We start from the raw sequence: 72,089 nt of genomic DNA on the forward strand, positions 1-72,089 counted from the left end.
ATAAAATAAATAGACAAGAAAAATAAATATACAAAAAAATGGGGAATTTATTCTTTGGATAAGAATCATCTCAGTGAAATTTATGTGTCTTCAGTATATATGTAGGCTTTGTGATATGGTCCACCTTGGTTACATTTCTTGTTAATACAAAGAGGAATGTTTTCTCTTCATTGGAAAATAGGGTGTTAGCACCTTATCTAATGTATTTTAGGATAAAGTGAACAACATTTAAGAACTGTCTGTTCTTCTCTATCACCAGTAAGTGAATTCACACAATTGGAGATTGGAGAATCGGAGAATTATTGCAGGAACTTCATGAGACAGGAAAAGCAATTTTCTGTTGTCTAAACAAACCCTAAAACAAATGACATTTTGTCACAGTGCAGAAAAAGGAGTGCTGGAAATAAAAGTCTCTTTCATTCGACTTAATTACAGTTCTGGTACAGGTATTTCCAGAAAAGGTAGAGCTGGGTGTTACAGAAGTGGTGCATTACAGGCCAAGAAATGTATTTGTCTCATAGTCCCTCTGCATATTATACTTAAAATCCATTGGAATTGTATGAGGTTTGTATGGCAAGGTTTTGAGAATAAGCTGTTAAGATGCCAGAAGCCTACCCCATGGCAGATAAAGCCAGTGCCAGCCAGCTCCAAAATGGACTGTTCACTGTCCAAAGACAAGCTGGTCAGCAACGATGGTAACACTTCTAAGGTAACATGGTTATGAAGGGAAAAAAATACCTCCTGTGCAATAGAAGCCAGAGAGAGGAGTGAGAATATATGAGACAAACAACTCTGCAGACACCAAACTCAGCAAAGATGGAGATGCTGGAGCAGGGATTCCCCAGCAGCCTGTGGTGAGGGCTGTGTTTAAGCACTCTGTAGCTCATGGAGTTCCCATGGAACCTGCAGCATCTGAAGGACCCCATGCTGAAGCAGGCGGATGCCTGAAGGAGGCTGTGACCCCATGGGAAGCCCATAGAGGACCAGGCTCCTGGTGGGACATGTGACCCTGTGGGGAACCCATGGTGGAGCAGTCCAGTCCCGAAGAACTGCACCTTATGGAAAGGAGCCGTGCTGGAGTCATCCCTGAAGAACTGTAGCTCAGGGGAAGGATATGTGTTGGAGATGTTTGTGAAGAGCCGTCTCCTTTGTTTGTGAGTGGGACTGCACAATGAAACAGGGGAAGACATTGAGGAGGAAGGAGCAGCAGAGACAACACAGGATGAATCAACTGCAACCCTCTGGTCCCCATCGCCCTGAGCTGCAGCTGGAGAGGAGGTAGAGAATTTAAAGGTCAAGTTGAACCCAATAAGAAGGGGAAGGTAAAGGGAACATATTTTAAGGTTTGTTTTTCTTCCTCATTACCCTATTCTGATTTAATCAGTAAACAATTAGATTAGTTTTCCCTAAGCAAGTCTTGTTTGCCCATATTGGTAGTGGTGAGAGAAGTCTCCCCATCTCTTACGTGACCCATGAGCCTTTTCTGATATTCATTCTTCCCCTGTCCTGATGAGGATGAGGATTGATAGAGCAGTTCGGGTTTGCACCTGGTGTCCAGCCAAATTCAGCCCACCCTACCTATAGAAAATTCTCAATTATTCAAAACTAGTACAAGCTCATTTTCAAAGAGACTCAAAAGACATTTCTTACCAATGACTCCAGGCTAATTGAAAGCCAAGTCAACAGAAATTCCTTCATTGATATAAATAAACTCTCAGTTACTCTCTTGATAATTGTGTCAAGAGCAACATTTACAAAAATACTGATGAGATGTGATAGTTAGAAGCTGGCCCTATTTTGAGTGGTGAGTTAAAAGAAATTACCTCCAAAGGTCCCTTTTAACTTAACCTGCTTCCTGAGTCTATGTTGCTATGATTTGAACATCATCACTAACTCAACCAAGTCTTTCCAAAGGCTGTGTGAAAACTAAAATTGAAATAAGAATAGTAGACTCTGATAAAATATTTATGAAAAGTACTTTAATTAAATAAACACATAACCTCTAAAATCAGCCTCAATTTCACAATGGAAAAACACCATTTATTCATTTTAGTCTTTAGTCAAATCCTAACAGATTACCTGAAAATTAGATCAGTAGGAAGAAAAGTAAATGTCCACATACATGCTTTTCAAGATCATAACCACTACACTTATAAAAATTAATAAATAGCATTTTTAATGAAAGAGTATCCTTGTATTATCCCAAATGAAAAGGTGTAAATCAGTCTTAATATTTATCTTCAGAAAGAAAAAAGGGGTATAAAAAAGGGGTATAACAGTGGCTTTGTGACTGTTTAAAAAAAAAAAAAAAAAAGATTAGTCAAAATAACACACAATATTATATGTAGCCCTGAAAAGACAGGACTTTGTCAATACATAAAGAGACACTCAAACACTAGGTGAGTAAAAATGTTCCTAATTTTATATTATTTTTACTCTCTCAAAATTATTTAAATATCATTTGGTGGAAAAACCTCCTACTGACATAAATAATTGAAGATATAATATATGTATATTAACTATACCCAATGGAGATAATCAGGTATTTTACATCTAAAAACAATTTATAATCTCTTGTTTGGCTGTTTTTCAGAGTTCCCAGTTTTTGCTCTGATACAAATAGTAACAGAATTATAGATGCATACTATAGGCACAGGTATTTTGCCCAGAGATTTTGTGGAGTCTCCCCTCTTGGGCATATTCAAAAGCCATTTGAACATCTTCTTGGACATATTCTAGGCAGCCCTGCTTGAGCAAAAGAGGTGGACAAGATGACCTCTTGAGGCTGCTGCCAACCTAAGCCATGCTGTGATTTTGTGATATATTGGTGCTCAAATGTGTGTGATTATATATAGATATTAATATATTCATACATGTTTGTTCATCTTTTTAGGGACATACTTTCTAAAACATACTGTACAAATTACTGGAAATTGCCATCTTCCAGTTTCAAAAGAACATATTGAAATAAAGACAAAACTTTCTGAGTATATGTTTTGATTAATATTTTCTAATTTCAGTCGCTGATTATGATTCTCTCAATGCATTTATTATGCCTGCACTTCGGTAAATCTTATGCAAATTTTGGTGCAACTCTTTATGACTCCCTCCTCTTAAAAGAAGATAATTTAAAACTTTTTTTTACAACTGATTTTGAACAATGTAGCTGATTTTTACTCTTCCCTGGCATTTTATTTTCTTAAAAGCATTTAAAACCTAAACATCCAAACTGCTTCCCCACAATTAGTTCTGTGGAACTGAGTTAGGAAATGGACAATTGTCACACAGTATCAACCCAGGAGAATACACCTAGTCTAGTGTCAGGTCCTTGACAGTAGTTACAATCAGATCTTTTACATCAATAGGTCAAGAAGATAAACTTTGATGTTAAAAAGAAATTATATATTGTAATGAGTCTGGCTGTGATGGAGTTAATCTTTTTCACAGCAGCCCACATGGCACCATTTCAGATTAGTGAATTAACAATGTTGATAGCACACCTGTGTTTTAACTGCTGAACTTGAAACTTGATAAAAATATTGTTCAAGGACTACAAAATTATAACAAGTTCCCTATACTAATAATATAATAAAAAATGTTTCCACCATCAAGTTTTCTGCCACTGACAGTTTATCACTGTGCTAAAAAACAGAGTACAAGGGTGAGTTTTGCAGAGAAACAGCAATAACATATACAGATTTATGGTTTTTTCCTCAGCATTTCACTTTTATTGCATAAACAGTGGCCAAAGTGAAATACAGAATCCAAACAAAAAAAATCTGCTCTTTCATAACCCCCGTGGAAGCCAAGTCTTTTGACAACTATCCTGAGATGATGAAAGGTGACTTCATTTGAGTATTTTCTATCCAAAATGAGCATGTCAAATTTCATGAGATAAAGAGCTCCCAATGGCTTAGGAAGTGAATGCCTCAAGGCTGCTTAGAAACCTGTGGCAACATGATGGCAATACAATAATAATGTGCTATTTAGTTTAAAGATTGTCTTGGGCTCCACAGGGTAGAGCTACGAACACATCTGTCAATAGATTTTCTCTCCATCTTTCAGGGATGTGAAGAAGAAAATATATTTACTAAGGTATCTTTTGAAATAAAATTTTAAAAAATCTTTTTTGATTCTCTTTGGATGCTTATTTTTACAACCTTTTTTTTAACTGTGTTTTTTTTAACATTTCTTTAAACATCATGGAAGTTGTTTAACCCATTTATATATATATATGTTACAATATTTAGAGAGATGTTATAATGGTGAATAATTAAAATACAGCAATTTAGATCTGGCTTCAAAAATATTAAAGAGAAAAAAACACAGTAAAAGTATAAAACTAACTAAACCACCAATCCTATTTTATAAACGAATAAGTAATGCCAACACAGAGGGAAAGTAATTTTCACTGAGTGGCATCCTGATGCATAGATAAATACAGCAAGGCAGCACTACTTAAAATATGGCAACATATTCAAATCCAAAAGGTACTCTTCCTGAATAAATCTTGTGCATCAGATTCACAGAGACATCTGAAATCACTGACCTGTGGCATCTGCTTATCACCTCAGAATAAAAAGTACATCAAAAAAAAATGTTTCATTAAGATCAAAATTACTGACAGCATTCATTTAGAGGTAATTTATTTTTCCACAAATATAGTTCTTTTTTCTTATTTTTTTTCTGGAAATTAAAACAGAAATTCAGGAGATTTTTAAGATAAAATCAGTGTATTCAGAGAAACTGGATATATAGAAATGCTCCCACTGAACAACAGTCAGTTTCTGTGCTGCACACAGGACAGCAGCTTGACAGACTGATACACACAGCCCTGATTGCAGAGAGATTTTCACTGCAGCTCCTCAGGAGTCTTTTACATTTCTACACTACATGGTCAGCCTCAATAAAGTAATAAAGATGGAAGTGATACAGAACACCCAAGTGAGGTGGATCAGGGTCAGGAACAACATGAAAAAGAGAAGTCATGATTCTTAAAATGTCATCCTCCCTTTTTACTCTCCTTTTTTTTTTACCAGTGATTCCCTGGATGAATAGGCAAATGCTTTCAGCCATTTCCAAGTAACACAAAGTAAAAAAAAAAAAAAAATAATAAAATAAAATAAAATAAAATAAAATAAAATAAAAAAATATTTGGGGCAAGGTTCCTTGGCTAGGCTTGTAAGCCCCTCTGCATTGACATCTAAAATTTTCAGATATAAAATGAAACCTTGAGAACAATGAGATTTAGTAATAAGGGAAAATAAAATAATGAAAAAAAAATTAGCAAAAATAGAATTCTGAAGCTGCTTTAGATGTAAAATACATGTCATAAACTCTATCCTGATTTTAATTCTTGACCCATGTTAAATCAATGATTGAATCTCTGGCTTCATTGTAGGTTTTTTCCTCTATGTTTTCAAATTTAAAATATTCTTTAAGATAACATTCTCTTTTATAATTTGAAAAAAAGTTAGTGTTTACCCTATACTGTTTTATCTTATTCTAATGTGTACTATGTACTTCATGGAAGAAATAAGAATGTATGGTTTCTGTTCACAATTGCTTTTCATTTCCTTGCTATAATTATGCAAACTTTTTAAGGAGGCAAAAGAGAAAGGGATTAGAAAAATATTTCAGAAAATGTTGTATGACTCAAACATTTTGTTTCTGGTTATTGCATTTCTGAGAAATGCACTTGCACTTTATACTGCATTATATTACAATATGTTTGTTTCTCTGAATATTCAATATGAACTGAAAATGAAGAACACTTAAGAGTATCTGCAGGAAAAATGAAGCTGTAGATACCATCCTTACAGAAGTAAAAAGAGGAGGATATACTTTTGACTGTAGCAAAATTGGGAGGATACATTCCCATGACTCCTATTTAGTTTAAATATTGCTGCTGCTTTTTCATAAAGGCTACAAATATAATTGTACATGTTTCAGAAAGACAAAAATACAGATTTTAACGCTTCTGTTCATTCTGGAAGCTTAAAAATCTAAATCCCTGGAGATAATAAGCACATAATTTCAAAAGTTTATATTTCCTAACTTTAGAAAAATAACTCAGTAAGTTGTGGAACACAAAACAATAAAAGCAAAGAAAAAACCACCAATGAAATGGAATATGCAGGCATAGGGCACTGGCAATTTTACTGATAAAGCTTCAGAAATCCCAGTACTAGTGAAAGACTCTGGTTGCCACAGAAGTTGTCAGTATTCTGGAAAAACTGCAGCTGTATTTGAGTCCCACAGACAGCTAACTTCTGACAGCTGTGAATGGTTCTTTGTAAATGTAGACTTCTCTCTTTGACTCAAAGCTGAGCTTCTGGAAAAGCTCCAAAACAGCCACTCTTGTGTGGCTGAAAAATGCTCCAATTGCATGCTAGGAGACGGCATGGCAGACTAGACACATCTAAACGTGTGTAAAATCTGCTGATGCTCTTCCCCCCCCCCCCCCCCCCCCACCATATTAGGATTGCAAGTCATCCTTTTTTAACTTCCTGTATTCTTAAATCTAGGGAACATCAGCAGGCAGAAGGAGTGCCATAGAAATGCAGGGTCAAAACACGTGACAACAGACTGCTATTGAGTTAATGTAAACAGTAACCTAGGTTTCAAGGACTCAAGCATTCCATCAGGAAAATAACTTGAAATGTTGAAAGATGGTAGAAACAAAAATTATTTTTTTTACGGCATGATCAATACAGATGAACCAGGATTTGTTTAAACAGTATCTTTTCAATCAGTGTTAACTCAATTTCCATTAAAATTTGTGAGATTTCAACAGTATTCTTGATAAGAAATGTAATTTTTAAAATTGTCCATTATCATGAATTTTCCTGTTTTAACCCCACAGCCTTTTAGTTTAGGAAGCTTACTGATCACATTCTTGATTTACTTTTTCCTACCATGGGAGTGACACATTTCAAGCATATGCAAAAATCTCATCTAGAAGAGCATGTTCTTCTTTATTGTTCTGGGGTCAAATTAGTAATGGGGAGTGTAGAGAAATTACCTTTATATTCACATAACCTGCTTGTAGGCAAAGAGCAATTGCAGCCTTTGTGTCTTGGCAACTGTATGATCATTTTTCCTCCTAGTTGTGCAGCATCTTGAAGAAGGCAGATGAATGAGGAATAATGCATTAGTACTGGGCAGCAGGGCAGACATTTGGCCCGCCCCCAAAAGTTATACTTTACTGTATACTGTAGATACAATCTAGGAGAGACATACATAGGATATATATATACTTATATGCTCTCCTATGCATACACATGCACACATATAAATATATCCATGTAGAAGAGTTACACCTCTAGGATGTTCCTTTGCACTCTGCCACCTCCAGAGACACCCTCTTGATATTTGTCTTGAACTGATGCTGCAAGCATCTTCATCTCTTATTACAAGGCTATCCATTTTCTGTGGAGAAGAACCTTATTCAAGGGTCAGGCTGACCCCAAAAATCTTTGAGAGGAGCAAATACAATACTACCTTTGAAATATGATGTGATCATATGTTATATAAAGCAAAGGCAAGTGTGTGTATTTGCCCTTGTATTGGTACTACCTCATATCTGCAACACAGAAAAAACTGAAATATAATAGAGCAGTATACCCAAGAAAAAAAATGCATTTAAGAATTAAAATTGTCATTTATTAGTACCATTTATTAAGGAAATATAATTTTTTTGTGTTTTTCACTATGCAGTAGGTATTTTAGAATTTATTCAGTTTCTAAGTACATATTTACTGGGTGATTTTAAAAATCTAAATTATCCTCATTACTAAGTTAATTCCAGAGAAGTAGCAAATTCCATGCTGTGAAACAGAATCTTAAAGTCTTACTCAGTTAAAAGTTTTGGCAATTATAGTCTGGTGCATTTACAAATCCTGACATTTTAATGGTGAGCAGCTTGCATAACAAGTGATCAGCTGGAAATATATAATGCCACACAGTAGAATTCATCTGGATCTCAAAGTTCATCTCACATTAATCTTCAGAATCTCTGGAACTGGGTCCTATTTACATGAGAATATTCAAGAGTCTGATAATTATGATCACTTATTCTCAACTGGAAATGTATGATAGGCATGTGGAGTGGAAGGAAAGGAAATAATATCTGCACTCTCTATTCTGAGAGAACCAAAGAGGATTTTCCTTTTGATTGCAAAACTACCTTTTCAAGATCTTTGCAAACTCTGTGTTCTTTAAAAATGTATTTTTTAACCTGAAGATATAACTACAAGCATTTACCTTCAGTTATTGGGTAATTTCACATCTTTGGTAAAAAGGTCACCAAAGGAAACTATAACCTTGTAGATCAGTGTTGTCAGTCTGAAGGATCTGTCCAACGTGCCAAGCTTCACAACTGCATGCAGCTCTTTTTATATTGTTAATTTACATCACTGCAAAAGTAACCCTGCTCTTGTTTAGAGTTTGAAAAGATCATATGGAACTACTTATAACCAAATTGAATGATGCAAAAACTTAGAGTAGAAAAGCTTTCCTGGAGTGGAATTCCAGGTTAAGGCTGCTCAGATTATTTGAAAGATTGTTAACTGACTACTATAAATAGAAAAAAATCCAATCAAAAGAGGAAAACTAGTAAATGTTTAGATCTATAATTGGCTTTATAGAATATAAAAGCCTAGCCTGCTACACACAGCGCTTTTCCTGAGTAAGAAGACGTGTGATTTTGAAACCTGTCAATTTGAAGAGACAGTTAAAGTCATGTTATCAAGTTCCTAGGTCATAATTTCTTATCACTGAATTTCTGTATTAAAAGAGTAGTCTCCCCACATTTTACAACAAAATAGAATGATGCGAGTGGTATACCCTTCCTAGAATATTCCTTGAAAAAGATATATGTGGCAGATGAGCCAAATACTCTGTTTTTAATGAGCTGTAAATCCAGTAATTTAGCATCAAATTACAGAGGAATTCAGAAGCACAGTTAGAGAAAAACAAAAATAAAACAAAAAAAAGACAAACCCCAATATATTAACTTAAGCATATAAAATATATTATATTTAATAAAATAAATATATTATTTATGACAGAATTGAGTCTTATTAGATGTTTTACAAAGAAAACAGAATAATGCCACAATTAACAACTACAGAATAACAAGAATAACAGCTGAGCAACAACAGAATAACAAGAAAAAACTAAGTAAAATTCCTGTCAGCAATTTTCAGAGTATTGTAACGAGATATATTTAAAAAAAAAAAGCTAGAATGCTCCAGGTTAAAGTTCCTTGATATTAATTTAAAGCATTTCAACTGAATATGCTTTGGGCCATTATTATAGTCAGTGCCTTTTTATAGCAGTTTTTTAATCGCTTTTCAATAATCAGTTTTATAATTGATAAAAGCATAGGGCTAACCTTACATTAGGTGTTTCCACCCTCCTCATAATTAGTGTAAGTGCCATTATCTGGTTAAGATATAAAGGGATGAGAGCATGAGTCATACTGTTAAGGTTGTCAAGAGGAGATATTCCTCACTCTCTGAATTGGTATAAGCATCATAATGTCTATTACGTTCTGGTTGGACCATATATGTTGAAGGACATGACAAGAAAAGACCTCTTACAAGATCTTTCTGCGCTATATATTAGGCTGTAGATAATACATGAACGTATGGCACATCACTTATGCTAAAGAGTTTCTGATTCTCCATGCTCCAAAAAGAAATTGACTGCAGAAAAGTTAGTAGGTCAAAAACAGCACTGGGAAAAATCTCAGCAGAACAATGAAGATATAGGAAGTCAAGAGCTGCTTTTAAGAAATACAACTTCTCAGCAACAAAATCTGAATTTCTCACATGCATTTTACTCCCTTTGGGAGATGTGAAGGAGAAATGTAAGGCTAATTTATTCTTAAAGAGGCTTGTTCTGAATTATAATACATCATAGAATATATTTATATGGGTTAAGAAGAAAATTTATTTTAGCAGATTGAGTCAGTCAAACACAATTTTTTATGTGTCAAAATCTTTTGTCCCTCAGAGTTGTTAATTCATCTGGTTTATGATTAAAGACTTCCCACAGACACAATCTCAAACTCTTGTTTTTTTATTACTAACCTTTAGAGAACATAACATAATAGTGCAGAACTTTCATGTAAGCTGCTTCTTTTAATTTCCAGAACTGAGGTTAGCAGCCTGGATGCTTACTCATTTTTAGTGAGTTCTGGCATAGCCAAAAATAGATGCCTGAACCTGACTCCCATCTTGCTTTCAGCCCCTAAATGAGCCTGTACATTATTTTAGAGCCTTACTTTCCCTGAGGGATAAAGGGACATAGTCAACTGAAAGAAACAGCTTTCTTGAGAGGATGATTCAGATCTTAAGGAGGTTTTTAACACCTGTTTACCATTAAGCACAGGGACAGCCTAGAGCAGAGAAGCCTCCTTGAAATTATGCTCCAGTACGTATTTGCTGTGCTTGAATTTTTCCAGTAAGAACAGCTCATCTCCCAGAGGAACAGTTTCTTGCCTCTTCAGGATTAGCTGCCACAGAAGGCTTTTCTGAGTGTAATTGTCTTCACTTATGTTCCCAGATATCTGAAGTCCACTTCAGCCCCTTTAAGCATGCAAGTCCCTGAATTTATCCACAAATTTATTTCAGGATATTATTTAATATATGAGTTCACTAAAGCTCTAATTTCTGAATCTCTTATCAACTTCTACTGGAAGGTATATAAAAAAAGAGGGAATAAAGGACAATGACAACAATAAACACCACGTGATGCATTTTCTTAGGTGCTAATTTATTTAACGTACATGCTGTATCTTTAAGCAAACTCTTTAAAGCTTTGGCAATCTGTAAACTAGCAGCATCAATTAACAGTTTCATTCATGAAAACAATTGAAAGAATTCTATCCTTAGTGGAAGAGTATTCAAGGCATGTATTCAAGACAATAAATAAGTTTTTCAGTTGTGCAAAGGATGAAGAAAAATTGTATGGCATTATCAGAACTATTTCTTATATAGGAGAATATATAAGGGTATATTTCTGGCATGCAAATATTATTCCTACTTGCAAAAAAATAAAAATAAAATTATATATTAAATAATAATAAAATAATTTGGATAATAGGTGGGGGTTTTCTGCAAAGTGAGAAGATTCATTATTTTTTACTCTACATAAGTAATATATCAATATTCAGAAATACAGTCTTTATTTGGGAAAGTATGCTGAAACCAGCAGTATATGTTAAATGGTTAGAGATTCTGTGTCATAGCTAGAAGGGTCAGAAAGTTTTTCATGATTGTACTACATTCTTCCACCTAGGAATTTGGAATGAAGATAACATATGGGACACACAAGTCAATTAAATCAGTTTTTTGTCAAAAGGAGGAATGCAAAACAAAAGGTTTTCATTTTACAGTAGCATTTTAGATGTTAGTGTAGCAAATTAAACTGTGGCAGTCAGCAGTCAGTACTGATAAATCACATGCAGTTATTGTTCTGAATATCCTGTCACATCTGCAAATTTAATAGGCAAGGGATGACAACATTTTTCTGTAGGTTTTTTTATACTTTGCCTTCAACATAACAAAGACACTTATTCCATTTAATCTTGGGTGTGAATGTTAACCACTGAGCTCTATTAAATGTATGCAAACAAAAAAAATGCTGGTTAAAAATATTATTAAGAACAAAGGAATATGTAATGAAAGGAAATAAAATTTTAATCTGGGCATTTAATGAAATGTAATTTATTAAATAAACAGGAATTTCTATTATAAGAAAATGTAAGCACAAAGCGAGAAAATTTATTTCCTATTACAGCATATACATGGGATTTTAATCAATGTATAACAGCAAAAAAGGAAACAGAAAAAACCCCTTTCTGATACAAAGGTCTGCTATCATATAAATCCTGACAGCTGTTCCATAATCCATATATTCATGCATGTAAATCTAATAGAAAAACAAACAGGAAATATATATTATTACAGATAAGACTCGATAAACTGAACTTGGTTGCACAGAAATTTTCATGACCACTTGCTAGCAACAATATAAAATAATTTTTGAAAGAGAAGTTAAGGTTTTTTCTGTAATATTAAGTTTTTAAAAGAAATTTGCTAATAGAAGTCCGAATTTTGACACAATATCCAGCTTATGATTAGCAGCACTGTATTTCCCATAAAGCCCTATCTATATCAGTAAGACTACAGATAACATAAAGTTTAAATATGTTTTTATCTCTTTACAGTTATGTTCAGGTATCTCCAGTTTTATACATTGACTGAACATTCACCAAGTATGCATTAAGACCACTTGACTTTAGGTAACAGGCACTAAGTTAAATGCATTACATCCCCACAAAGGGTAGAGAGAGAAATGTATATAGAGAAGACTTCAGGTAATTGTAATAATCCTGGAGAGATGCCCATCTCACATCACTATCTATAGGACAGTATTAAAGATTAATTGGCCCTGATTTAGACACCATGCATGACTGCCTAGTGAGATAATTTCAAAACATGGTACTTATCTGCCTTTAAAAAGTAAGTTTCACTTTATAAAGCTATGAAAATATTTCTTGCTTTACCTTCAATAGTTAGTAAATTGTTCAAGTGGAAGGGATTATTTAATTTAATTTAATTTAATTTAGTACTGCATAGATGCATTTCAGATGTAGTAATATTTTGTAAATGTATACAGCTTCTTAACAAAATTTGAAGCTTTCAGAACTTATATGGACTTCAAATGCTAAAGTTCATCCTAGGCAAGGCAGACTTCATGATTTAAGCACTGATACTCATATTTACTAAAATTCTGCTGTCACAATTTTCAACAATAAATTTTCATTAAAAAAAGGACTGAAGCAATACATAAAATAAAATAAAATATTTCCTAAATTTTACTATATTAGGAGTCTGATTCATATTCTGGATGAAATACTGGAAAGGGAGCTCTGAGAAATTAATTAATTTAATAAGGTATTTGACATTCCACATGCAACATTTCGGTTAACTGATCTCATTTTCCTTCCATTCCTGAAATAAAGACTGGGGATAATATTCCCTTTCACCTCTCTTTCATCTGCTTTTTCTACTGTGACTTCAAATTTACAGGTAGCCAAGTACAGCTAAGTAATTTCCCACTATTCAGTTACCACTGGATGTCAATTCAATGGTAATTCAATGACATTCTTGCTCCAAATTATTTTCTCTAAGTCACAGGTTATAGAACAGCACTATGGATTGATGCTGCCTGATCAGATATGTCTAGCAGAGAATGCCATTTGCAGCTACTGCAAGAGAAATAAACATAGTAAAGAGAAATAAACATAGTAAAACCCCATGTGGCCTTCTACTTAAGCCTTACAGGATGTTTATGTTTCATGGGATATTCCAGGGATTTGTACAGAAATCTAGAGCTGAAATTACGTTAAGACCACCTCTATGCAGCAATAAACTGCTCTTCAGAATTGTTTCCTCTGAAGATTCTAACTCTACAGTGATCTTTACCAAAGGGTGTGAGAAGGTTCTTGGTCTATTATAAGGTGTCTACTTTGCATTATATGAACAACGTTTGCAGGGCATTTTGATATTCCTAACTAAGGTGTTAGGAATATCAGAATGGTGACTTTGTTTCCTTTTTATATGCCTTTGTTTTCTTTTTGTTCAGTATAATGTATCTTTAGTGTCTTGCTGTAGCAGCGTGTGGCAGCAGTGCCGATTGTGATCCAGGGAGGCCACAACAAGGACAGGGATAACAGAGGAGACAAGTCTCTTGTTTAGCAGGGGAGTCCACTGTATTCCTCACCTCCACCCCCGTGCCGGGGAGCAGCGGGGCAGAGGCCCGGGAGCCTGAGCAAAGCCCAGAGAGCCTGAGCAGAGAGGGAGCAGACCCAGGGCTGTGGGGTTTTATCAGGCGTCCCATGGGAGGAGTCTTACAATCACATTACAGCCTCCTCAGAATGGGAAGGCTTCACAACTTGCAAGATATCTTTATACTTTATATAGGGAGCATACACAATATAGAAGTTTTATGACATATATAGCTACGATTTTTCACTGAAACTGATAGCTTCACTGGTAAACGAATAAAACACTTGTATTATTCAGTTATTTTAATGATTATAAAACACAGATTCGTATTTGTGTTTTCCATTTGTCTACAATAATGATTAATAGCCCTTGCTCAAAAATCTCATGTTCTATTTCTTCACATTGAGTGATAAAGCACCATTTCTTCTCCTTCCATTGCCTATGGTAAAAACGTTGTAAATGATAGATACTCAAAGTAGCCTAATCCCAGCCTGTGGTATGAAGACTATGGAAAGCTACCATAGTATCTTAAAAAACAGGTTTTAATTTTTTTAATAAACTTGTCTCATAGCTTTTTTGGTCTGTCAAAACAATCTTGTCAACTGAGGAGATATACTTAAATTTAATTTAATTTAAAATAAACAAGTGGAAATCCAAAATAAATAACAGTTTATTGTCTTGGTGTTGAAATACACAAGGCTAATGAAGAATAAGCTATGATTCATTAATGTATTCATAATTAATAATTCAATGCATAAGTTTTCAGTGCAGTGGACTTGCAACTATCCCACTGTTCCATTAGAAGACTACAGGCTCAAATTTTAAACCAAGACCATCACTCCCTTTAAACCAGTAGAGACATTCCAAAAAAAATTATGCTGATTGCAAATACCTTTAAAATAAAACATATTTCCATAATTCCAAATTCTGTGTGATACAGAAGTCCAGAAGTAGTGTTTAACAGAGCTTAACATCTCCAAAAAAGAGATATTCTCTACAAGTTCAAGAGAAGTAAACTCAGAATTAGGGTTTCAGAAAAGCAGCTTTTATCTAGTCATGTTTTGAATGGTATTGAAAAGGATGAAAGCTTGTTGGTTTGCTTGCTTGTCTTTTAAGTAAAGTCTGTATTTTGAAAAAGAGAACAACCCTGTTTTCTGGACAATATCAGTATATTCCTCATATTTGTACATGCAGGCTTTTGATTTCAGAGAAAATGATTATTTAATACTCTGAGGCATCTGTTCAAGTATCCTATTTATTATCACAGAAAGAAAACATCTCTTTTCATTTTTACTTTTATTGGGATTTTGTTATTATTGTTATTAGGCAATAATAATTTTAAAAGCTTTCATGTCATAATAGCTGCTGACTTTGATTAAACAACTGTCCCACTAGAAGAATGTTTGCATAACATTTAATAGCCACTTGATTATGAAAAAAATTGGGGTCTAAACCACATTCTTTTCCATTACTAGTGATCCATTTAAACATTAATTGTAAGGGTTAGAGGGTTGTACAATCCATCAAAGGCTCTTAATTCCTGAAACATCCCATTTATCAAGATGTTCTAGAGAAGCTAATCACAGTACACGTTTTTTCATCACTCTTTGACATACATAATTAATTGTGTTTACTACATGAAAATCCATTTTTTATATGAAGTGGTACTAACATTTTTAAAATTAAAATAAATTTACTAAATATTAAAAGAATGAAATGTTTTCAGAAAACTTTTTCCAATTTTTATATATAATATCAATATAATTACATAATATCAAAAAGACTATGTAGCATCAAAAAGACTGTGCAATATCAAAGAGCAAATTATTATCCATTTTTCTTTTAAAAAAAGTTTGTTCTAAAATATAACTGCACACTCATGAATCCATTCATATTCTCTCTTCAGTAATATGCATGAAAGTTGTCAAACAAAACTCAAAATCATGAAGGAAGTTTACTATTATTTTTTCTACTCCTCCCGCTCAATTTCTCCTCCTCCTTCAGTTAATGTTTGCATCAGGATTTTCTTGCACACATATAGGGACACCTAGTGGCAGAAACTGATGAAAACTCCCTATGTAGGAAGACCTGGGTGAGCCACCAGTGGTATGAAATTCAGGTCACGCCGAGCAGCTAAAACATGCAAATTAAGTTCACTCTAAGGCTCTTGCACCTTTTTTTCGTGTTGCAGTGAGTGAGTCTACTTATTTAAAAATACAAAGAAATGAACATAACATTCCTCACTTTCCTGTTATATAAAATAACACAGTTATAGTGCCTCTTGGGTAAAATCATAAAATAATTTTTGTATGTAATTTTGTAAATAAACTTTAATATTTATTTTTAATAAGGACAAAGCTTGTAAAATCTGCATGTGAATGTAAGTACATAAATATGTTCACATGTTCTATGGTTATATTTTGTAAATTTGTGTTAAAACATATGATGTAGACATGCATAGGAGTAGCAATGTTTTCTTTTAAAAGTCTGATTAAGGATTTATCTTTTTATTGTATTAATTAGTGTGTGTTCAAATAGGTTAAAAAATTATTTAAATGGCAAAACATAAAGCTATGCACCTGTATCCCCTAAAGTTATTCAGGGTGAACTTTACATATATATATATATGTACATATATCTATATATATGTGGTCTTTTACCTATCACTTACAGAGCCTAGATCCAGTATTGAGAAACCATTAAGACTGCTGAAGTTCTTGCTAGGCACATTCATGTGCCTCAAGGATCAACATTTCTGACTGTATGGCTTGCAGCAGTCTTTTTCAAAGGCATTAGGAATTACATTAGTACTACTGAATCACTTGGAAGTCTAATTTATACATAATCCTCAATTTTCAGTTTCTGACTTCCCCTGCTTTTGCGACTTGTGAAGAACAGCACATTAGAAATTCTCATGGGATGCTTAACTTCCCCAAAGTGAATATGGATGGGACAGGTCAGGCTCTGTGTTGAAGGGATACTATATCATGATATTATATATTATATTAGAACATATTCAAATTTCTGCTAACTAATGGGGTGTAGAAATTTTAAGCCTGCTCCTTCTATTGTTTTAACCATTAAGGCAGAAAACATCTGGTATTTCTCCAAGTTTCTCGTGGTAAATATTTTTTGCTTAGACAATTTAAGCATAAAGAAAATAATACCCTAATAGATTTGTACCTGTATGCAAGGATATTAATAAACCTCTTCTCCTACTCTACAACTTCCACCAGAAAAACAAAGAAGCTATCCCAGAGGAACTCTTCCGACCCAGAAGAAATCAAAATCCTTTTATTTCAGTTATTATGGATAGATTAGGTACTTTACATTAGGCATATCTGTCATTAAATAATTTAATTTTTTGATAATCCTACGTATATCAAGGAAATAAGAGAAATGAAAAGTCAGAACTATAGTATAATGACAGAATAGTTTAGGAAATTTCAGAGAGATTTTTTGTAGCATGCCACTTAATCCATGCCATATCCTACTGAAAATGCTGAAAATTTAGCTAGTATTTTTGAGATAATTGGAACTGAGTTGAATTTGATTTTTTTGTAAGTAGTAATAGAAGCATATTGCTAAAAGGAACCATCTATATTTCTACATCCTCACAGTTGAGAGTTACAATATACTAAATATTTAGTTTAAAAAAAAATCTACAGAACTTTTAGTCTAGATGGTACTACTCACTGACTCAAAACCTTTAATTTTCAGTAAAGAACACAAGCCAAACCTCAAATCTTCCTTGGGGAAAAAGAAAAGAGGGAGGAAGAAGAGAAAAAAGGGCACTGTCAATGGTCTTTGGAGACCCCCTCAATAAGAGGAAATATTTTAGAACTTCTTTGCAGAATGTTCTAGGAGATACATGTCCCACTATAAAAAGCAGAACAAAAGAAAGAAAGAAATTAACATAACTCAGAACCTAAATTATACAATAAAGGGAGAAAACATCCTACCTGACCTGAGAGCCTGCAGTAAGCCCTCAGGCAGAGAAGAGATACAGTATAAGTGTAGAAAAAACATGTTCCAACTTCTTCAAAAAGCCCTTTCCTTTTCAACTTGCCACAAATGTACCTTTTCCGACAGGAGCTGTCCCATTCAATTACAAAGTTTTTTTATTTTCAAGTTCTATTTAAAAAAACTTTGTTGGCCTGATTACCTATTTGGAAGACCTTTCCAGTCTCAGTCAGTAAACATCTTCCCTTTCCAAGGTTTTATAATCAATACATACGCATTTGATGGCATGCCAACATCCCTCTTAAGTTCAAATACATTCTGTTTTGTATACTTGTTTTTTTTTTTTTTTTTTCTTTAGCATTTAACTAAAATGAATTTGTAAGGACTCATATGTCCTCTCAATATTTATTTGTCTATGTATTCTTTTTTTTTTTTTTAATATCTCTTCAGTAGACACATTTTCCATGCTCTAATTACCATAGTTTCTTCCTGATCTTTAGACTTCATTTTAGTATCTTCTTTGAACATATGACTAGAATCATGCATAATACACCAGGAACTCATGAAAAAGCATATCCTTTACAATACTAATAATAATGCCTTCTTACTTATTATGACATCCTGCCTAATACATTATAGAGTCACATTTTTCTTTTCCCTTTACATAAGTAATTCATTTATAATAGCAACCTATAACCCCTTGCTGATTGCTTTAAATTTCTGAAATTTTTATAGTCTTGGATTTTCCCAGTTTATAGCAAAAGTTTTAATTCATGAGTTTGTAGAATGCATTATTCAATTTCACACTATTTCTATCAGCCTAGACCAAAGGAAAGCAATATATAGACAGACATTAATTGAATTTAGAAGTACTGACATGTTAAAATATAGACAATAAGACTAAAATTGTAAAATATTTACATAGTATATATGTGCATATATGTGTATATATATTTGCACATATATGTATCTCAACACATCTGTTTCTCAGAAAGACCTCTAATTTTGTCTAAAAATTCTGTCCAGACCCACTTATCTTATACCCTGAAATCAGTGCTATGTGTATTACAAAGTAGCTGATCCTTTCAGTATTTTAGGACATAGAATTGCTGGACCAAATGCTTGTGGCACCATACACTGAGGATGTCTCTTACCCTATTCCTATTTTCACTAGATAACAAAATTTACATATCTTCTTACCAGAAACAGAGGCAACTTTTCTGGAATCTATTTGGTTTGGGCTACTTTATTCTTAATGTCCATCCCATCTTTTAACAATCATCCCATTTCTTAAGTTCTCATTTTATTTACATTGCTTAAGAAGTTTTTACTCTATTTCAGGTTTCTGTGCAAATTTTGGCTTAACAAGATTTATGACCATACTCAGTTTGGTTTTATTCCTTCTAATTATTGACGCAGATTTCTTCTTGCTAATCAGTATCTCTTTTTCATTATCTTTAGGTTTTGTGCTTACTCTTAATAAGTTCTACCTTCTGGGAATTCTTTTTCATTCCAGTTTAGGTAGACTATTTTGTTTCTCCCCTTCTTCTCCACTGTAAAAATTTAATAATATTTGCTTTATTTTTTACATACAGTAGCATCTTTCTTATCTGAATTCTTCTTCCAGTACTCACTAAACTTTTTTATTTCTGAGTTTGCCTTTCTAAAACACTGGACTGGAGTTACAGATCCTTCACATTCTTCTGTCTTGAAACTTCACATGAAGTAGAAAAGCTCCAAACCATTATATTTATTTTTTATCATTAGCTTATCCTGGAAATCCTATAATTTACTACAGTTTAATCTAAATTATCCCTATCTCTTGCTTGCTCAGTATCTGTTCCATAAAAGTTGTCCTCTATCACAATCAAATTCATGTCATCCCCAGCAACATTGGTTGAACTTTTAGCTGATGCTTGCCCATAATAAAAAACATAAGTCTGTATGATGACACAATCTCAGCTTTAGCCTTATTCCCCCCCTCCCCCCAATATATGTAGGCATTATTTTCCAGCTCAAAACTGGACCAGCAGATTCATAATAGATTGCATCCCTAGTATTTTTCCTACCTTTGCTCAATGGTTTTCATTCAAGTGGACACTATCTCATTTTCACTCTCAAATTTAACATTTTTATCGCACTACTGTTAAAAGTCTTCACTCCTTAACACATTTTAGTGCATTACCATGAAATTATTTCAACACTTTCTTTGTTTTTCACAGAGTGTCTATCCTTATGTTCCAATATATTTCATTCAACAAGTTTGGAATCTCCAAATTCCTGTTTTCCCTTGTCTGATTCCATGTGACAGATCAACTGTTCCTGCCAATGTTATAAATTGAAGTACTAGAGAAAGAGGCTAGAACTGAATACTTACAGGTTGTACATATAATGCATGTATGCCTCATATGCTTTTGCTGAAATATCTTTACTCTTGCTCCATCTTTACTCAGGTCCCTCTACTTGTATTCCATATGAGGATTATATTAATTATTCCCAACTTTCTTCCTGAGTATTTAGGTTTAAAGGAGTTTAGGATTTCCCAGTTTAATGAAAGGTAGATGAAAAATAAATTAGCAAGAGGCAACAGTAGAATGAAAAAAATTCACAAATTTAGTATTATTTACTGCTTGATGCTTTTGCTTTGGTTTAAAATGGCAGTTCTAGTTCAAATATTCAGATATCACTTTTCACTACCAGAAATACTTTTGGACTAAGAATAAGAATGAATGGAACAACAGCATCATGGTTCTACATTAATAACTATTTAAATCACCCACATGCTACTAAAACCATCTAACAGTGTAACAACTTGGAACTAAGATTTTATTAAATCAGACTTTCTAATTATTATGCTTTTTAATATCTCATTAGTACAGGATCAGAAAAATTAAACTGAAATATATATACAATGTTGACTTTAACATGATAGCTTTGAACATGATTACAGAGTTATGAAATGCCAACTTCTCCAAAACAGTTTCAAGAAGTAGTTAAGCTCAGCCTAGCTGACAAGGTTATGTAAAATATCTTTCTCTGTTATGAATAAAAAAGTATGTGTGTCTAATTTTGTGTGTCAGAGAGAAAAATAGCATAGAATCACAGGCAGATGCTATAAAAATGACAGGCCTAAAAAATGCAAGCAGAATTATTAATTCAATGCAGAATTATTAATTCAAAATAAAGATATATTTCAAAAATAGAGGCCATAAGAAACTCCTGTAAGACATCTCTGTTCAGTAGCTGTGATTTTTTTTTGTTCCACTATCATAAATTCCATGTTGCCTATTAGAAAAGCTTAAAAGAGAGTACTTAGGTGGGAATAAAAAAAATAAACAAGTGTATGTGGTGTGGTTTGGTATTTTTTCCTGACTGAAAGTAGCACCTTGGAACACAATCTAAAGCCATTCAAAACCTTCCACTGAATTAACTGTGTTTGAATCAAAACAGGAAAGTCAGTAATCCTTTAAGAATGTAAGTAAGTACTTTGTCCCACTGAGATTTCCAAGAACTTCTACAAGACCAGGAAAATTACTTGGTCTATATAAGGAATTTGTCTTCCATCCAAAAACTAGATCTTGCCTATTTCAGGCCTAGGGAAACTGGATTTGAGTCACACTCCATTTATGTTTGCAGAGAAGATGAATATGCCTTTTAGAGAAGGCTGAGCATTACCAAAAATATTACTTTTCAGCAATAACTTTTGGGTTTAGCATGTTGGGATGTCAAGATATGAGTTAAAAGAGGTCTGCTGAAGATACAGATGTGCAGAAATCACATATCACAGACAGTATTGTTCAATGCTTACACTAGAACAGGAAAAACAGAGGGACAAATACATCTAGCATTACCTTTGAGTTAAAGCTGGATTCCAACCTCTGTGCTGTGCACATGGGGTGTACTCCATGTGTTCCTGTGTGCATAACGCCATTAGATTTACTACACTTATGTACTGTGTACTACTAGATTTATGTACTACATTCTAGACAGCACATAGCAGCAATTAATACGCAAATGCAAACACGTGCATATCTTTGCATGTACACAATTATACTGCCTTCTAAATATTACTATTTTTTTTAAGATCAGCAAAACACGCAATTTGACCGAAAATAAAACCCGAAGTTAATTCGGAAAAAAACATCCCCAGAGCTACAGCCAGCCTTGGCACCGAAAAACCATCTGTGGTCCGCATGCACACCTAATAAGGGTGGTTATTCCCCACCGCTCGCCGCGGCGTCGCCTCCTCCGCCCCCGCCGGGGCCGCTCCCGCCGGGCCGGGCCGGGGCAGCGCCCGCGGGCGCCCCGCGCGGCCCGTCCGCCGCCCTGCGCTGCCACCTGGCGGCGGCGGGAGGGGCCGCACCGCGCCCGCCTGGAGCGCCCGGGAGCGCGACCGGCTCCGCGGGCCCCGGCGCCGCCGCGGGGAGCGGCCCGGCGGGCATGAGGGGCGGACAGTCTCTTGGGTGCTGCTGTTGCATCCGTGCCCCGGCTCCCGCCGCGACCCACCTCTGGGGCGGGCAGAGAAGAAAAGTGAAGCTAAACGGCTCCGACTCACGCCCGCCTCCCCGATGTCGGAGAATGCGCGTAGCACACCCGTCACTTTGTTTCACCGTGACCACCCAATACCCCGCGGTCCCCGCGAGCGCCGCGGAGGCTCCCGAACAGCGAGCAGCGGCAGTGGCGACCGTCGCGCCACCGGCTCCCGCCGGCCCCCTCCCCGCGGCTCCGCTCCGCGCCGCCCGGCTGCGGCCAGGGAGCGCCGCGGCAGAGGACGGGGCGGCTGCGGACCTCCGCCCGGGATGTGCGGGCAGCGGCAGCGGCGTTCCAGAGCGGTGGAGGAGCGCGGGGAAAGTTGGCCCGTGCCGGTGAACGTGCGAGCGCAGCCCCGCGATGCGCGGGGCGGAGGAGTGGCGAGGCGGGCGCGCCGCGCCCGTATCGGCATGTGTGTGCCTGCGCGTGCCCGTGCGCTGGGTGCCCGTGCGGGCGGGCTGCGCGACGCCCCGCGGGGCCGGCCGCTGCCGCCGCCGCGCCGTCACCGGGGCCACCCGCCCCGCAGCGCGGCCCGCGCCGCGGCCGCTGCGCCGCCGCCCCCCTCCGCGCCCCCCCGCCCCCGCCCGGCGCCGCCGCCCCGCCCTCGCTCCCCTCCCTCCGCCTCCCCGCTGCGCTCGGCGGCGCGGGCACAGCGCGGAGTTCCGCCGGCCGCCCCCGCCGCGCGGGCGCGCGCCGCAGCGCGCGTGCGTGGCGGGCGCGCTCCCGCCGCTCCCCGGGCGCGCGCGGGCGCGGGCGCGCGCGTGCCAGTGTGAGTGTGCGGCGCGTGTGGCCGCGCGCGCGCGCCCCCGAGCGCGCGCTGTGCCTCGGCGCCGCCTGCGTGCGGGGGGTGCCCGCGCGCGCTCCGCACCGAGCTCCCCGGCGCTGCCAGCCTCGCCTCCGCCGCCCCGGCGGCTCCGCGCAGCGCCCGCGCAGCGGGTCGGCTTCTGCATGGGCTGCCACCATGCTTGGGCCCTGGAGATTTCGGGCGAAGTAAGTACCGGGCTTGACTTTTCTCTCGCTCTCTTTCCCTCCTTTCTTCCTTCCTTCCTCATTCACCACCACCCTCCCCCCCTCGCCCCCCCCCCCCCTCACCCGCTTCTTCCCCGCCGGGTCTTTCCTTGCTGTTGCTTCCCACCCCTTTTTCCACGCCGCTTGCCCCTCTCCCCGAAAGCCAATTCTCCCAACTCGGGGTGCTGCTCAGTTCGGTGGCAGTGTCCGGCTGGAGCTGCTCGCTCGCTGCTGCTGTCGGCGGTACTGAAAGCTGTTTCCAGCCGGATATGCAGTGCGGTAATCTAAGGGTTGAACTCTTCGGGGAAAAAAAAAAAAAAACCACACACACACACGCAAGAAAAATCCCGATGCAACCCCTTTCCTCTTCTCCCCTCCCCCCCCGTCGCCCCCACCCCCTACACCCCCCCCCACCCCCCCAATCTGAACCTCTGTAGGGAGCTGGCGAACAGCAGCACACAGTCATCACAGAGGGGTTTCCAGGGCGGGATTGCAACCTTGCATGTAGCCAGCTACAACTTTATTTTCTTTACCTCCATCCCCTGCTTTTTTTTTTTTTTTTTTCTTTTGGTTAGAGAAAGGAAGAAGGGAGAGGGAGGGAAAATTGTATTTGCCTCCTTTGCTAACCATAATTGAATTAAAGTTGTAAAATGCCTGGGAGTTTAACACTGGCCAGGAAGGTTTTCAATAGGTTGTCATTGTGGGGCTTTTTTTTTCTTCTCCGAAGAACTGTTGGTTAATGGATGAATGGATCTGATCGAGCTGAGAAAAAATATGCTAGATACATGCCTTTGAGTAAGATTTCTGCTGCCTTTATGCAGTGAAGCCTTTTTGCTTTGAGTAATTCCAATCCAGTTGACGTCTGGTCAGAATTAGAGAGATTCACGGAGACTTCCGATTTCTTGCTGCATGATTGCCTTTGCTGCAAGTGCTAGTTTTGCAGTCTTGAACCTGATGCCACAGGAGATGTGTTGCAGTACTGAGACTTCTCGTTTTTTAGGATGCGTTCTTCCAAACCAGAGTTATGTCATGAGGATTGGAGCTCTGAGATGGACGATAGAAAATGCAAGCCTGGTCCAAGATCCCAGCATTTAAACCTGATGATTTATTAGTCTTCCCCTACCGACACACAAAATGCATTTATTTTCCCTATTCATATTGCTTTTAGTCTAGTAGAAGTAGAAGAAAGCCACGAGGAGTCAGAAAGATGGCAAAATGGAAAGGATTTGTTTCCAGCTAGGTGGAATTCAGATATTAAATTACTGACGTAGGTCAATGGTAGGGTTTCCCTTCTACCCTCCTTGGCTTTTAATCAGCCTGGGTGTCTTCTGCCCTAAAGGATGAAGAGCACTGACAGCCATCGCTGCTTATAATCAGTAACTCTGATGTTTGGAGTGTTGGCAATGAGATATTTTCATGAGACCTATTTAGATCTCTCCACTTCTACCAGGCTAGTTTTGCAGAACACTGGGAGTAAGCGCTATGTCAGATATGGATGAGACTGCGAAGATGACCTGCATGTTTTACATTTTTCACAAATTTTGGGTGAGTGGTTAAAACATTTCTTTTGAGAGTATGTATATGTGTGTGAGAGAGAGAACAGGAGACTTCTGCTTCAAATGAGCTCTGTTACATTGTGTATAACTTGGGAGGGGATCAAATATCAATTAATATTATTTGCTTTTGTAAAGATACACAATTTCCGTAATTGAAGAGAGCTGTTAAGTGCACTGAAGTAGGAGGTTAATGTATTTAATCTCATTACAGAAGAATTCCTGCACAAAAGTCATCTGGGGGTGCGCGCGTGTGTGCATGTGTGTGTGTGTGTGCGTGTGTGCATGTCTGTGTGGGTGGGTGTGTGCTTGTAAATGTATAGCTAGGAAAAAAGCCACCAACATAAAAGAGTTTTAAGAAATGTGTGATGTGGAGAATGTGTCAGTATTCCCTCTGTTGAATTAAGATGCCATTTTCAGCACTGAGCATTTTTCTTTGGATGGCATTTCCATCACTGGTTTAAAATCAAGGTAAAAAGAGGGAAAGACCTTAGTGCACTGGTTCAGCAGGGACGTTCTGAAGGGAAGAGGGAGCTGGGTTATAGGGGAGGTGGGAAACTTCGTAAAATGGTGATTCTTTTCTCTTAAATTAGAAATGTGAAACTGAACTGACAGCCATTTTATGTATATTTATGGGGCTGGTTGTGAAAAGGAAGTCCAAAGAAGCATTGAAATTCACCCACACCAACAGAACCAGAGCAATTCCTACTGTGACCTCACCTTTTTAGACACCGCAGGCATTTGACCCACAAGAAGTTGCCTATCAACCCTTTAATCAAGGCATGTCATCCAGTTTCCAAAAGTGTGGGAATTAGAAGTGACAGCAGGGTTTTTTTTTGGTTGGTGAACAGTCCATTCTCTACCCTACTGAAGACATATATAAACTTTGTTTCCATTTCAAATGTTGTGGGGCTACCCTATTATGCTACTTTTTTTTTTCTTCTCCTTATCCTTACAGGAAATAAAATGTATGCTTGCTGCTCTACAGTAACTTTGGAACAGGACCTCAACAAAAAAATGCATATCTGGATGCTGCAGACGATCGCATTTACTTTAACATCCCTAGTCCTTTCCTGGGCAGAAAGCATCGAGTATTATGGGGAAATCTGTGATAATGCGTGTCCTTGTGAGGAGAAGGACAGCATCTTAACAGTGAGCTGTGAAAACAGAGGGATCATCAGCCTATTTGAGATCAGTCCACCAAGGTTCCCTGTTTACCACCTCTTGTTGTCTGGGAACCTTTTGAACAGGCTTTATCCAAACCAGTTTGTCAATTACACGGGGGCTTCGATTTTGCATCTGGGGAGCAATGACATACAAGACATCGAAACGGGGGCCTTTCATGGTCTGAGAGGTTTAAGGAGGCTGCACTTGAACAATAACAAGTTGGAACTTTTACGGGATGACACTTTCCTTGGGCTAGAGAGTTTGGAATATCTACAGGTCGATTATAATTACATTAGCGTCATTGAACCCAACGCCTTCAGCAAACTGCATTTGTTGCAGGTGCTGATTCTCAATGATAACCTCCTCTCCAGTTTGCCCAACAACCTTTTCCGTTTTGTGCCCTTAACACACCTGGACCTGAGGGGTAACCGGCTGAAGCTGTTGCCCTATGTGGGCCTGCTGCAGCACATGGATAAAGTGGTGGAGCTGCAGCTGGAGGAAAACCCCTGGAATTGCTCTTGTGAGTTGATTGCTCTAAAGGATTGGCTGGACAGTATCTCATACTCTGCTCTGGTGGGAGATGTGGTTTGCGAGACCCCTTTCCGCTTACATGGTCGAGACTTGGATGAAGTCTCTAAGCAGGAGCTTTGCCCCAGGAGGCTCATCTCTGATTATGAAATGAGACCTCAGACACCACTGAGCACTACAGGGTATTTCCACACTACCCCGGCCTCAGTCAACTCTGTGGCCACTTCTTCTTCAGCTGTTTACAAATCTCCCTTGAAGCCCCCCAAAGGGACCCGCCAACCCAACAAGACAAGGGTGCGCCCCACCTCCCGCCTGCCCTCAAAAGACCTGGGATACAGCAACTATGGCCCCAGCATTGCCTACCAGACCAAATCCCCGGTGCCTTTGGAGTGCCCCACTGCCTGCACTTGCAACTTACAGATTTCTGACCTGGGCCTCAATGTCAATTGTCAGGAGAGGAAGATTGAGAGCATTTCTGAACTGCAGCCCAAACCCTATAATCCTAAGAAGATGTATTTGACGGAAAACTACATTGCGCTGGTACGCAGGGCAGATTTTGTGGATGCCACTGGGCTGGATTTGCTGCATCTGGGCAATAATCGGATCTCGGTCATTCAGGACCGGGCTTTTGGGGATTTAACTAATTTGCGAAGGCTGTACCTGAATGGGAACCGGATCGAGCGGCTGAGCCCAGAGCTATTCTATGGGCTTCAAAGCCTGCAGTACCTCTTCCTGCAGTACAACGTCATCCGGGAGATAGAGGCAGGCACCTTTGAATCTGTCCCCAACCTTCAGCTCTTGTTTTTGAACAACAATCTGCTGAGGTCTTTGCCAGGGAACATTTTTTCTGGTCTGTCTCTCTACAGGCTGAGCCTGCGGAGCAACCACTTCTCCTACCTGCCGGTGAGCGGGGTGCTGGACCAGCTGAAATCCCTGCTGCAGATCGACCTGCACGAGAACCCCTGGGACTGCACCTGCGACGTGGTGGGCATGAAGCTGTGGCTGGAACAGCTCAACACCGGCGTCCTGGTGGACCAGGTTATCTGCGAGTCCCCTAAGAAATTTGCCCAGAGCGACATGCGGGCCGTCCGGGCGGAGCTGCTGTGCCCCGACTACTCGGACATCGTCGTCTCCACGCCCACGCCGTCCCCGGGCCAGCTGCCGGCCAGGACCACCCCCTCCTCCTCCACCGTGCGCCTCAATGGCACGGCGGCGGCGGCGGGCGGCTCCGCGCCCGCGGGCGGCGCCGGCGGCGGCAGCTCCTCGGTGCCGCTCTCGGTGCTCATCCTCAGCCTGCTGCTCGTCTTCATCATGTCCGTCTTTGTGGCGGCGGGGCTCTTCGTCCTGGTGATGAAGCGGCGCAAGAAGGGCCAGGGCGACCACGCCAGCGCCAACAACTCCGACGTGAGCTCCTTCAACATGCAGTACAGCGTCTACAGCGGCGGCGGCCACCACCACCACCCCCACCTCCAGCAGCATCCTCCCCACCGCGGCGGCGGCGGCGGCGGCGGCGGGGGCGCGGCGCTGCCCAAGGTGAAGACCCCCGCCGGCCACGTCTACGAGTACATCCCGCACCCCCTGGGCCACATGTGCAAGAACCCCATCTACCGCTCCCGGGAAGGCAACTCGGGCGAGGATTACAAAGACCTTCACGAGCTCAAGGTCACCTACAGCAGCCACCCCCTGCCACCCGGGGGCGGCGCGCCGCCGCCCCCGCCACCTCCGGCGCCCGGCGGGGAGGATGCGCCGGCGCGCAGCCCCGCGTACAGCGTGAGCACCATCGAGCCGCGGGAAGAGCTGCTCTCGCCGGTGCAAGACGCCGATCGCTTTTACAGGGGCATTTTGGAGCCCGACAAACACTCCCCCTCCACGCTGGGTACACCCGGCTCCACCCTCCCTGACTACCCCAAGCTCCCCGCCGCCTACACGTACTCCCCCAACTATGACCTTAGGCGTGCCCACCAGTACTTGCACCCGGGGCCGGGGGACGCCAGGCTCCGGGAGACGGTGCTCTACAGCCCCCCGAGTACTGTCTATGTAGAGCCCAACAGGAACGAGTATCTGGAGCTAAAAGCAAAACTAAATGCAGAGCCGGACTACCTCGAAGTGCTGGAAAAACAGACCACATTCAGCCAGTTCTGAGAAACAGCCCCCCCGCCCCCCCGTCCCCTCGCCAGTCTCAGCAGCTCCTTCTCTAGAGTATTTGTATTTAACAACCACACGCAAAACAAAGAAACGTAAATGCTGACCTCCCTACACACACACACCTCGCCCCCCTCCTCTTTTCTCCCCTTTAATTCATTTTATTGTAGGGTGAAGTGCCTTGGCACAGGACTTTTCAGCTTCGGGGAATGATTCTGAAAGGGTGTGCTGTTCAGTTTGGTTTGGTTTTGTTTTGTTGGTTTTTTTTTTTTTTTCTGTTACTGCATTTGGAAGTCGGAAACCACCTATTTGTAAAATGGGCACAACACTGGCATTGTGCGGGTGTCCATGTGTCTTTGGGGAAGGTGGCTGGAGGTTTCAGAGGTTTCTTAGGTTCTTGTCAGGTCACATTCAGGTCATGCTTTTTTGGGGGGTTTATTTTCCTTGCTTTTTTTTTACTTTTTTTTTTTTTTTTCAGACATTCTTTATTTTAATTTTCTCTGTGGTTGTAGAGTACGGCGCACATTTTCCCCTTTTAGCCATGCGTGAGTCTAAATGGCTTTTATGGAGAGATTAGCACACCCCGACTTTAATACAAGGTTTCCTTTTTTTAAGGATGTGTTTGTATACTTTCTGGACTTTTGAATTAAAAAAAATATATATTATGATCTTTAAAGGGATCACTGTAGATGTGGACAAATCATTAAAGAGTGCAGAGATATATGATCCATAACTGGTTAGTGAAAATAACTTATTGATGAAATATAAAAAAATATTTTATTGTAGCACCTATTTTTATATGCACATTAGCATTTCTCTTTCCTTCACTATTTTAGGGCCTAATCTTGCAAATTTTTAACTCATTTGAGTATCTCTGTTTCTGAAAGAAGTCCCAGCTTAGGCCTTCATCCTGCAGGCACTTAAGCACATGAACAGCTTTACCAATGCGTGTAGTTCTGGAGACTCACTCATTGAGCAAAGTTTGTCAAAAGCCCAAAAAATTAGGATAGAGTATACAGAATTCTTACAAGTAAAATTATTGGAATGTTTGACTGTTTCTTTCTTTCTTTTTTTTTTTTTTTTTTTTTTCAGGATGGGGTCCAAAGGTTGTGGATTGCTTTAAAGTATTGCACTACAGTGAGAGCTTTTCTCCCAAATATGATATAGTATCAGAAAGAACTTTTAAATCTCTATAGATAATGCCAGTTATGACCAAATCTTAACAGACAATCTGAGATATAAAATCTGATCACAGTAGGAAAAAAATCATGTTTCTCTATTGAAAAAAAGGTGTCTTTTAGCAACCTCCTGCTCAGGAGTCTGGTTGGGCAAACTAGTGAGGGAAATGTAGAAGGCATTCAAAGTTTCATTTTTGATTTGTTGGTTTCATTCTTTTCTTTTTTCTTTTAAATCTTGTATTAGTTAACCAAAATACAATGATTCTGCAACTGTTGTAGCCAGTTTTTGATTGTTCAGTCAAGTATAATTGCACTTGTACAGATCCACATGTTTACTGGCATCCTGAAAGACCAAATGATGGACTGTACACATCTCTATAAAATGTCTTTACCCCTTTGGGCAGCAGGCAATGGCAAGGATATTCATAAACACAGCATCACTGTAAGATGGGACAACTGATGTCTCATATGTATCCCAGCACATGTGATTTTTTAATAGTTTCTGAATAAACACTTGGTAAATATTTCAAATATAAGATCCTGAAGTAATGAGTATCTGAACTTTAAAAATTTCTGGCCAAAATAATCTGTTTGTACATTGGATTCTCTTTACTAGCAATTAAGGCTCATCAAAAAGATCTAACATTTCTAGGCAAAATATAATGTGTTCTCTGTTTTCGAAACATGACATGTGGTAATTACCAGCATATATAACGTGGGTCAGAAAGCAACACAGGAGTATATGTTTCAACAACATATTGAAGATGAATAGTTTTATACTTACAATTTGTTTCCTTACTGAGGTGTTCTCTAATATATGGAACAGGGTAAGTGATATTTCACATGTGTTTTCTTTTTTCATTAGGTTATTATATTTAATACTGTTTCCAGAGTTGCTCACTAGTACATCTTTTATTGCAAAAGGGCTCTGTTCTATTCTGCTTTTCCTACCCATGTACAATCTGTCACTTTCTACAAAAACAAAGCTGTATAACTGGTCTGTTGGAATTCAAGAAAAATGTTTTCTTGGCGTGTGTTCTTCCCTCTATGCCACCCACACTGAGCAAAAGCAAAAAAAAACCAAAAAATAAGCATGACTGTATTTAGCTTGGACAGTTTAGTAAGTGCAGTGTTATTTCAGTTTGAAATGCAGAGTTGAGGAGTGTTCTTTTGTCACAAGAGACATAACAAATGGCTATTCTGTTCTCTGCTCTCCATCTCCTGCAGACTTCCCATTGACACCAGTGAGAGATGTGTGTGTGGCTGCCTGAGTGCTGTTTTGGACTCCTAACTTTGAATTGCTGCCTTTATAACTATTGCTGAAACCAGTGGCCTGGTTCTTCTTCCATTTCAGCTCAGTAGAGGCATGCTGTTGTTAAATGGGTATAAGTAAGAAAATTTTCAGCCTCGCTGACTTTGCCAGAGAAAGGCTAGCTCAGAAAGGATTGAAGGAGAAACCCTGTGTCTGTTCATGTGTATATATATCTTTCCTGTGTGATTCTAAACTCATGTTTATGAGTTTGCATAGGTGTCAGTACAAACATCGGATGAGGTCCTTGGTGTGAAAGGTACATTTTGCATGGCATTCTGCCACAAAGAGGCAGCATCCGCAAATGAGTAAATGAGCAGGAATTGCTTGGATTTGTAAGAAATAGCTGAAAGAAATCCCTTGACATTCTGTTTATGTTGAAATTCTGACAACTGCCATTTCTGAGGTCGGTAGTACTTCTGCTTCCGTGTGTTCTATATGTATTTAATAACTGCTAATGAAGGATTTTTCTAATGGTCTACACTACAACCAGAACAATTAATCTAAATCTTTTTGACAACTCACCTTTAGTAGAAAAAAAAAAACATGTTATCACTTGTGTTACTGGAGAAAAAGATTAAATGCCATCAATTATCTACAGAAAGTGCATTCCTGAAGATAAATCCTTGAAAAATAATACAGAATGAAAAATAATTTTCTTTAGTCACTAATCATCCTGAAATATATCTGAAAGGGGTATTTGTGAATGAGGACTTCACTAGAAGTAGGAGTTCCCACTCAATGGCTAAAATGATATATCATCTGTGGATAATTATTGTAAGAAAAAGTAAATAGGAGTAGAAATTGGCAAAGGGAGATGTGCCTCTGATTCAAAAGAAGATAAGCGATAAAATAATTTGTTTCAAGAAAAAGCCCACCCTATTTTGAGAATTCTGAATATTTTATTAGGTTGGTTATCAGACTGGTTTAGGTCAGTTATTAAAATGATACTCCCCTTTTTTTTTTTTTTTTTTTTCTTTGTGTTTTGATAAGTAATGTTGAGCATATTGAATCACTCTTGTGGCCTCATAATTTATTTCAAAAGTGCATAAGTGCATGAATCTCTGCAATGAACAAAAAAAAAAAAAAAAGTAGAAGAGAATCCTGGTTCCTCAGTGTAATTACTGGAAACAAAACATGAGTGAGACACCCTTCCCTTCCCTTCCCTTCCCTTCCCTTCCCTTCCCTTCCCTTCCCTTCCCTTCCCTTCCCTTCCCTTCCCTTCCCTTCCCTTCCCTTCCCTTCCCTTCCCTTCCCTTCCCTTCCCTTCCCTTCCCTTCCCTTCCCTTCCCTTCCCTTCCCTTCCCTTCCCTTCCCTTCCCTTCCCTTCCTTTTGCTCCTATATTTCATATTTTACTCTCATCTTTAACAAAATGAGCTGAATTTCAAGTGGTTAATCCCAGAAGATATAGCCTGTAATTTCTAGACATTCCTACACACTGTTTGAAACACCAGATGTTATGTCAGTCCTCTCATCAGTTAAAAGTCTGACAAAAATGCAGCTTCCACTTCAGTAGTTCTAGAGCCCACATTCTCACACCTTTATTTTTAATACATATATCTTTAACACCCAGTATTTTAATGGTCACTTAAGGTTGTGAAAACATCTTCAGTTGATTCTGCATACTGCAAGATTTAATGTATTAATGTTTTCCTATGATTAACTTTTCTATAAAGCTATAGGTATTTCTTAGAGGAATTTCTTTTAGGAAAACAAATGTAGTTGTACCTTTTCTCATATAACATACTAATTTAGTCATTATTTGTTTATTAAAGTAATTTTTTAAATTGGTTAAAGAGCATAAAAATGAGTTTATAACCTGTGGTAAACACAATGTAGAAGATATATCTGGAAAGGCAGAAATAGCTAATTGTGGTTGTTTGAAAATATGAAGGCAAGATCCTGGTTTTTTAGGTTGTTTAGATCTCTATTTAGCTGGAGCTAAAATGTCTGACCAGTATGTTGTTTCTTACAGAAACTTAAGAGTCTGTTTAATGCATATGGTTCCCTCTCAGGGGGCTGAGTCCATTAAGGCACTACATCCTGAAGGACGGGGTAAACAAGAACTCCTTCATTTTTAGAGGGCAGGTTCTTTATATTGCTCAGTGTCTCCAGGGAACCTGAATAGCCTTTCATTAGGTTACAGACTGGCATACTGAATTACAGCGTCTCCAAACCAGAGAAGGAGGCTGAAATCTTTTGCTGTCTTATGCAGAACTGAGAATGCTATTTGCTCTACTGGCATTAAACGAGAAAACAAGAAAAATGGAGAGAGAAGAGGAAGTGAATGGCAGACACAATGCCATAGCTGTCAGCCTTCAAACAGTCATCACATTTCTATTGATTATTTGATTGTAGGGAACTTGTACCTCTATTCTGCAGCATCCACTTACCCTGGAAAATGTAGGACCTCAAGCTAAGGAGTGACAAGAGGATGGAGGAGTAGATGAGTGAGAGATTTCTGTGAGAGAAGTGGGCAGGATAGCAGCAATCTGAATGGGACAACCACACAATTTGTTTTTCCCAACACTTCTAAGAAGCTCTGCAATGTGTTTTGCTGAAAAGAGAGCACACAGATCCCCTTACAGTCCAGCAATACTGTCTTACATATTTGTGGTTTTCCATTTATGTATAAAAAGTATCCTAAGTTATTATAAGTTTTGGAATTTTTTTTTCCCTGTTCACTATTCATCTACATTTCAGAATTTCTAGCAGTATGATGATACTCCAGAAATGTTAAGCGCTGTTATGCTTTAGTTTGTTTTTTCCTAAAACACTGCACAGAACAGAGATGGGACAGGAAAAAAAGGCATATTTAGGTCCTAGGAACAAGAGGCATCGAGTTAATTGAATATACAAAGAAATAAAGTGTAATGAAGTTTGTAATTAAATGGTTATCAAATTAACTATTTAACTTACAGCTAATGGGCCACATTTTGATTCTAGTTGTGTAAGTACACAACTGGATTCCATTCACTTAAGGAACTTGCAAAATACTTACCTTGCTCTTGTAAGTCTGGCTTTTTGTCATTGAAATAAGCCATTCTCTTAGGATTTTTGTTGTGTACAGTAAAATTTTGAATACAGTAATTACAAACATTAGTAGTTCTGCTGTGTATCTCCAAAATGAATCACATCTATCTCCAATCTGCTGACAAGTTCAGTGACACGGCATTGTAAAGTTTATCTTGGACTCATATTGTCCTGGTTATATGGGAAGTACAGTTTACATCCACAGATATACATGTGGCTCTTCAGAATGATGAACCATATGAACAGACAACATACCTCTATTTAATTCTGTCGACTTGGTCCTGAAACCTGGAACTAGATTAAATACCTATTGATAAAAATTGTTCCCTTTGTGGAAAGGGAACAATTGTTTCCTGTGTGGTGTTTTTGCCATAGAAGATGCAACTCCTTTTGCTGCAATTTTACGGGCTTATATTTACAGTATTTTTAAATTTTGCGGAAAACTATAGACCATGTCAAACATAAATTTTTTTTTTTTTCATGGCTGGACACAAGATTACTATTTGTATATCATGGCATGGTTCTGGGTGATCTAAAAATGTCCAGACTGGGATAAGATAAAAGGTTGAAATGATAATTGTGTAGTTCAGTATTTAATGTAATAAAATATTTTTTCTCATTATTTCAACATTATATCTGATTTTGTGAACACTAGATTATTAACACATTGGAAATTTTGTACAATTTCTGTGGCAAAAAGTTTATATTTGAGGAAGGGGAAACAGTATGAAATTGCTTTTGTCAAATGTCATATCAACTTTATTCAAAAATGCTTAGAGCAAAAGCACCGAGTTAAATTCTTCAAACTTGAAAGGTAAAAGTCTAGTCTGATTTTTGAATTTCTGAAAACAATGTTTAATTGGCAAATAAATTATTATTTTAAACATCTGGGTTTTTTACCATCTGTACTTTAAAAAATAAACATATATGTGTGTGTATGTATATGAAAGTGTATGTGTACATATATATAAGTATGCATATATATATATATATATATATATATGTATGCCTACACTTACATCTACCTTTCTTTCTTTAATTAAAATTGTCTTTACTGTGATGTGAGGATATTTCCACGTGAGTAGTGAGAGTTTTTAGGTTTGGAATGAAAGAAATATGCTTCATGGATCATATATAGGAGATAAATGTTATATCCATGTAATCACCAGAAAATCAGTCCAGTCATACAGTGCTTCAACTTTTCTAATACAGTAATATAAATTTTGGGTTGGGGCTGTTAGGAACAAAATTTTGGGCTCAAATCTAGTTTTTAAGTGGCTGAATATGGATTGAGGGGCATTAATATTCCAGTATTTTAAGCCTCTACCTTTTCCATTTGACAACACATGGCAAAACAAGCCAGAAATTTACTTTCTGTAACTTTACTACTATAGCAATTAATTTGTCCAATCCAATGGATAAATAGACACATTAACAAATGTATTTTTAACAAAGGCAAGAGTTCTTAGAAAGGTCTTTCTCTTAGATACCTGAATTTAGTTTTAAAATACTGAATTCATAATGATGTTTAATTATGCAAATGGTTTTTAGAAGTAATGACAAAGATTTGTTCACTTTCTAAATGCTGAACTTACGTGGGCTAATCAGTTTTTTTAGTTACGACTGTAATAAAGCTGTTAGTCCCAGCAGCATTTGCTTTCTGCTGAAAATTATAACAGGGTTGTTCTCAGCATTGGTACTCTCCATGATACAACTTTATAATTGTAAATTCCTTTTTAAAATATGGAAAATTAAACATTTTAAAAGCATTTTCAGGTTAGCAGTTTGCTAAGTTGAATTGAAATGTCATTAAGTTTATTTAATATTTATAAATTATCCAATTTTAAGTAGTTTTCTTGTATTTTTTTAAGTCATACATACAACTCTTTATAAGTGATGTAATGAGTTTATTTCTAGTTACATACAATGCTGCACATCTGGTTAGATGGCATCTGTAATTTATTCTGGCTGGATGGCATTTGTAATTTATAACAATCCAAAATATCTAGATTACAGTATTCTTCACATTAAGTTCAAAATCTAAGAATATGTACATTTTTCTGTTTTCAAATTTGTAAGAAATGCCTACACTAACATCAAAGAACTTGAACCACTTTCAAAGAATGAATATTCTGCTGAATCATTTATTCCCAAGTATAAATATCTTCTTTTAGTGATGATGAAAAGTGCATCAAAGAAAAAAATGCCTAATCAGTATATTTGATGATTTTGAAGTGAATGAAAATTCTCCCATTGATTTTACTTTTTTGGAAGCATGTAATGTCTTTAGCCTGTATGTTTTTTTCTCTTCCTGTTAGAGGCTGTTTATTAACCTACCATGCATAAGAAAAATCCCTGCTACAAAGGTATTTCAAATTTCAGCTGGTTATAACATCTTTATCAGTTAGAGCTGTGGCTGTTTCTTAAGGTTGTTTTATTTTTTCAGTGATTAAATTATGCTTGGTCTTTTAAGGGTGGATTTTTTTTTTCCCTTACATCCATCCAAACATGTCATGTAATTTAGTCAATACTGGTGGTGGAAATTATTTTAAACACCATATATTGATGGGTTCTTCAAGTTTATAGCATTAATGTTTAAAAACATTCTAACTCTTTGAAGGAGAGTTAACAGTTACACATTTTTTATTTTAATTTTATGCTTCCTTCTCATTCTTTTTTCCCTACACATTACTGAATCAAACTGCCTGCCTTTGCTTTGAAGGCTGCTTTTTATTTTAAGTACAGAGCATGGTTGTGTGCAAAGGGATCTAAGCTATTGTTCCTCAGTGTGTTTATTTCTTTTAAAGAAAAATATTGTATTCTTTTAAATAGCTATTGATTTTCTAAGGAGAATCACATGGTCCACATTTCTCCTCTCCTTCTCTTTTCATTCTTACATTGTGGCAGTGAAGAGGTGTGTTTGGTTTTGTAGCTTTTTGTTGCAGGTATAACACCTTAAGCAAAATCCTCATGGTTGTCAAAGACAATTATGTTTTAGGTAGGAATTTTTAAAAAACTCTACCTATAGCATCATTAGTGTGAAGTTGTAACACAAGTACATGCCTGCATAAACTTGCATTTATATGTATATGTGTCTGGGGCACCACAAAATTCAGAATATGTTTGTTTATTTTGGGGTTTATGTGTGTGTTTGTTTTCAGTTAATTTTTTTAAATGCACCTTGTCTCAAAGAGAGGATTTGTCATATAATTAGATAGTGCTTATATAATGAAGCTTTCCAGCAGAGTAATTTAAGTCATAAAGTGATCTTCATCTTTTTATTGACAATTTCTGATTGTTTTAAAATGTTTATTTTTTAACTTTTTGACCTGACAAGTAATAACTTCCAACAAGTAGCTGGCAATGTGCCATAATATCATATTGAACAGTAGAATCTATTCATTTTATTGTGCAATATATTAATTAATAATTTTTTAATGTTAAGAGTCCACTAATGCATATTGTACTAGCATATATATTAATTCTTCCTTAAGATTACTTTTTCCTAAAGAATAAAAAGTTACTACTCTCTTGCAAAAAGTTTTTTCTAAAATATGAGAAGTAGTTAAGATAATGATTCTGAATTCACTGGTTTTTAGAGATATAATTGAATGTGTTTATGATGAGTATTATTTTTTCATTCATGCATAATTTTATACAATGAATGTGTTCTATAATTTTAAGTACATTTTATATGCTGCGTTTTCTCTGTAATTAAATATTTCTTAAGACTTCTTGGATTACAAAGAAGTTTTTGTTAGATTTAGTTAGGATCAGAGCTTTAATTATGGAGGAAGAAAACTTCCATCTCGTCAGTTTATCTTCATACTATTCCTCTTATGAGCAATTATCCAAATAACTCAGATTTCTTTTTCTTTAATGTTAAATTCTGTGTTATTTTTGCCTTATTTGCTGCTTAGAAGTTTGAGAATTACTACTCTATATAATCATATATTGTGAAATACCAAAAAATTCCCATTTTGGTCTGATCAGTAAGATGTAGCTTCAATGTACAGTTACACAGTGAAACTGTTTTATTTTGTTTGTCTTAGACTTAGGTACCCTTATCTCCAGGTCTGTGTGTCAATGCAATGTAAGGCCTCACAAATGTTCACTTAATCAAAACTCAGTATAACTTCACAACCCAACAAAATCATTTAACACAGCAACAAAGACAAAATTTCCAAAGTGGATTTTGATTCTCTGACTACTTCTACATGTAAAAATTTGATTTGAGTGAGTTGTCCCTTGGGTTCCATTAGAAGTTTTTGTGTTACATGTTTTTATGTTTGAAATTTGGTATTTGAATATATCTGACACATACAAACTTATGCCAATACTTAATCTGAGTTCTGGTTTGTCTAATGGAGAAAGAAGTGCTTCTGAACATGTTAGGATTATGATTACTGTTACAAAAGTATTTTCTTCCTGTGAAAAGGTCTTTTCTGGATTTAATCATGTAGAAAATATACAATTAGGTGTGTGTATCAGAGAGCATTTGATATATTTGAAAAGGCCTGAGGACCTTCAAAGCTAAAACTAGTTCAGTTTCTGAAATGCTTACTTTTTGTTTTCAGTTCAATGTTGCTGGCTTGAAAAGGTTACTGATAATAATGTTAAAGCCTAACGGCAGAAAGGTACTAGGACGGTTAATGAATATTTTTATTTATTCAGTATTTGAACTGTCAACCTAAATATATAATATAAGTAGCTATAGGTTCTGAATGTCTTCATTTTGTCTTGTCTTCTAGAACAGGGTGGTGGTTTTTTTTATTATAATAGAGATTGCAGGATTTGAATGAATTATAGAGATGTTAAATAGGTGGCATTCAAACACTTCAGTAAGAATAGTTGCTTTTATTGTTGCTATTGTTGTTTTCATTTAGCTCAGAAAAAATCAGGTCATATCTATTTTTGGGACTCACAGGGTTTTAAGTGGTGAGTGAACAATTGCTAAGAGGCCTTGGACCTCTCCATGTTAAAACAAGTTAAATGACCACAGTGATTAAAAAGGAGCTCATTTTAGTGACTTCATGATTTGAGAATATAGTCAATTTATATTTATCTCTGTATTTTAAATATTGAAAATATTAACATTATCAAAGTTGCTGATTAATACTGAGAAAGAAGCAGTTATTCTCAGGACAGAGACTCTTAAAACAAGTATTTTTGTTACCAGAAATTTAATCAAATATTTCAGTTTAACTGTCTAAATGAAGAGATGGTAAAGTAATAACATAAAGAATATAGAGTATTTAATACTGAAAATATAGCTAAAACTTAAATTTGAAAGCATCTATTTAGATATGTGCAGTCTGTCAACCCTTGATGTCAGATTCTTATATAGAAAGGATGTTTTAGCTGTAGTTAGGACAGCACTGGGAGAGAGAAAGGTATTTTGGTCTATCTTATTTTATCGAATCTTAGAATAATCACTTTGGTTGGCATCCTTTTTTTTTTTTTTTTTTTTTTTTTCCTCCATTACACAGGCATCAAAATTCTTCATGTCAGATTTGGAAATTATGGTATCAACAAGTGTCCCAGAGTTTGGACAAATAATAATCCAGTAGCAGAATTAAAACTGCTACAGCAAACTGAAATACAAAATTAAGATATGATGATCTGTGACCATGGGAGATATTTGTGAGAGTGCTTTGTTGACAACTAATTGATAATTATGGCTTGTATTCTTCTAACACCTTTCTTCCCAAAGGAATCCAAAGTGCCTTACAAAATTAGGGCCTGTTCCTGCCCTGATTGAAGTCAGTGGGAGCACTGCCAATGGGAACAGCACTGGGCACTTAGGAAGCTAATAAAAGCTGCATTCAAACATCACTTCTGCCACTGAAATGTGTAACTGTTCAATTTACACAGCAATACTCCCAATGGTTTAAGACAGGAAGTGAGTATTATCATATACAGATTGCATATTTGGAAAAGAAAATATTATTTTAAAGGGGTACATGGTCCAAATTAATATTGGTGTTAATAATACTGATTTTGGTAAAGATTTCTGTTTGAGTCTTCATCCAGACAGATTTTTCTATTTTTTTATGAAGATCTGAACATTAGTTCCAGTAAGTCTAATGACTGATATCACTTTCATTATTAATATATATATATATATATATATATTTGGGAGCCCAAATGTGTATGGTTTTGGTGAAATAATTTTTAAAAATTCAGAAAAATATAACATAGACATGCAAGTAGTCTTCTATAGTGATTGTATCCTTTATCTGATTAGTTTTTAATATCTACCTGAGAAAGCCTGATATTACTATGAGTATTTTCTGTGTGTTTCCTTATTTGTTCAATTTATATATTGAGCTAATTGCTGTGATATGTGGAGGACAGGATTTGATGTTTGTATAACTGAAATTATGGTTGAAATTAAGCATTATACCACATATTCTGATATTTTTCTTTATTTTTAATATAGGGACCTTTCATATAAAATTTTTCAGCTATGAAAACATTAAACAACATACATAGATAAAAAAAACAAAAAAAAAACAAACAAAAAAAAAAAAAACCCAAAATGTGAGAACTAACGCAGGTACTTTTAATACTATGAAGAGACCTGAAGTGGTTTTCACCCACTTTTTCTTTCACTTTTCTTTCACCCACTTTCACTTTTTCTCAATCATTTATATTGGTGAATGAAAAAATTCTTACATTATTTAACAATTTAAAAATTATTTCTATTTAACAAAGAGGAAAAATTAGCTCTTGGACTGTTTTGTTTGTCTCTAGTTAGAGACTTTCAGATGGGACTTAAAAATAAGCAGCTCAAAAAATAACTAACCATCAGAAATTATCTAGTAGAATATGTAGCAACTGAAGTCTTTGAATCAAATTAATACACATGCTGTATAGTAAAAAAAAAAAGGTTTGAGACTACAGGGCTAAATCAATTCTAATCTAGTCTTACTGAATCCTTCTAGTCTTGCTAAATAAATATTTACTAAATCTAAATATTTAGCAAAATCACTGAAGATGAAGCTTTGCCTTATTGACCAGACAGAAATTCTCTGTATCATTCCTTTGAATAATATTTACCTTATTAAAACAGCAACCAAAAAAAAAAAAAAAAAACCACTAAAAAAACCCAATCCAACAAAAGACCCAAACAGCGAACACCAGAAGGGCCCCAAAACAAAACCCACAAAACAGAACCCAAAGCATTTATATGTTTTATATGTTTATTTAAACATGTAATACCACATTTTAAAAAAATGTTTTTGTTTTCATACTGTCCCTGCATAGAATATTTAGAGTGTATTCTGGATCATCCCTGAAAAAAATGTCTATAAGGTAGCACATAAAAGGGTTTTCCAAAGAAGTAACAGTATATTATATGCAATTTGTTACATAGATGTAGCTTTTAAGTAGTTTGGAATACATGGAAGAAGGCACTCTTAGAATTTAATTCATCAGTAGATCTAAATGTCATCTTCTACTAGAAACACAGAATTTTACCATTTTTTTCTAACAATTAGTACCTTGAAATATGCAAATTACTAAATTTATGTGGAATGAACAAGTGCCATGTTTTCCTAATTACCTTTCCAGGTAGAAATCTCACATCTTCTCCAATAAGAATTTGATATAAGTAAAAAAAATTTGTCAGAACAGTTTCAGAAAGCTACAGACAGATACAGAAAGCAACAACTGAAGTTAACAGCCAACTAGTTTTCTTTTGTATGTGTTTTCAATAAAAGTATTACATTCTTAATACTTCTAATTAAATCATTATTATGTCATAAACAAAGGTTACATGTATATATGTATAATAATTTGACATAATAACTAAAATTAGGGGTTGAACCATCTTCACAAAGAATGAGTCATTGGTGCGTGTAAGAAAAAAATCAATGAAATAGTTAAGGATGTGAAATCTGGTGCCTGGACTTGGAGCTATTGATATATTAAGCGGGATACTGCACAGTCTCTTTTAGACATATACAAAACCAAGAAAGAAGTAATTATGCAAGTGCTGATGACAGGCCAAGAGGAATTTAGCACTTCACTCAAAAGATAGGATTAGATTTTATCCTAAGGCTAGGATTAGTGTGTGATCTCATGGTCACTTAATAGGTTTCCTATTAGATCTTCCCTAAGGCCTGTTTTTGCAGTCCTTGGCCAGGCCAAATACCCAAAGAAATCTGCGCACTTTTGCTAAGCAAAGAAGTTTTCAATGTCTTTGGAAAACTTCAAATTATTTAATACATATATATAAAATAAGTAAAGGGCTAGATGACAGTTACTGAAAAGAAAATTTATGATTAAGTTCTATGCTGTTAAGTATCTGGGCTTAAATGACTAATGCAATACAGAAATCACATATCCATCTCATAACAGACTAAATTAGCTAGTGTCAGATTCTACATTCTTTTCTGACTTCCACCTTGCTCAGCAAAGCATTGCAGGATCCGACCTTTAAAATCTTTTGTATTGTATTTCTTCACTAATAACTATTTTGTAAGACTTTACTGGGTGCTACAATACTTTTCATTAATTTACATTAAACATGTTTTTATTGGCATATCTGTAACCATTATAGGAAATACCAACTTTGTATTAGAAAGTGAGGTGCTCTTTTTTTTTTTTTTTTTTTTTTTTTTTTTTTTTTTTCCTGAATGTGCTCAATATAAAAATAAACCCACTTCAATTTCCTGGGAAAGTACAACTTTTCAAATATGTTTTAGAATTTGTTAAATAAAAACCTTCCTGACAAACAAAATATGACTTTGACTAAAATAAAAAGAAAGCCATTCAACTGATCTAGTTTTACATTGAACTAAAGCCTTTGTCAAAAACATCACAATTTGAACATGTATGACCAAGTAAAAAAAAAAAAAAAAACCAACAAAAAAACCTCAATAAAATCTGTCATAAACAAATCATTGATCTAGACTGTTAGAAACAGCTGAATACTATCTTCCAGAATACCCTGCTTTATACTCTAAAATTTAATTAATATACCAGAGTAATTAGGATTATAAAATACACATTTTCATGCACAGTCATCTCATACTTGCAAGGTACAGCAATGGATTTTTACAAATGCATTATGTTGTTGAGAGTTCAAAATAATTTATATAATTAATAATTAAAGAATCCTTTAAGGCTATTTTAATAAATCTTTACAACACCATACTAAAAAAAAAAGGCCAAGTAATGTTTTTTAATATAATGTTTTTAGATGGGTTATTGTCAATGTAGAATGTATAATTAAAGAGCATATTTATAGAAAAAATAATGCTGTTAATGGTTAATATATTGCTCATGTTTATATTTGCATACTCTAAAAAATTTAACTTCCAGAAATTTAATAATATCACCAGGAGCTACTTATGGCTTTAAAATTCCTCATATGCAGGACTGAGCCTTCAATTTTTGATTGTTTGATCAAATGGGAAAAATATCTACTCAGTAGTCACTGGAGCTTTTGAGATCATAAAATTGGTCCATGTATTTCTGTCTAACACTTTGTATGTTATCCTTCACTGAACAGAAAGAAAGCAAATATCAAAAAATACCTCTGAAATACAGTGAGATACTTGAGTAATCATTATATTTGTATTTGCAGTATTAAACACTGAGCATTAGAAACATCAGCTAACGTCATATATACATAACTTTATAATTATAGACACATATTTCTGTTTATACTTTTCATCTTCATTTAAACAGCATCATTAGAGTACATGAGTATATCTATGTATGCTCTTATATGTATATAAAAGTCTCAGGTATTTAAAAGCACATTTGATCTAAATTATACAGCAAATTGCCACCATAATATATGTGGCAACTTAACTGAGTTCTGTTACAATGTTAGTTTATGTTTACTAATGTCAGATAGTTTTAATGGTTACTAGTATATTTTTGGGCAAAAACAAACAAATGAAACAATGGAAGAAGAAAAACAGCAAAAACAAACAACCAAAAAAAAATCCCAAACCTGTAATATGCAATGAAGACTCTTTTCATTCTGACAGAGAAAATCTATTCCTGTGGTGCTTAGGCACTTCACAGGAGAAGAATTTTTTGCAATATGATGCCTCCTGTGGTGCAGTGAGGCGTGAAGCAATACAAGAGGTAGATGGAACTGAAGAATGTCATATGAGGAAGCGCCACATCATAGGAAACATTCACAAGTGGAAGACAGCTGTTGTTATGAACTATTAAAGACATCAGCAGGGTTTTTATTTCCTTTCAAGCTTTCAGAAGCCTGAGATGGCATTTCCTTCTATCTTCCTCTCCCTGCTGTCTGTCCTCCTCCCTCTCAAAGAAGGTCTGCTACGTCAGGTACCTTTCATCGTGGCATGCACTGAATCACAAGGGCTCTGCTGCTTGTTGCCCACTCCTCTGCCCTCAGTTAAAGATTAGCTGGGGCTGGGCCTCACAGCACCAAGAAGAAGCTCTCATGCTTAAAAAACACTTCAGGTGGGGTTAAAGAGAGATGGCAAGTAGACATGCTGAAAACCTACTGAAATGGCTGAAAGTTGGTATTATTTGGAGGGAAATGTATTTATAATTGCATGCCTAGTGGCATTAGAGATATTTTCAACTTAGTACAATTATAAACTATATGATTATTAATTTTAGACACAGTGACCACTGGCTTTCAAGGATGGATTAGAGGATGGATGTAAACAACAGAAAACTAAATTAGCAGTAACACTGACTTCTTATTAAACAGAGTTAATCTTGTACATGTAAATCCTGTAACTTCAGTAACTTGTTTTACTTCAATCAAAATGTGATTAACCGTGACTGTTTTGACTTCTGTCTGTACATATATATATGAATATATATATGTATATATATATGTATGTGTGTGTATACACACACATATATGTATACATGTATACACACACACACACACACACATATATATATGTATATATACACACACTCAAAAAACCCACCCTTCTATAGGTTTCCACACTGTTTTTTTCTTATAGGATTGTAACAAAATAGTGGCCTGAACTTTTTTACGCTAAAAACCCCTTAATGTCCAGGTCATGTAATCCACAAATGATTTACATAATGATTTCCTGTGAAGATTTGTATGTGCGCTGTGGTGTTGATTTCTCCACTCATCTTACACTGGTGAACTCCGTTGATGTTTGTGTCTGCTCCTGATTTAGATCAGACTAAGTAAAAGGGTATGCAAAGGATGTGTCCAGGGTGCATTAGTCTGCTTCTTGAGGTTAGGCACTTCAGAGTAGTGAAAAAATTCCTTTAAATTAAGTTCATGTTCTACATCTGAGAAACCTAATTTGGGCTATTGTCACTTATTTAGCATAAAATATGGTTCAAAACAACTGACACAGAGGTCACATACAGCAGACATAAAATTTGAAAGCATAATGGAGTTCAGATTCTGAAGGGCCTTTTTTCAGTATAGCTACATATAATGTAGAATGACCCCAAACATCAACAGCCATATAATAATAATAATTCTGTCAGGAGTAATATTTTCTCATTGGTTTACCTCATCTAAACAGATATTAGTAATTAAACACTAGAGATGATGCTTCATCATAATGTTTCACTACAACAGATCCTTTCAAAACAATACCTGTATTATCATGCTGAGGGAATGCAAGTATTTTTAGTAATCTTAGTTGTAGTTAATTGTGAAGGGTTTTCTGAGCTTTTCATTCTGCCAGGGTCAGGTCTGTCTTTTAAGAAGAAGTTTTTGATTTGCTTTGGTTTTTTTTAACATAAATGCATCTATTAAGATATTTTAGCACTGAATGTCAAAATTATTCCATGATGACCTGCATTTAATGTCAAAGTATATGATCTCTAGCAAAGCAATATGCTGATAGTTGCTAATTAAGGATCTGTTATTCTCTGGAAGAATGCTCTAGATAACTATTTCAATAGCTTTGTTCTCTTGTCGTTATTATACAATGTTTCTATTGCTTTCACACATTTGTTGGTATCTGCCAAGCAGAACCAAATTTAGCCCGAAGCCTGGAGGAAGATAAAAAGAAAATATATTAGGCATATGGATGATAATTTGGATGGGGAAAAAAAAGTGTTGGCAATTTTATGCTCATATTTTTGGTTACACAACCTATATGCCAAATTTTGTATATACAAATTGTGTACAATTTCAGATGTCAAAGTTTACATCAACAAACAGAAGTTGTATATGCAATTGTACCCAGAGATTTGTATCCATCTTTTAATATTACACATATAGCAGTTTATGTAGGAAAATTGACCCAGCCAGCAGGAAGATTCAGGGCATTTGTGGACTGTGGTATTATAATCCTGATCATTATTATAAAGTGTTAACGGTATACTGAAAAATCTACATCTTTTCTGAGATTAATAGAGCATCAAGGATTCACTGCATATTGCCTCTTTCTAGGGCACTTTTGATGATTATAAAGCTTTCTATCTGTAAAAGGAATTGCATACACCTTTCAAAGTATTTCAAATTGTACCACCCCTCCAAACTTTTCATTATCATTACATTAGAAAATTTTTTCTTTACAATTATCAGGTTATTTCCTTTATAAAAGCTGCCTTATTTATAGATTTGAATATCTAATTAGTTTTAATTAAGAAAGTAATTTTCCTCTAAACTCTACACTTTATAGTTGATTGACACATCACATATAGTTTTATCTTTCTGTTTTTCTATGTCAGTTGGGCCTATTGCATGGCATGCATTAACGAATGCTGAATTGTTTTGTATAGAAGATTTTAAAAGTGCCAGAAAATATGTTCTTTCTCTCTTGGATGAATATAGCAGTTTGGGTTTTTTTCTGGCTGTCCCAAAACATTCTTATTCACAGTTCCTTTGCAAGTCAGCCATTGCAAAATGAAAAGAAAATCTGATAGTATTAAAATTTCTGACCTATAGTGACTCAGGCTTTCCCAGTGTTCTAAGTAGTGGTACTGTAGGCAATGTATAGTTAAAAATGAAACTGCTCTGAAGGAAAAGTGAATATTCTGAAACTTTCATATCTGTGTACCATGAGCTGTATGGGGTTTTCTGATTACAGATTTTTATTCACTATATTTCATTGTAAATGAGAAGTGGGCTTTATATTAATCACAATGTAAATTCTTTGTTCAGATCTGTGTGATCTTCTCAGTCATAAATCCCGAATTACTTTATTTGAGACTTTGTGAGATAACTCACTTCATGTAGTGATGGTCTAAAGTTAATGCGTGAGTCCACTTCCTTCTTACTTTAAACTAGAATAGTTCAGTGCATAAAATCATATTAAGTGGAATAGATTGTTCTCAGTAGATTCATTCTGCAAATAAAATTATTTTTTTAATTGAACTTGAACATTTAACTTTCAACTAAAGGCATGAAGGGTTCTTAAATTTCTTTCAGGAGAAGAATGATTATTTTCCTTTTTTAATTCTATTGCTTTTATTCAAATCACAGAATTGCATATAGATGTGAATATAAATAAAGACACCATTATTAGGGACTTCAGGACTACAACAGCTCTGAATAACTCTAAGTGTCACACAAAAAGTTCAAGGTGGGTATTTTTTCAGTAACAAAGCTTCTTCAGTCAATAAATAGGAAATTATTTTTCTTTCTAAGTTTTCAATTTTAAACCAAGAAAATACTTGTGGAAATCACAATATGGTTTTCACATAGTAGCCAGCATCTTGGGGATTATTTTTGCTGTCTAAGAATCAAGTATATTAAAACTGGGCTACAGCGTTATTCTTGTCTGGTGTTACATGCATTAAAAGTGGTTCTCAACAGAATAGTACCTTAAGGAATTGTCAGAACTGCCACACGCACAGTAAAATGCCTTCCCTGATGTGAGAGATATATTAAACTTGTGAAGACCAGTGTTCCTTTGAATCTGTTGAAATAACTAGCTGTCAGTCACTATGGAGATTGGAGAAGAAAAAGCCCCCTGGTGATACAACTTGTCACATCTTTCTCCCACTTTTCTCCCACACTTGCACACACATTCATGCACAAACATACCCACATTCCCAAAACAAAAAAAAAATTATTTGCTATTTCTGCTGTTTCATACAATCTAGTAATGTTTTTTAAAAAACAAAAAACCCAAAACAAAACAACAAAAAAGCAAGCAAACAACAACAAAATAAAAAACAAATCAAACAAACAAAAAAGAACACCAAAAGAACCACACCAGCTGCCCAAAACATACTACAATACAGCTTTTTTTTTTTTTATTAGTTATCATTTATTTCTACAACTTCAGACTTAGTCATGTGGAAAGACTGCTAAAACTATGAAGTTATTAGAGGAAAAAGTCTGAATATTTGTAACTGTATTTGAAGTACATCTTTCATGAATGGTAGCATGTCTATCTCAACTAAATAAGGAGCTATATTTAATTGTGCATATTAATCAGAAATATTTTGATTGAACTTTTGATTTTTCAGTTGATTATTCTGTTAATAAACTCTCTGTAACAATGTGCATTGGTGCTGCTGTCACAATGCCATCATCTGACGTACATTTAAGTTACCTCATCCAAAATAATGTCTTAAAATATTTATGGTCTTTCTTGAGAAACTTCTGGGCAATAAGGGAACACTTAGTGTTCATTCACTTCGATATGGCATGACTATTTCAGATAGTTTCTTAGATCAAATTTCAAAATGCTGACTTTTAAGATGTCCTCCTGTGCAACTTGTTGAGCCATTTCTAGTACTATTGATTGTTTTACCTAAACAAAACTCCACCCTTTAATCAGTGGTATCAGTTTACTTTCCAGAGCACTTAATTGTCTAATATTCAAAGCACACATACATCAAATAGTAATTTAAGAATTTAATGATGGTAAAATCATTGGTAAATTGAATAGTAAAAAATGATTGGATGCCCTGGTAATCTTGATTGACATAAAGAAAAAAGGTAAATATAACAGACTCAAAGGAGCAAAACAATATGTGAGGAAGTCTTGAAATATTAAATTACTATAGCAGTAGAAATACTTCTGAAGTTGCTGCACCAATTTTTAGCAGAAAAGAGGAAACTGAACTTCTCATTAAGAAAAAATATTCTAATTAAAACCACCCTGAAATTTTAGTATAATCAGTAGTAATAGGACACATTTTTATTAGTGTGTGTACATTAGGGGAAATCTACATAGTTCAAACAACCTGATGTGAATTTTGTATGCATTCCAGTAATTTTGTGCTTGACAGTGGAAGTGTGATTAAAAGAATCAGGAACATGTCATTATTTTCTAAACAGAGTAGGAAATATTGGAAAGATTATTCTAGAAAAGAATATAGAATTATTTTGCAGTGACTGGGAAAGATTAATTTAGTTATCTCTTATTTGCCTCTAATTCTTACAATTTTATGAGCAGTTCTTACACGATCTTTTCCAGTGAAATGGAAATATGCCTGCTGATGACTGTAGGATTCATTATTTTAGACTCAAATCAAGAATTCATTTATAATATTTACTGGTATTAAAGCATTTCATTTTAGGTCAAATTCTGTTTCCTCCAGCTATCTCAGAATCCCTCCATTCATATCATTCTTACATACTTTTCCATCTGAAAAATAGTCAAAATTTTTGGCGGAGCAGGGGGGGAGGGGGCATTTTTCTTGTTTTTTTTTTTCTGGTGGTGTTTTTTTAGTTTTTCTTTCACTTTTGTTTTGTTTTGGGCTGTTAGTTTTTTAAACATTTTTATTACTCACACATATTTTAGCCACACTGACTGACTTCCAGCAACTTGTATAACTGTCAAATGTAAGGCTTGTTCCTTGGGAGCCAGAAAGTCGAGAGTTGCTAGATTCTGTAATCTTCCAGGGAATTAATCTCATTCATTTTCCAATCTACTTCTTTGAGGATGAATGCACAGTAGAGATGTTGGTTAAATAAATTAATATTTGCCTTAGTAATGCATGAAATTTTTAAAATATGGAATTACCCATTTAAAAGTGGGAGATGAATGTGACTTCTGTCAGGTGTTCTGTTGGTGCTACTGTTTCACTGAATTTTTTAGCCTTTTCTTTACTTACAAGTATAGTTACCAGGAAAAGGGCTTTTTAATGCAAGATGTACTTATGACAAGAAATAATTTCTCTTGATAAGTATGGATATTGAAAAAAGGGTCTTTTTGAAACTGCACTTGTCAAGAAAAGAGGTTCTTTAACACAAGAGGTACAGATACTAGAAAAGTATGTGAATGTCCTTTAAAAATTATTAAAATTGAAATTTCACTTATGTTGAATGCAGGCTTATATCAAATGTCATCAGTTTCAATATGAATTTGATATCCTTCCTTGAGATAAGATTAGAGAGTGCTTGACTGATACTTTCCATGGAAATTAGAAGCTATGACACTGTGAAAGTTTTGGAAATAGTATTTAATACATAAACAGTAATTGAATACAAAAAAAAAAAAGAAAAAGAAAAAGAAAAAGAAAAAGAAAAAGAAAAAGAAAAAGAAAAAGAAAAAGAAAAAGAAAAAGAAAAAGAAAAAAAGAAAAAGAAAAAAGAAAAGAAAGAAAAAAGAAAAAAAGAAGAAAAACAAAAAAAAGAAAAAGAGAAAGAAAAAAGACAAAATAAAAAGAAGAAATAAAGTTTTTTAACACCATATGTCAGCATTTGGGCCCTTTCACTGACTTTTAAATCTGAACAAGGAGGCAAATGCCACAATATGTTTTTCTTTTTTTCCCCTGCAGCTTCTAATATCATCATGTGAACAAGAGAATAGATCCATAACTATCATGCTACTTCTGTCTGGCATGTGTGTGATATCAATCACCAGAAACAATAGCCCTGCTGCCATAAGGCTGCTAAAGCAGGGGGGGATATTTAAATGATAGCTAGCATCCTTCTTTTTTGACCAAACTTTCACAACTACCATATGTATTTATTTTCTCTAGGGAATGCTGCCTTTTATTTGTAAGGATAGAGTGTTGCAAAATATCTTCTCCCAACTATTTAATACATTATTTTGTGTCATGACTTGATTCATAATTTATTGATATCTGTATAAACCAGGAATAGCTGCTGTGAAGCACTGAGCCAATTCTCTAGGAGAGAAAAATTAGACTGTATCTCTTGGTCCATCATGTAACAGGGAAATGATGAACCAATAGCAATTTCTATTATTAGAATTCCTTCTATTATTCTAATAGATTTCTAATACTTACTTCTAGTAACTTCTATTTCTAAAACCCACATTTCTCACACTGTTCCTTAAAACAACTATTTTCTGAAAAAAACCTAGTGCTTCAACAATCTGAGAAACCCCCTCAATTCAGTTCAGCTTTAAATATTTTCTCAAAAGAGGGTCACAATGTCTCTTAACACAGAAACAAAAACCTATACTGGTGAGATATATCTGCAGAAAGTTGAAATTATTTTAAAATAGTCAGTTTATATGTTCTGAAAGGAAGTCTTATGGGTTTTAAGAACTTTCTCCCCCTGCCACCCTGCCACCCTCCCCCTCTCAAATTCCAAATAGAATAGAATAGAATAGAATAGAATAGAATAGAATAGAACTATTTTGGTTGAAAGGAACCAAAACTGAATCTCAAATCAAATTCCTGACCATTTCTAGGCTGATCAATTTAAATCATGTTATTAAGGATGTTGTCCCAATGCCTTTTAAACACTGACAGGCTTTAATTTCCAAAATTTCATTAAATGCAACTTATATTCAAGGAAATTTTTTCTGTTTTTCATGAAGTTCTGTCATTGTTATATGTTTCAAGCACACATTAATGATCTTATTGTTTAATGCTATAATATCCTTAACTGATCTTCATTTATTAACATCCTGTTTGAGTTTACTCAAATCTTAAATAGCATGCTGACAAGCAGGCTCTTTATTTTTATTCTCATGCTGTTTTAAGTATTTATTCTTTTAAATTATCTTAGTGCAATATTCCTGTAATCATGATTTGATTTTCCCACAGGAAGATGAAGAAATGGGTAAACATCTAATGCTCAAGATAAAGGTGGAGATAATTTTTTATTATTACTATCATTTGGCTAAAAGTAAGATGCTAAGAGCTAAACCATGGAATTTAATAGCAGTGAATTAGGTAGAAAATAAGAATGTCCATGAATAAGAGAGAATAAATTTGCTAGAGTACAAAGAATTGTTTTTATCTATCACTGATAAGACAAAACAAAACAAAACAAAAATAGGGAGGTCTATGTAGAGGTCTCTTGACCAACCTACATTAGTATCATTAACATGAACATAAAATGTATTTCCATCCTAAAACAGCTAGCTCTCTACAATAGGGTTATGTAAAATCCACACTAGGTTTATGAGGTGTAGTTAATGATGAGATGTAACAATAACACTTCTCTAGTGTGAAAAACCCCAATATTTTTAGGCTTTCTTTACAGGAGAGAGGTGACATATAAGATTTTTGAACCAGCTAAAAACTGTGAAGTATGCCAAACCAGGAAAAACTAAGCCAAGCTTCCAAAGAAAATGAAACTTATGGAAGAAATACTAGATACTCGTAGAAAATATATGACATATGCACTCTGAGAAAGAAAAATGAGGTGTGCAAAGGTTTTTGAAGATCAGTATTTACACTCAATGCTATTCAGTTAATATTGTAAAATAGTTATTATTTTCCTGTTTTGCTTTTTTCTTTAATCCATGAGATTTTCCTTATTAGATAATAATAATTATCTTTCAAACATAAACTAAAGGATAGATGATTTAAACAAGAAATTTGAATTTGCGATAAAGAAAAAACAAAGAGACTGAAAGAAAAATGTGGTTTTCTCTTTTAGCAGTAGTCTATTTTGTCTTTAGGACTGGATTTTCCACAGGCTATATGTCTAAAAGTAAACAACACTTGCCAACACAAAATTGAACATATTTTTAAATCGTGTTGGTAGATTCAAATATTTGATCCATAAATCGCCTGTAGAATATACTGGTAAAATAAAAATAATAACATGTAAATATGCCTAGCTTATGTATTTGAGTCAAGTAAGACAAAGGCAATTTAAATGCAAGTGAATAGGCTGTAGAAATATTTAATTTATAGATCTAGAAAGTAATATATAACACATGTGAGAAGGCATTTAAATAATTCCACTGGGGAGAAAAAGGGTAATCTGTATTAATCTTCCTTGGGGAAAAATATAAAGCAGAGGGATACATATGAAAAAAATCTGATTTAAAGATCCATTTCATCCTCAGCTTCTGAGGATAAAGCTGAGGGCGTCCTATGGTGCCTTGAATTCATAAGATATGTAGAGTGGCAATATGTCTCTTTATAGCTGAATCATACCTAGAGATTATAATAAATTCAGAAACATGAGCAAAAATGCAGGAAATTCTTTCTTCATTGTCTTCCAACTATCAACACAACAGAACTGCATCTTCAGCTCACCTGCACCTCAAAGCATAGATCACATCCATTTGTGTCAGGAGCTGTATAAAGCAATTCCTGCCCTAGATAGCTTCAAGGATAAAATGTAAGATGGAGGACAGATAAGACAATAAAAAAACCTAGAGACAATCAGCAACTTCTGCTTTAAAACTTATAAAAATTTTGATTTATATGGGACTTTAAATGAGTGCACAGTATTAGCACCACCAACAATCACAGGTTTTAGAAACCCTGAAACCTAAATGTAATTTAGGTGATGGTGCTTTGATTGCTTGGGCTTTTTTCTGTAAAACAAAAAAAAACTAACCCCCTCCCCATTATTTATTCTTTTACACTAACAACTGCAAGCCCAAAGGGGAAAGAAAGCATATCTTAAAAGCTAGAAATGAGATAACTCAGTAATCTCTAGTTAATCAAATCCAATCCTAATTTACACAATTGTCTAATTTAGGTCTTGTTTCAGGAATTAAGTAAGACCTTGGCACTATGTGTAGAATTAATTTCACCCAAAGAAAAAGGACCTTTGGGAAGTACTTCTTTGCCTAATTGTTGCAGATTTACTTTTTGTAATTTTTAAATAAAGATTATATTATTCTATTTATTGATAGTTTGGAAAAGGTACCTGATACTTACTTTTCCCTTTATTTATGTGATTAATACACATTAAAACTTTGGTTAACAGCCACAGAAGTAAAAATCTAGGAAAGAATTTAAGTTGTTTTTAAGAATTTAAGTTTTTTTAGCAGAAAAACTTAAATAAATAAAACAAATTACTTAATTGATTAATAGATAATCCTCCTACGAAATATTTCTTCCTGAGTCAGCTTGGCAAATTTAATCAGTATTTTCTATTTAGATCTGCAATTTTGATCAGGATAAACTTGATCAATAGACCACACTCCAATGAAGACGCAGATGCTTTCTCTCCAGATGTTAAGGCTCCTTAAAATTGTCAGTTGTGTATGTGTCCTCTTATTTAGATCATTTTATTAGCACCTTTTACCTTAGCCACACCAACACAAGGTCATGATTTAATAGCACTTAATATCTTCACTCGTTTTTATTAAATATTTATACCCTTTTATAAAATGTGATAAATTATAAACTTTTATATATAAAAATAAAAAAATATATTGTCTTTTCAGTATTTATGTATATTTTTTTTAAGTTTTCAAAAATTATGTATCTGAGGTACATTTCTCAATTTATCTTCTTAATATATATATTAGACTTTGAAGTAATGTCCCAAGTAGATTGTTGTGAATTGTAAGTTTCATTTGGATTTTCAAAATCTTCAACCCTTACAAATTGTCTTCTTCATGATGCCATAAATATAGTCAAGTTGCAAAGTATCACCGGAAAGAAAACTGTCATACATCCAGGTATGGAATTAAGACTTTCATGTACAGTTTAACACTCTGAGATAATACTGGTGCTCTAAACCCACAGAGGAAAATTCCATTAAGAAATCAGCAAAATTAAAGTGTGTAACACCTATGGGTTCACAGAACATGCTTTTTTAGCTTAGACCAGTCTTCTTTCTCAGATAGTGTAGAAAGAAAATACTTCCAGCAAATGTCCTTTTCATACCCAGTACAGTGCAGCAGAGATAAAACTCTCAGTCAGGCACAAGAAATATGGCTCAGTTTATGTGGATGATTATGATTAGATCTTTTGCAAATAAAATATCTAAATGATGTTAATACAGACTATGATATAAGCAGGTTTCTCTAGAAAAATACAGACTTGCAGTCTTTGGCTTTATGGAATTCACAGTTACAAAGCAGCAAAGCACCTCCCTGGCTACTTTAGGATTTTGTCTCAGCATGGGACCAAATCTTAGTGCTTTTACTTACATATCCAAAGGAGAGTATTCCCCATTTTTGGGCTGGATGTACCCTGCAAGCATCTCTGTCAGGGCAGGGGGCAATCTGTTTAGATAAAATCTGCTTAGATAAGAATCTATTTCTTAGATAGAAATTTGCCTGTTTGGTTCAGTCTCCAGCAGCATTTTTACCCTTTTGTAGGCCAATGTGTACCAAATTGAATTGAAATCAGCACAGCTCACCTATCTCTGGAATGCATTCATGATGTGAGCATCCAGAGAGCTCCTCCTGAAATTTCCACCTCCTGTTCTTAGGACAACTCACATCAGAGACAATCCCAAGGGAGAGGGTGTTTGTAGGGAGTAAGGAAGCATGGGAAGACCCAGCTATCTTTTATCTCTGTTACATACAGAGGGAGCTAAGAGAATGATAAGGACAAAATGGGTAGCCTTAGGTATTTTAAGGTAAACATAATGAATTCCAAATGCAATTACTGCTGAGAAAAAGCATACATTTCATCTTGTATATGACTGGAACACAAAAGTAGTAGGAAAGAATTCAGTAAAAATTCTGTTGTTGATTTACAGTGGAAGAGTTAAAAATTAATGTGTTCCACTGTCCCATGGATTCCCAAGGGCTATGGGAACTGATTTTAAACTCCTGCTCAGCCTGTCTGATGATTTATTTAGTGCTTTCTTCCATGCTGCTCTAAGGGAGGTATGTACATGGATGCAAAACATCAGACTGGAGTTCTTATCTTGTAAAGTACAATATGAGTGATACTCTACAAAAAAGGCAGTTTGAGGAATTTGAGGGAATATGAATCCTGTTTTGTTAATCATCTTTTAATGATTAATCCTTAAAACATCTATTTCAGAGTCAACTTAGACTAGTATTTATTACTGCTAAATCCATTTTTTGGGTGGTCCAATGTCACTCAAGAGAAGAAGGCTCCTGGAAGCTTCAATTATTCCAGAGAAGAAGCCACCCTCACAGACATGTACCTTTGTCACTTTCATATTCATTGCAGAGTAAAAGCTCCTTCTTTCCAGGAGAGAGTTCAATAGAGATTCAGTATTGTCTGGAGCCTTCTGTTTTTGCCAAACCATGTACTATAATACAGAATTATAATAATAATAAAACGTTGCTCTCTCTTGATCTTGTTTTGTCAACCTGCCAGTCTGCTTTAAGTAATAAAGGCTGTATAGTTCAATGCATCTCAATTAGACATTATCCATCTGAAGGTCTTAGCCCTTAAGTATATGACCTTGACTCCATTGAACAATCAAAGCCATGCTTACAAATATGTCCATGATATGTCTTGCTGAATCAGACAATGGCCTTGTAATATGTTGGGAACACACTGCTGCAGAACTTGAGGTGCCCTCAGTCATTTTTGCAATAAATAAGTTCTTGCTGCCTCAGCTGTTTTCTATTTATTTGGCATTTACTTGCTCCAAGGCAGCCCACTGGGAGTCACAGAGTGTAATATTTAACAGAACAAGAAAAGAGACATTTTTTTCTATTCTATCACCACTGTGAAACAAAATTATTTATTTTCCCATTCTATGTTATTCTAACACAAAGTGAAAAAAATATATAATGTTGTTTTGGTGTTGTCATTATATATGATGACCTCAAAAGTGATTTAAAAACATCTCATACTTCCAGAAGTAATTATTAACTTATATGATAATTCTGTATTTGTTTATCTCTCTCCACTTTTGATTGCAGAAATGATCCTTAAACTTTTATCAACAAAAGAATCTGGAGAATCTGTTATATTGGCAGTTCACAACCCATGTTGAAACAAGTCAAGAATTTTGAAGTCAAGAATTAACCAAAACCATGCAGCAAAGTACTGCATTATTTCTCATTACACAAGAAGTGAGAGCTACAGAAAATGTAGAGTTATGGCCTTTTCCAAAAAAGAAAAGTAAAGTCACACTAAACTGTCCTGAGTTTGCAGTAGACTACATTAGGTTTAATTTAATTTTAGGCTTATGAACGGTAATAAATCTGAATAACAAAGAAACAGAGTGACATATTGTTTACATGTGCAAACTTTCATTTTGCAAACTGATCTAAAAGCATCCCTTTGACCTCTACAGTCAACAGAATTATGATCTAATTCTGTATCTCACTTTGATCAGTCTTTTCCCATAAAATAATTTTTTACAAATCTTTACTTCTCATAACAAATCTTTTTTTTTCTGAACAATACAGAGTATTTACTATCAATCTAGAGGACATAATGGTTAAAATTCTAATAAAAATATAGAATAAAAATAAATATTCTAAGCAAAAGCTTATATAAAGCACAATTAACTGCCTTGCTCTCTTGCACAAAAGTCTCAAACAGTGCTAACAAGAATCCCTTAGCAACAGTTTATCAGTATTACTGTGCAACATTTGCACATTTCCACCATCTTTGAGCAAGCCTGTGACACCAGCAGTTTGTACTTTGTCTGTAATGACTTCTCTGAAATGTCAGCAGACTATTTTTGTCTATGAACAAGACATCCTGTGTTCTTTGGGTTTTTTTAAAGTTTTAGATTATTAGACAGAAGTGTTTCTAAATAAAAATCACCATTTAGTATTAATGCAATATTCAGAGAATACATTAAAGCTGTTCTTTGACTCAATTTCAATCATCAATAAGTCGTTCAATTAAAGTTAATAATTTTTGACTTATTAGTAGTGAGTAGTGAGAGGCAAATATTAAACAGGTCCTTTTCAAAAGCTACCCTATCACTCACCTCCTCATGAATATGAGAAAATACAATGGAAATCTCATGGGTGAATATAATGACAGGGAGATTAGTCACCAGTTATCATTATATGCACAAACAACTTAGGGAAATTATTTTTATTGTAAATTAATAACATTATTCTCTTGTTCAGGCTCTCTATGGGCTGCAGCTTCTTTCAGGGCACACAACCTGTCCTGGAGTGGGGTCCCCATGAGCTGCAATGTGGAAATCTGTCTCACCATTGCAATTTTCAAGGATTACAGCTCAGTCTTGGCTCTTTCCTTGGGGCACCTTCTCCAATTTTTTCTCTGGCCTGGGAGCCTGCAGGCTGTTTCTTTTATATTTCCTCACTCCTCTCTTCTGGCTTCTGTTGCACAGCAGGTTTTACCCTTTCTTAAATATGTTATCAGAGAAGTGCCAGAAATGTCACCAATAAGCTCAGCTTTGCCCAGTGGCGTGTCCATCTTGGAGTAATTTGGAAGTGCCTCTGTCTCTATTTGACATGGGAACAACTACTGGTGTCATCCCACAGAAGCCACATCTGCAGCACCCTAAATTCTTTTGCTCAGCAATGGAAAAATTACCATATCCTTTAATATGTCAAAACAACAACAAAAATCTATTTACAGTACTGCTAGATTTCTAGTTTGGTGCGGATGCAACCTTTTTCCTTCATTTTCATTAAAACAAATTTAATTTTCCAGCTCCAAAACATGAACCTGACCGAAATGTTACATATCAAAAAGTTAAAAGGGTACAACCAGGTTATAAAGTATCACTACAAGTCATTATTCATCACTTCATAACAGCACTCGAAGCTCAGAGAAAGCTGGCTACCAGCTTAATGTCAACTACAGCTATATTTCATCTGCTAAGCAGCTCACAGTGGTCAGGATACACTGTGCATTTAGGCAATTTTTGGTTTGTTTGTTTGCTTTCAACTGATTCACTGCATGAGTTATCCAAATTCTGAGGAAAGCATTTTTTTTAATGTTTTAAATTTATATTATTCAAATATTGAAGCAAGTTGATTTGTTTATTTAACAAACAAATTCATTTAATCTCTCTGAATAATTACTCCTGTGTTTTCCTGTACATCAAATAAATATCCCACTAAGATATTTTACAAAGGAGTTAAATGTGTAGTATTCAATACAGTACCCAACTATTTGATTGGAAGTAAAATTACCTCAACTATAACTCTAAACCATTTTACACCAATTACACAAACCAGGGGTAATTTTTTTTTCCCTCCAAGTGTTCATTCCAAGCTGGAGAAGTGAATAATGAAGTTAGTAATTTCTGTGTTTTAAAAAGAGATGCATTAGAAGATATTTCTGTAAAGGTCTAAACTACATTTTTTTCTATTTTCATTGAAAAGGGGGAAAGTATTTTTCATGGGAGAAAATTAATTAGCTAATTTCTCTGCTGTATGGCTATACAAATATCCATTATTCAATGGATAGTCCAGCAAAGTACAAAATACTCTTTTAAGGACTCTAGTGTCCACACAGCCAATAAAACATTGTTTTAAAATTATTTTCATAATAGATGCTTTCAGCAAAGAACTTACATTGATCAAAACCTGACAGCATTTCTAGGTAAATTCTTAAAATAAAATTTAAAAAAAACGTAGTATTGTATAACTTTACACATTAATTGACTCACCTGAAAAAAAAGCTGGAAGAGACACTTAAAGCATCATCCATGAATACACTTGGGATATATCATCAAAGATACCAAAACTATTTATCAGTTTGTTATAAAAATGCAAATAATAATGCTGAGTAATTTTATTTAATTTGAAAGATACACTCAATACACTTAATACACTAAATTTTATTCAACAGGAAGGAAATAATATGAAAGTTTTCAAGGTGAACAATCTTTGTATTTACAAGAACAGCAATCAATGCTACAAAATCATATTTGTTTTCAGCAGAATTAATTCCATCAGAAAACAGGATGATTTTCCTTTACAAATAGTTAAGCATACCTATGGGAGAATGCAAATAGATTGAAAAGGCTAAATCCCATTCCATCTTTCTGAGCCATGAGAGTTTTTGGCAGTGTGCTAGAGGGATTCATATTTGGACCTTTGCCAGTTCTTCACATAGACTATTAAACAAATTCTATTTGAAGATAAAGTATTCTAAAAGTAAAATTATTTTGAATTTTAGGCTAAAAAAAAGGGAACAATGATTCTAAAGGTTGAGATCTATGGACACACATAAAATCTTAGCAGAATACCCTGAGCAGTAACTTTAATGTCTTATTCATTGTCTTAAACATTCTGCAACTGATGATTGGCACAAAACACGAATCAAATCCCAGGCCCTAGAAAAACTCATATTTTCAGTGTCCTATTTCCTTTTAATTATAGAAATAAATTTTCTTAAGAGAATTTAGAAACAAATTGTCAGTGGATTCCTGTCACCTAATTTTAATTACCTTGTTGATGAGTCTCAGAAACACTTAATGAAATACAAACTTTCTAATTCATGCATCAACTTTAGATCTGTCAGATAGTCTAATCTGACTACCAGTATGTGTTAGGTTACTGTAGTAGAGTGCTGACAGACCATAAAAAGACATATATGTTTGGCTTCCAGAAGCTGCAAGAATCTGCTTCTGCACAGAAAATCAGGAATCAGATCAACTGCAATGATGTTCTTCTAAATAGGTATTTAACAATTTAAAGCTAAATTTTCACCTAGATTTTCAAACAGGCATGCATATTGCTGGTCATGAATTAGTACTGGAAGTACTTCTGGAAGATGATGGAAGTAAGCAAACCTTAAAAGCCACAATCAATAAAACATTTGTGAGAATCTCCTCTACAAATTTTAAAAAAGCACAATGTTAACATGATGGTTATTCAAACTCCTTTATGACCAATGGAAGGAAAGTGATTTCTAAAGGGTGCAACACATTTGATTTCAGTTACCTACAGTAAGATGAGACTAACCACAGTCCAAAACAGCCTCTTCTTTCTACCAACTAAATTAAAAGAAGAAAATTATTTTTAACTGATTCCTTCTGGTTAAGAGTTCTACAGCGACTAGATTACATGTCATAAGCATATATCTTTAACACTATTTAAGATACCTGAGGCTGGCTGCTCAAGCTGGTAGAAAAACTACAGGTCTTCTGCTCCTATGAACTATCCACTGCAAAACAAACAATATGTTCAAATATATCTTAAATAGAACTAAACATCTGAGATTAAGCAAGTTAATTTAGCCTTTGAAAACAATTTCAAAGACAAAAATTCAAAGAATAACTTAAATGAAGGGATGACATCATAGCAGAAGAGAAAACATTATAAATGTTTTTCATGCTACAGTTTAATGTGATAAAGAGTCAGAAGGCAAATGTCACATTCCTTAAATCATCAAGAGATTAACACCTCCTGAGATCATTCCATAAAGAACAAACATGAAACCAAACCCCTAGAGATGCTCCTCATCCATCATGGAATGTTGTGTAAGTGGGCATGAGGCTCAACTGTCCCTTTTTTAGTTTGGGATTTTTTTGGAGGTAATGGTGGTGGTGATAGGATGTGTGTGTGTGTGTGTGTGTGTGGTTTTTTGTACTGGCAAGTCTGGGAATTTAAACATGAGCAATCTCCATAGTCATTTAAATTATTTTTTGCTCAGCTAAGAGCAAATAAAAAGTGCAATTCATTTGGTAATTAAGGTGTTTGAGTGCTTGCTTTCTTTAGGCTGCAAGGGCACGAGTCATTACAATCCCTCTGGCAGGAACATGAAACACCTTCACCACAGGAATTGTGTTTGACTTCTGTTTGAGCTGTAGGGCTACTCTACACAAGGCATAATCAAAGATTAAATAATTTTCACAAGAACTCAAAGTCTGTGTGAGGGTGATAAATTAAGCAGTGATTAGTGTTTCAAAATTTAAAGATTTATACCTTTGAAAAGAAAATAAATTTACTGTAATACTAAGTATTTTTAAAAGTTCTAAAAAAATATATGCTAGAGAACATTCTTGCTTTATCAGAAAGACAGAAGTAAAATTGCACCTCTTTTTGTGCTTTGAGTTCTATACCTGAGCTGAATTTGAACAGAAAAAATACATGTGAGGGGCTGATTATAGTGCATGTATTGATGTGATATCTGCATAGATAAGTGGTTATTATTATTAGTGTTATATAAAGAGAGTGCAGAAATTTTTAAGTAAAATCAAAAGTGAAAAAAGAATAGCTTGGCTTCTTAAAATCATGGACCTTGCAAAACTTCTGTTTATAGCATTTTTAATTTAATATAATATTTTGAAAGAATTCAGGATTAGACATGCCTATATTTCACCTTAGCTTTACCATTTTAAATGTACATATCATCATATCTTGGTATTATCAAGCATTGCTATGCTAGAAAGGTCTATACAAAAATAAGGATAGAAGTATATGTATTTTAACAGTAAGTTCTCAAATAAAATATGTCCCTAACCAAACACCAGAATCAGCTTGATTTGAAGTTTAGTAGAATTGTGTTCTAGGTTTTTTTTTGCATTTTTGCCAGTCTCCTCCAAAATATTCCCATTATTTTGCAAGTTTATATTCAATCAGTTATGTCACTAAAATTACTCATAATATGTTTACTCAGTCAATGAGTGCTGGAAAAATGTGACAAACATCCTTTGAACTATTTTTTTTGTTTTTTATTCTGAATGTTCTGAATTTCATACCAACACATATGAACACCTGATGGACAGGATGCCATCCAGAGGGACCTGGACAGCCCAAGAAGTGGGCACATGGCAATCTTACAAGGTTTAACAAGACCAAGTACAACATGCTGCACCTAGGGCAGAGAAATCCCCAAGATCAAAACTGAGAAATGAACAGATCAAGAACAACCCTGCTGAGAAGGACTTGGGAGTGCTGGTGGATGAGAAGCTGGACTTGAGCCAGCAAACCAATTTTGTCCTGGGCTGCATCAAAAAGAGTCTGCCCAGCAGGTCAAGGGAAGGGATTCTGCCCCTTTGCTCTGGTGAGAGCTCACCTGGAGTCTGTACAGCTGGACAGCTGCAGAACAGAGTGATGGAGAGGCCTTTATGGCTTTTGTCTGGCTTTTGTCTGGTATTGGTGCTTGCAAATGCACAGATATTACAAAAGTTGTTAAGAAAAGGATAACAAGGACAGTTTGACCTGCTGCAGCTTTAATCTATGTCAGGCGAAGTTTCTCTGGAAGTTATTTACAGAAGTGGCTTTTCTGAAATGTCTCTAATGTTTTACTCCAAGAATGGGCAAAAACAATTTCTTAACTGGACTCCCATCATCTTATCAGCATAATACAGTTCACATGCAGACTGAAACCGCTTTATGCTCCTCACTGCCCACAGGCTGACACACAAACAGCTCCAACAGCCTTATCCTATTCCCCTTCCTGGCTCATTACTGCAAAATATATCCATATGTGCAATGTGGATTTTGGCTGCCCCCAAAGCCATGTCTTCCTCTGGCAGAACAAACCCAGCTCAAACTCTCCTCACAAAGAACTCCAGTCGTGACTGTCCTAGCGGCCTCCTCTGGAGCTTCCCACTTTATCAGTGTCTTCCATGTGCTGTAAACCCTAGAACAGGATACAGATGTAGTCTGAGAGCTGACAAGAAAGGGATGATCACTGATTAACTGTCTGTGCTGTTGTTAATACAACACACTATGCTGCTAGCTTTCATAGTTTCAGGACACACTGCTGACCTTCTTTGAGTCTGTTGTCCCCAGAAACCTACAAGTACTTTAATGCAGAGACATCCCAGACATCAAGTTCCCAATCTGAGAACTGCAGACATGTTGGCCATGTTCCTTTATTCATGTTGATTTTCACAATGTTCTCAGGGCTCTTTTCTTTGGCTGGTTCCCTCTGGAGAGCAGTCCTGTATCAGCTGCACTTCCAGACTGTCATCAATCACAAATCTGATGTCTTTTCCTCCATCCTCTTCATAAACAGGAACTAAAGGGAATAGGTGCCACCACAGATTACCAAATAGCTCCATTTGTAACCAGCCCCAGTAACTTCTATCCTTTGAACTTGATGATACAGGCGGATTTTTACTCATCTGGATGATACAAACTGGATGCAAGGATGCTGTGGGAGCCCATGACAAAAGCCCTCAGAAATTTAAAGTAGAAAAATTCTGCTGCTCTTTCCTAATGCAAAGATCTAGTCACTTTATCACAGAAGGTAATCAGGCATGTTGTGCATGACACTAAATCATGCTGGCTATTCTAAATCACCTTATTCTCATTCATGTGTTGCAAAATGGCTTCAACAAACTGGCTCTAATACATTTATTTGATTCTGAATGACATCTGGAAGAAAAAACTGCAATTTCTTAATTTCACACAGGAATAGGAAAGAAACTTTGTGTTATGCTGGGAAAAAAGAAATGTGAAATTCTAAACAAAAAGATAAAAAATAGTCTGCTAGATCTAAGTATGTCTAAGTATGGTTAACAAAACAATGCTAAAGTCAGATTGTAAAGGCATCAGATTAAAGTAAATTTTACCAAGTCTGAGCCTGTCTTAATAACAGGAGCAGTGTGAGCAAGCTATATATGTGGAACGTAAAAAACAGTATGCAAATAGAGAACACTAGACTAAAACGATTTAAAAGCACTATAACCTACTTAAAAGAAGCAGAGACAATCTTTATTGAATGTTGGTTTATAATGCATTCATTTTATATGCAAAGAACTGGTAATGAAGGGTTTAACTTTGCATGATCACACCTGTAAACATCAGTGATCTGAAACAGATAAAAAATAAGCCTAGCAGGATTTGGAAGCTGCATTTCCACCATAACATTGGCAATAAATTTAATTAGCAAAAGACTTGCACTGATTTAAAATAGCAGTGCCACATTTAGAAGCTGACATTCAAAAGACCTTTAGTCTTATAAAAAATTAATATAGAGCTGATGAAGACAGGGTTTCTTCCTGTAGCTAGTTGAGATTTCTGACTATAATACATTGTGCTGGATTTATATTTTAGGAAATAGAAATTTTAGCATAAATTTAAGAAGGAAAATATTTGAAAACAGTCTCTTTCACTGATTTAAATGATATCAGACATCTTTTAGTAAACAAAGACTGTCCTCAAAAAAGTGATGGCTGGTTAGCACAGAATGGTTATCACTCAGGGAAAGAGACTGACAAATCTTTTTTCATGCAGCACTTGAGTACTAATTTAACATAACATGAGCTGATGCATAACATAGGAAATTGCTTTTAACTCAATGATGTATAGGTACCAGATCTGAGGAAAAAATGCATCATTTTCATGTATTCACATTTTGACTGAATGTACTCACATCTTCACCAAATTCCCAGAGAAATTCAGGAGAAGCAGCTGAGGGAGCCTTTTCTTTTGATGTAGCAGAAAACAAACCTTTACTTCTTGGTACAGGCAGCCTTGATGTCCCAGCTACTTGAGTTTTCCTACATATTTGTTTCATGGTGTTGAAATTTTCCCAATTTTTTTTTTTTTCTCAAAATAAATTACATTTTTGTTTACTTGTATTTACTGTAACAGTTCTCTAAATCTTTTCTCCTCTTCAGCAAAATATTTTTTATTTTGAGTACAACAGTATTAGTGACATATATAGATAACAGTGTGAACTAGACTTAATGTTATATACAATGCAGCAGGGTGGAAACAACTCTTTCCACAAATGAATGGTTTAAAAAGTGAAGAAATGTAGAGTCTGCTTTACTGCTCTTTACAAGTCTCTACATTCTTATAAATTGCTGAAATATACTTGACAAGTCCCTTTCCCAAAATGATTCCTGTAATCGGCAATGAGAAGCATTGTTTTCTGTTTATCTGGACTCCATTCCAGGGCTTCTGCTCCTTTTAAACTACTATCCAGAGTGAATGTGCTTTAGAGATACTCTCTGATTCCAATAAAAAAATAGATTTAAAGGAAATTTTCTTAATGCATTTTTGCAAGTTTTCTCTAGTGCAGTTAATGTTCTGACATTTTTTATTTTCAACTTCTTATTTACCTGAAATACATGTTTATTTCTTCTAAACCTAGTTACTCTACACTCACTCTAGATTTTTGTTGCTAGTAAAATCACAAAATTTCATTTTCTTGCAGATATCAGGTTGCATTCAAAATTACTGTGTTTTCATACATTTTTTCTAAGAACTTGTCTATTTTTATTCAATTTTTAATATCAATACAAATATAATTTTCTTTTTTTTAGATATACTGTTATTAATTTTGTGTCTTCAATAGCAGCTTGTGATGTAACTGGTGACAAAGTAGCTGATTAGCTGTGAATGCCGGGCATTTGCAGGTTTTTGTGATGTCAGCAGAGTATTCTTAGGGCAGCAGCTGGAAACAGTCTTCTTCAGCTTTTTCTCATGTCATAGGTTGCTGAGTAAGTGACAGGATAGCAGCAAGACACTGCTGTTTTCATGGTAGCCCACTGTCTATTAAATTGGAAATAGATGCCTTAAAAAAACCTAAACCCCAAAACATTAGGACTATAGCTATTTGCTTACACTTTGCTAAAATTAATCTTCCCCAGAAAATTTTCAAAGACAGCTGCCCTCTACCCTTCGAACATATCTGAAACCTCTTCAGTGGGAGAAAAAGGGAACCTAAAATTGTACAGGTTTTAACACCAGCAGGAAATTAAATTCTAAATAAGCCATACCTTACAGTAAGGGAGGGACCAAAAGAGCAACTATGGGTTGGGATGACAATTTACTAAGAGCACAAAATGACACCCCCAGTGGTGATCTGAGTAGTATAGTATAATGACAACCTGGTTACACCCACACAGCACTAAATTTCCTCCCCCTCTCTTCAACCAAGAGAAAAATTTAAAAGTAATTTCACTGCCTTAGTTCAATACATTGGATTCCATCTTTGACCCATATGTTTTAGTGAAAGTAGGATTAATTCTATTAAACATTAAAAAAAGTTTCTTAAATTTTTCCTATTAATTTATTACAAACTTTCAACACTTTTGGATATTCTTCCCAGATAGGAGAATTTGGTTTGACAAGCAGTGGTCTCCAAAAAATATTGTCCGCAGTGATTAGGAGTTTGATTAGGATTACTCTGCAGTTTAATGTAACTGAAGTACACAGTTAACCTGGACATGTTATGGCTGAATGCAGATATTCGCAAAGACAAGTTAAAGCCACCCTAAGAGCCTACTCCTTCATGAATGACCTTGCATCAGGCTCATGTTTCTTTTTAGCTTAATTTTGTGGTAAAATTTATTTACGACAGAGTTTCAGATGCTGTGAAGTTACAAAAAGATAAAGAATATATTTACTCATTCTGACGGAATAATAAAAAATTATGACTTGTATTGTAGTAGCAACTACCAAGACTACTCATTCATACAGCAGTGTCCTTGTGTTAATCTAAAAAGAAATTCCTAGAAATCTCTAAAATAACTTCTAACCTATTATGAATGCTATACTAATACCTAGAGAATTTAATTACTTTGCCTCAGGATATACACTCAGTAGCAGAAGTAACACTGATCCAGTTTTTACTGCACTATGCTGCCATCTTTCTTTCCCACTAGAAAGTCTCTTTTTGAACATAGTTCTACCTTATCTATATTTTGAATTTTCAGGATAGCTCAAGCTTAACAACAGGAACTATTACAACATCCATACTACTGCATGAAAGAATAACAAGAAGCTCTGGAGCTTGACTGTCTATTTGGCTTAATTGGGCCTCTCCAGCTTGACCATTCAAACATAAATCTTATGCAGTATGGATGCCAACAGGCTTTACTGTTTGACCTTGGAGCTTTTTTTTTCACTGAGAGATTTATTCACAGTTTCTGAATTCAAATTAGGTTCTAGTAAATTCAGTATTAAAAAATTTCGTTGATACTATGTCAGTGCTGTCAAGAGATTGAATGATATTGCTGCCAAAAGCTGTATCCAAATGGATCAAATTTTTTTGTAATGTGCTCCTGGTGTACATTACAACAGTCCTTTTGTGATGTCAGGTTTTCCCTTCAGTGAGTATCCTGTTGTGTTTTAGCATAACTAGAAGCTAGTGTGCATTACACTTGGGATACATCCCATCATAAGGGAGCCTGGAAATGGTTCTTGGTCTACCACTTAAGACATATTTTAATTGTATTATTTTAGAAAAGTAATAGAAGAAGCAGAATGGTCACTGATCTAAAAATGTGCCAGACAGTTTCAACAAATGCAGATAATTTTTTTGAGTGTTTATACTGTTTATCTCTCACAGCAAAATTAACTTATAGGAGTTGTAGTGCTATATGTGGGACTACTGCTGCCAGTTTGGGAAGCAAAGGCCTGGAATCATTATAATCCCAGATTTTAAGTAAATCTGTTTCTTGCTTTGATGATGGCAGTAAAAAGTTTGAAAATGTGAGACATAAAGTACTCCATTATATTTTCAGAGATCTAGTCTTCAAAATACTAATTACTTCATGTCTTTTAGCAAGGTATTATTTCTATGACTTCCTAAACTTAAGGAAGAACATAAAAAGTAAATTTAGTGCATGATGTTCAGATGATATTATCTTCTAACTGTGGGTAAAAATTCTAGGCTTAAGGCTTCTACTGTCACTACTGAGCCTAAAACTCGCAATTACTCTCACAGTAGCTGTTTTTCCTGTTCCTACAACTTAAAAGAGGTCTGGACCTGAAGCAGATTCTCAACTACAGATCTTTTCTGTAGTGTGCCACATCCATCTCTGTTTCACTGCTTCATATCCAAAGGATGCACTTCAAAGCCAGCATACTTAAGCCAGCATACTTAAGCCAGCAAACAGTGTGTTGAGAAAGAAGTTTAATCTAACTTCTGAAGTATGAAGTGAAAATTTTTCAGAACAAAAAAAACCTCTAAAATCAGTGTAATGAACCTGAAATAATTCTTAGATAACATACAACCATTTGAAATTCTATTAGAGGAAAACCAGAGGATAAAAAACAAATAGGCTGAACAAGTAGCAATTTCTGAGAATTGTTGGATCATGAAAAAATATTTTTGAACCTTTCCATGGGATTGTTCTTGCACAAATGCTTTCTAATTGCATTATAAAATGTAAAAAGTTTTCTTGTACTGGAGACAAGACAGGTGAGTCTAAGCTCACTGGCAGTGATTTCAGCAGGTGTTGAACATGTTCAAGGGGGGAAAAGTGGAGGATTTTCAAGCAAGAGGTTATACTAATTTGATACCTTTCTAAACCCAGATAGTAATTTGTTGTTAAACTAGAGCACATTAAAAAGATTTCCGTTATTATTTTAAAGACTGTAAATTGTGGGAAATTCCCATTCAATAACTACTTTCCCTATTAAAGGTTTACATTTTATTTCTAGCAAAAATTCTGCTTATTTCAGCTGGAGGCTAATAGATTTTATAATGCTTTCCCTGATAATTAAAAAAGAATCTTCCACCTTCAACATGAACCTCCTGTACAAACATCTATCCTATCTATTATAAATAAGTCCTGTATCTATTCCATATATTCTATATATAGTGCACATTATATATTTTTTCAATCTTCATTTTAATAAGTAGATAATGGTCCTATTTTTAGGCCCTCTCAACCCTGATTAATTTTTCACATCTTCTTAAAATATGGACATACAGTACTCAAATAATGCCTTAATCAATGCTGTATACCATTTCACTGCTTAGTATTTATCTTTTTAATTGGAAAATGACATATCTGATAATTTTACTACAGGAAGATCACTGTAGGCTGCTGTTTATCTGGTTAAAAACAACAATTCAACATCCTAATCATACAAAGTCTGACTGGATTATTTCTTTTCTAGGATGCCTATCCACTCTTCACAAATGCATATAGATTTTTTTCAGACAATGTGAGACAAATTATACTTTTAAACTATTCACATTGCCAACTAACTTAAATAAGCTTATGCAACAGAAATCATAGCTTTTAACATGTATAACTGAAATAGGTGAGACAGAGAGACAGAGATAGATGATAGATCTATAGATAGATAGATAGATAGATAGATACATACATACATACATACATACATGGATACATAGATAGATAGCATAAATCTAGTTTTGGGGGTTACAAAGAAAATGTCCCTATGAGTAAATTACTTAGTAGTTTTCCAGTCTGGGATCTTTATACAGCTGAGGCTGTATGGCAGGAGGTGGGACACAAACTGGAAAAAAAAGCCAATTAGTATTCTGGTTTTATGTAATGATATGCCAAAATTTAATTATAAGAGGGAAGTTCATCAAAGTCCTCCTGAAATTTATAAACAGACAGATATTTTGCTTTTTTAACCTGCTCTGAAAGTCAGAAGCAGAGACAGCGTCCTAAAAGGAACACTTCCTTTTTGTGGCAGACCAGGTATATTACAGCAGTATATTACAGCATTCTTACCTCTGCACTATATCCCAGGATAAAAAGAGGTTTAATATTTCCAGTACTTTATTTCTCTTCTAAGTAAGTGGGATAAGAACAAGAACTTACCTTTTTTGTTTTCTTGCACAGTTTAAAATTAATTTCCTCTGATCATGCAATCATGGTATTCACATTTGCATTTAATCTTTTGATCTAACTAGAATTTTTTAGCACCTTTTTATATGGCAAGACTTATTTGGAAATTCTAATCACTTCATGATGTGTAGCAAAACAGGTATTTCATTTCTAAAGATATTATTTGACATCTTCAAAGCGTAATATCTATTCTCTTGGAAACTGAGATACTCTAATCCCAAGACAGTTGGATAAAAAATTTTCAAGATTAGAAGACTGATCTCAGCTGGTTGTCAGACCCCTACTTTCCTGTTTTCATAAGAGGCATAGTTAATTCTCTTCTTAGTGGCTAGTACAGCGCTGTGCTTTTTGGATTTAGTATGAGAACAATGTTGATGACACTGATGTTTTGGCTGTTACTAAGTAGTGGGTTCCCTCAGTCACAGCATTTTCAGTGTCCTATGCTCTGCCAGTATTAACGTGCACAAACACACATGCGGGGGCACAGCCAGGACAGCTGAGCCCAACTGGCCAAAGGGGTGTGCTGTACTATAGAGCATCTATACATAGATAGATATAGCTCCTATAGAACTATAGAAATGCCCAGTATATAAACTGGAGAGAGCTGGCCAGGCAGGGTTGATCACTCCTCAGGGACAGGCTGGACATTGAATAGGTGGTAGTGAGAATTGGGTGTGCATTACTTATTTTCCTAGGGTTTTGTAACTTTCTCTCCTCCTCCTCACATCATAAATTATGATAATAGTATTTCATAATAATAATTATAGTTATTAAAGTTAAACATAACTATTATAAGTATAAATATTTTTATATAAGTAATAATGGTTATTAAACCAAAAATATATGTTATGCATTATTATACAGTATATTTATATATTATGTGTTAATTATTCTTCCCATTAACGTTCTTATATAATATTATATGTATAGGGATTATTACAACAAATAATACAATGAATATGAAATGATGATGATGATCTTATATGAACCCATCAGATTCATCAATTCTCCTCCCTACCAGGGGAGGTGGGGGAGCAGGAGGAGATTGTATGGGTGTGAGTGAGAAGTTGAATGGCATCTATCTGCCAGCTGGGATTAAACCACCACACCCACCCATCTGCTCTCTCTCATTCCCTATCCTTAACATGACAAGAGGAGAAACGAGGAAAAAAATGATTGCTTGAGACACAGACAGGGCGATCACTTACAAATTATTGTCGCAGGCAAAACAGACTCAAATTGGGGAAAATGAATTTAATGTGTTGCCAATTCAAATACATGTGGAAGTTGAGAAACAAAGATACAAACTAAAATACCTTCCTCCACAAGCCATTTATTTTTCCCAGGCTCAACTTCCGTCCTTTACTCCCTGCATTCTTGCCGCAAGT

General features: G+C 35.5%; 1 protein-coding gene across 2 annotated transcripts; it reads left to right on the forward strand.

The window, feature by feature from the left end:
* Positions 1 to 23,126: 23,126 nt before the first annotated feature.
* SLITRK5 (SLIT and NTRK like family member 5) lies at positions 23,127 to 31,755 on the forward strand. Of its 2 annotated transcripts, XM_021525698.3 has the most exons (3): positions 23,127 to 23,285; positions 24,754 to 24,848; positions 25,815 to 31,755. In XM_021525698.3, exon 3 carries the CDS (start codon positions 25,823 to 25,825, stop codon positions 28,691 to 28,693), a length of 2,871 nt encoding a protein of 956 aa, XP_021381373.2. In that variant the 5' UTR covers positions 23,127 to 23,285; positions 24,754 to 24,848; positions 25,815 to 25,822; the 3' UTR covers positions 28,694 to 31,755. The 2 variants fall into 2 exon arrangements, with proteins under 2 accessions (XP_021381373.2, XP_021381374.2); XM_021525699.3 differs by lacking the exon at positions 24,754 to 24,848.
* Positions 31,756 to 72,089: the final 40,334 nt, after the last annotated feature.

This window comes from Lonchura striata, chromosome 2, assembly GCF_046129695.1.
Source record: "Lonchura striata isolate bLonStr1 chromosome 2, bLonStr1.mat, whole genome shotgun sequence".
NCBI lineage: Eukaryota > Metazoa > Chordata > Aves > Passeriformes > Estrildidae > Lonchura > Lonchura striata.

Coding starts and splice junctions, on each gene's coding strand:
- SLITRK5 (XM_021525698.3), top strand. CDS start 25,823: ATGTATGCTTGCTGCTCTACAGTAACTTTGGAACAGGACCTCAACAAA.